Source organism: Pelodiscus sinensis, chromosome 30 (genome assembly GCF_052426305.1).
Source record: "Pelodiscus sinensis isolate ZL-2025 chromosome 30, ASM5242630v1, whole genome shotgun sequence".
In the NCBI taxonomy this organism is placed as follows: Eukaryota; Metazoa; Chordata; order Testudines; family Trionychidae; genus Pelodiscus; species Pelodiscus sinensis.
Genome location: NC_143081.1, coordinates 16,798,215 through 16,866,890, shown reverse-complemented (window position 1 = coordinate 16,866,890; position 68,676 = coordinate 16,798,215). Strand labels below are relative to the sequence as shown.

Here is a 68,676-nt window from a genome sequence, read left to right as displayed (position 1 = left end):
GCAGGGCAGGAGCTGCGGGGGCAGGGGGAGGGCTGGGGGAGCCCAGGGCTGCAGGGCAGGAGCTGCGGGGGCAGGGGGAGGGCCGGGGGGAGCCCAGGGCTGGGGGGCAGGGGGAGGGCCAGGGGGCGCCCAGGGCTGCGGGGCAGGGGCTGTGGGGGCAGGGGGAGGGCCAGGGGGCGCCCAGGGCTGCAGGGCAGGAGCTGCGGGGGCGGGGGGAGGGCCAGGGGGCGCCCAGGGCTGCAGGGCAGGAGCTGCGGGGGCAGGGGGAGGGCCAGGGGGCGCCCAGGGCTGCAGGGCAGGAGCTGCGGGGGCGGGGGGAGGGCCGGGGGGAGCCCAGGGCTGGGGGGGCAGGGGGAGGGCCAGGGGGCGCCCAGGGCTGCAGGGCAGGAGCTGCGGGGGCAGGGGGAGGGCCAGGGGGCGCCCAGGGCTTTAGGGCAGGAGCTGCGGGGGCGGGGCCCGGGGCAGCCCAGGACCGGGCGGGAGTGAGGGACCGGGCACGGCCCCGCGCGTGGGGTGCGGGGCGGAGACGCCTGGATTCCTTGGCCAGGCCCCAGGAGCTGGCGGGGAAGCTGCAAAACAAGCCGAGGGGGGGGACTGGAGACTGGAGCGGCTCTAAAAATAGGGCACTTGGTGGAGCGTGTGAGCCAGGCCGCAGCGATTTAAAGGGGCCGAAGCTGGGGGCAGGGCGAGCTGTGGGAGACACCCCCCTTCCTGGGGGGCCGGGCTCTAGGGGTGGAGCCACATTGAACCCTCTCGGGCCCTTTGTGTCTCCCCCAGGAGGGCGGGAGTCCCGTGGATGGAAGAGCCGGGACCCCTGGGTTCTTGGCCCAGCTCTGGGGGGCGAGTGTGGGGCAGGGCCTGGGAGCCAGGACCGGAGTGTCCTGTAAGCCGGGTGCTTGTGCAGCGTCTCAGGAGAGAGTCCAGAGCCACCCGGCCCATTAGCCGAGCAGCCACACCCGGGTTTCATTCCTGCTGGTGGTGCACATTCCCGCGTGCCTGGGTGCAGATAACAACACTTATTCCGCACAGGAGGGGGAAGATTAGCGGGAACAATGGCCAGGAGTCCTGGGCTCTGGGGTCTGGTGACTGTGTGTGTGTGGGGGGGGGGGGGGGACAGGGCTCCTGGGTTCTCTGCCCAGTTTGCTGCCTCAGCCCCGGGTCTCACGTCAACACTCGCAGCTGCTGGTTTATTTTCTTCAGTTCAATTATTTGAGCCGGGGAACCTCGCGGCTGGGCCGGGCCGGGCTGTCCCCCCCCCCCAGACGTGGCACAGCCAGTGTGACAGCGCCCCTAGCGGGAGTGGGCGGGACTGTGGCGTGGGACGGACACACACAGTGCTAGACACGAGCGAGGAGCCGGGGGGAGGAGAGTAGGCAGGGCCGGGGGGGCAGGTGCTGTGGGTCAGGAGTGGGGGGCACCAGCAGGGCCGGGGGGCAGGAGCTGTGGGTCAGGAGTGGGGGGCACCAGCAGGGCCGGGGGGGCAGGAGCTGTGGGTCAGGAGTGGGGGGCACCAGCAGGGCTGGGGGGGGAGGAGGAGGGGCTGTAGGTCAGGAGTGGGGGGCACCAGCAGGGCTGGGGGGGCAGGGGCTGTGTGTCGGAGTGGGGGCCCCGGCAGGGTGGGCTGGGAGGGGCTGTGGGTCGGAGTGGGGTCCCCGGCAGGGCTGGGGGCAGGACTGGGAGGGGCTGTGGGTCGGAGCGGGGGTCCCCGGCAGGGCTGGGGGCAGGACTGGGAGGGGCTGTGGGTCGGAGTGGGGGCCCCGGCAGGGTGGGCTGGGAGGGGCTGTGGGTCGGAGTGGGGTCCCCGGCAGGGCTGGGGGCAGGACTGGGAGGGGCTGTGGGTCAGAGTGGGGGCCCCATCAGGGCTAGGGGCAGGACTGGGAGGGGTTGTGGGTCAGAGTGGGGGCCCCGGCAGGGTGGGCTGGGCAGGGCTGTGGGTCGGAGTGGGGGCCCCGGCAGGGTGGGCTGGGAGGGCCTGTGGGTTGGAGTGGGGGCCCCGGCAGGGCTGGGGGCAGGACTGGGAGGGGCTGTGGGTCAGAGTGGGGGCCCCGGCAGGAGGGGCTGTGGGTCAGAGTGGGGGACCCGGCAGGAGGGGCTGTGGGTCAGAGCGGGGGCCCCGGTAGGAGGGCTGTGGGTCAGAGCGGGGGCCCCGGTAGGAGGGCTGTGGGTCAGAGCGGGGGCCCCGGCAGGGCTGGGGGCAGGGCTGGGAGGGGCTGTGGGTTGGAGCGGGGGCCCCGTCAGGGTGGGCTGGGAGGGGCTGTGGGTCAGAGTCGGGGCCCCGGCAGGGCAGGGGGCAGGACTGGGAGGGGCTGTGGGTCGGAGCGGGGGCCCCGTCAGGGTGGGCTGGGAGGGGCTGTGGGTCAGAGTGGGGGCCCCGGCAGGAGGGCTGTGGGTCGGAGCGGGGGCCCCGTCAGGGTGGGCTGGGAGGGGCTGTGGGTCAGAGTGGGGGCCCCGGCAGGAGGGCTGTGGGTCGGAGTCGGGGCCCCGGCAGGGTGGGCTGGGAGGGGCTGTGGGTCGGAGTGGGGGCCCCGGCAGAAGGGCTGTGGGTCAGAGCGGGGGCCCCGGCAGGGCAGGGGGCAGGGCTGGGAGGGGCTGTGGGTCGGAGTGGGGGCCCCGGCAGGAGGGCTGTGGGTCGGAGCGGGGGCCCCGGCAGGAGGGCTCTGGGTCAGAGCGGGGGCCCCGGCAGGAGGGCTGTGGGTCAGAGCGGGGGCCCCGGCAGGTCTGGGGTCAGGGCTGGGAGGGGCTGTGGGTCAGAGCGGGGGCCCCGGCCGGAGGGCTGTGGGTCAGAGCGGGGGCCCCGGCAGGAGGGCTGTGGGTCAGAGCGGGGGCCCCGGCAGGGCTGGGGGCAGGACTGGGAGGGGCTGTGGGTCAGAGTGGGGGCCCCGTCAGGGTGGGCTGGGAGGGGCTGTGGGTCGGAGCGGGGGCCCCGGCGGGGCAGGGCTGGGAGGGGCTGTGGGTCGGAGCGGGGGCCCGGCAGGGCAGGGAGCAGGGCTGGGAGGGGCTGTGGGTCAGAGTGGGGGCCCCGGCAGGAGGGGCTGTGGGTCGGAGCGGGGGCCCGGCAGGGCTGGGGGCAGGGCTGGGAGGGGCTGTGGGTCGGAGCGGGGGCCCCGGCAGGGCTGGGGGCAGGACTGGGAGGGGCTGTGGGTCAGAGCGGGGGCCCCGGCAGGGCTGGGGGCAGGACTGGGAGGGGCTGTGGGTCAGAGTGGGGGCCCCGGCAGGAGGGGCTGTGGGTCAGAGCGGGGGCCCGGCAGGGCAGGGAGCAGGGCTGGGAGGGGCTGTGGGTCGGAGCGGGGGCCCGGCAGGGCAGGGAGCAGGGCTGGGAGGGGCTGTGGGTCGGAGCGGGGGCCCGGCAGGGCAGGGGGCAGGACTGGGAGGGGCTGTGGGTCAGAGTGGGGGCCCCGTCAGGGTGGGCTGGGAGGGGCTGTGGGTCGGAGCAGGGCCCGGCAGGGCAGGGGGCAGGACTGGGAGGGGCTGTGGGTCAGAGTGGGGGCCCCGTCAGGGTGGGCTGGGAGGGGCTGTGGGTCGGAGCAGGGCCCGGCAGGGCAGGGAGCAGGACTGGGAGGGGCTGTGGGTCGGAGCGGGGGCCCGGCAGGGCAGGGGGCAGGGCTGGGAGGGGCTGTGGGTCAGAGCGGGGGCCCGGCAGGGCAGGGAGCAGGGCTGGGAGGGGCTGTGGGTCGGAGCGGGGGCCCGGCAGGGCAGGGAGCAGGGCTGGGAGGGGCTGTGGGTCAGAGTGGGGGCCCCGGCAGGAGGGGCTGTGGGTCGGAGCGGGGGCCCGGCAGGGCTGGGGGCAGGGCTGGGAGGGGCTGTGGGTCGGAGCGGGGCCGGCAGGGGGTTTTGCCCCACCCACGGAGGGGCAGTGCTCAGTCCATCTGCCTGCAGACCCAGGCGGCGTCTGACTCCCTGCGGGGCGGCGGAGAGACGGGAACAGCGTGAATGGGGCTGGCGGTGCCAAGCCTGGGCATCAATGCCCCTTTATGCGGCTCGGTGCGTGCTCGGGCTGCCAATGTGCGGGGGCAGGGGTTGGTCCCTGTGCCCCACGGGTTGCTCCCTGCCCCGTCCCTGGCACTCAGGGGGCACTGGCTGTGTTCGCCCCCGTGGGAAAAGGCTGCTAGATGGGGATGGACTCCAGAGCCAGCCACTCCCTGCCCTGGGGCGAGGGAAGCCGGCACCCTGAGAGGGCTCAGGCCCAGGGCACCACCCCTTCCCCCTAAGCCAGCCAGTCCTGCCCCCATGGGGCTGGGACCTACTGGCACCAAACAGCCCTGAAAAGTGACGCGCTGGACTACTGACTGCAGGGGCTGCCGGAGAAATTCCTCCCTATTTAGCAACAGAAAACTGAAACCCAGGGCAGGGCTTGTGCAGCTGGGCGCTGAGGCGTGGCTACCGGGGGTCACACAGGGACCCCTAGCCCAGCGCTGAGACGTGGCTGCCGGGGGTCACACAGGGACCCCTAGCCCAGCGCTGAGGCGTGGCTGCCGGGGGTCACACAGGGACCCCTAGCCCAGCGCTGAGACGTGGCTGCCGGGGGGTCACACAGGGACCCCTAGCCCAGCGCTGAGACGTGGCTGCCGGGGGGTCACACAGGGACCCCTAGCCCAGCGCTGAGACGTGGCTACCGGGGGGTCACACAGGGACCCCTAGCCCAGCGCTGAGACGTGGCTGCCGGGGGGTTATACAGGGGCCCTAGCCCAGCGCTGAGACGTGGCTGCCGGGGGGTCACACAGGGACCCCTAGCCCAGCGCTGAGACGTGGCTACCGGGGGGTCACACAGGGACCCCTAGCCCAGCGCTGAGACGTGGCTGCCGGGGGGTTATACAGGGGCCCTAGCCCAGCGCTGAGACGTGGCTGCCGGGGGGTCATACAGGGGCCCCTAGCCCAGCGCTGAGACGTGGCTGCCGGGGGTCATACAGGGACCCCTAACCCAGCGCTGAGACGTGGCTACCGGGGGGTCACACAGGGACCCCTAGCCCAGCGCTGAGACGTGGCTGCCGGGGGTCATACAGGGACCCTTAGCCCAGCGCTGAGACGTGGTTGCCGGGGGGTTATTCAGGGACCCCTAGCCCAGCGCTGAGACGTGGCTGCCGGGGGTCATACAGGGACCCCTAGCCCAGCACTGAGACGTGGTTGCCGGGGGGTTACACAGGGGCCCCTAGCCCAGCGCTGAGACGTGGCTGCCGGGGGGTTACACAGGGCCCCTAGCCCAGCGCTGAGACGTGGCTGCCGGGGGTCATACAGGGACCCCTAGCCCAGCGCTGAGACGTGGCTGCCGGGGGGTTATTCAGGGGCCCCTAGCCCAGCGCTGAGACGTGGCTGCCGGGGGGTTATTCAGGGGCCCCTAGCCTAGGGCTGAGACGTGGCTGCCGGGGGGTTATTCAGGGGCCCCTAGCCCAGGGCTGAGACGTGGCTGCCGGGGGGTTATACAGGGGCCCTAGCCCAGCGCTGAGACGTGGCTGCCGTGGGTTACACAGGGGCCCCTAGCCCAGCGCTGAGACGTGGCTGCCGGGGGGTTATTCAGGGGCCCCTAGCCCAGCGCTGAGACATGGCTGCCGGGGGGTTATTCAGGGGCCCCTAGCCCAGCGCTGAGACGTGGCTGCCGGGGGGTTATACAGGGGCCCTAGCCCAGCGCTGAGATGTGGCTGCCGGGGGGTTATACAGGGGCCCCTAGCCCAATGCTGAGACGTGGCTGCCGGGGGGTTATACAGGGGCCCTAGCCCAGTGCTGAGACGTGGCTGCCGGGGGGTTATTCAGGGGCCACTAGCCCAATGCTGAGACGTGGCTGCCGTGAGTTACACAGAGGCCCTAGCCCAATGCTGAGACGTGGCTGCCATGGGTTACACAGAGGCCCTAGCCCAATGCTGAGACGTGGCTGCCATGGGTTACACAGGGGCCCTAGCCCAATGCTGAGACGTGGCTGCCATGGGTTACACAGGGGCCCTAGCCCAATGCTGAGACGTGGCTGCCATGGGTTACACAGGGGCCCCTAGCCCAATGCTGAGACGTGGCTGCCATGGGTTACACAGGGGCCCTAGCCCAATGCTGAGACGTGGCTGCCGTGGGTTACACAGGGTGCCCCTAGCCCAGTGCTGAGACGTGGCTGCCGTGGGTTACACAGGGGCCCCTAGCCCAATGCTGAGACGTGGCTGCCGTGGGTTACACAGGGGCCCCTAGCCCAATGCTGAGACGTGGCTGCCGTGGGTTACACAGGGGCCCCTAGCCCAATGCTGAGACGTGGCTGCCGTGGGTTACACAGGGGCCCCTAGCCCAATGCTGAGACGTGGCTGCCGGGGGGTTATTCAGGGGCCCCTAGCCCAGCGCTGAGACGTGGCTGCCGGGGGGTTACACAGGGGCCCCTAGCCCAGCGCTGAGACGTGGCTGCCGGGGGGTTATTCAGGGGCCCCTAGCCCAATGCTGAGACGTGGCTGCCGGGGGGTTATACAGGGGCCCCTAGCCCAGCGCTGAGACGCGGCTGCCGGGGGGTTACACAGGGGCCCCTAGCCCAGCGCTGAGACGCGGCTGCCGGGGGGTTACACAGGGGCCCCTAGCCCAGCGCTGAGACGTGGCTGCCGGGGGGTTACACAGGGGCCCCTAGCCCAGCGCTGAGACGTGGCTGCCGGGGGGTTACACAGGGGCCCCTAGCCCAGCGCTGAGACGTGGCTGCCGGGGGGTTACACAGGGGCCCCTAGCCCAGCGCTGAGACGTGGCTGCCGGGGGGTTACACAGGGGCCCCTAGCCCAGCGCTGAGACGTGGCTGCCGGGGGGTTATTCAGGGGCCCCTAGCCCAGCGCTGAGACGTGGCTGCCGGGGATTATTCAGGGGCCCCTAGCCCAGCACTGAGACGTGGCTGCCGGGGGGTTATACAGGGGCCCGTAGCCCAGCGCTGAGACGCGGCTGCCGGGGGGTTACACAGGGGCCCCTAGCCCAGCGCTGAGACGTGGCTGCCGGGGATTATTCAGGGGCCCCTAGCCCAGCGCTGAGACGTGGCTGCCGGGGGGTTATACAGGGGCCCGTAGCCCAGCGCTGAGACGTGGCTGCCGGGGGATTATTCAGGGGCCCCTAGCCCAGCACTCAGACGTGGCTGCCGGGGGGTTATACAGGGACCCGTAGCCCAGCGCTGAGACGTGGCTGCCGGGGGGTTATACAGGGGCCCTAGCCCAGCGCTGAGACGTGGCTGCCGGGGGGTTACACAGGGGCCCTAGACCAATGCTGAGACGTGGCTGCCGGGGGTCATACAGGGGCCCTAGCCCAGCACTGAGACGTGGCTGCCGGCGGGTTATTCAGGGGCCCCTAGCCCAGCGCTGAGACGTGGCTGCCGGGGATTATTCAGGGGCCCCTAGCCCAGCACTGAGACGTGGCTGCCGGGGGGGTTATACAGGGGCCCGTAGCCCAGCGCTGAGACGCGGCTGCCGGGGGGTTATACAGGGGCCCCTAGCCCAGCGCTGAGGCGTGGCTGCCGGGGGGTTACACAGGGGCCCCTAGCCCAGCGCTGAGACGTGGCTGCCGGGGATTATTCAGGGGCCCCTAGCCCAGCACTGAGACGTGGCTGCCGGGGGGTTACACAGGGGCCCTAGCCCAATGCTGAGACGTGGCTGCCGTGGGTTACACAGGGGCCCCTAGCCCAGTGCTGAGACGTGGCTGCCGTGGGGTTATACAGGGGCCCTAGCCCAATGCTGAGACGTGGCTGCCGTGGGGTTATACAGGGGCCCTAGCCCAATGCTGAGACGTGGCTGCCGTGGGGTTATACAGGGGCCCGTAGCCCAGCGCTGAGACGTGGCTGCCGGGGGGTTACACAGGGGCCCTAGCCCAATGCTGAGACGTGGCTGCCGGGGGGTTATACAGGGGCCCGTAGCCCAGCGCTGAGACGTGGCTGCCGGGGGGTTATTCAGGGGCCCCTAGCCCAGGGCTGAGACGTGGCTGCCGGGGGTTATACAGGGGCCCTAGCCCAGCGCTGAGACGTGGCTGCCGGGGGGTTATACAGGGGCCCTAGCCCAGCGCTGAGACGTGGCTGCCGGGGGGTTATTCAGGGGCCCTAGCCCAATGCTGAGACGTGGCTGCCGGGGGGTTATACAGGGGCCCGTAGCCCAGCGCTGAGACGTGGCTGCCGGGGGGCTATACAGGGGCCCTAGCCCAATGCTGAGACGTGGCTGCCGTGGGTTACACAGGGGCCCTAGCCCAATGCTGAGATGGGGCTGCCTTGAGGGAGAGAATGGAGGTGAAAGACCCTGCCGTGCTTGGGAAAAGCAGAGCAAAGCTGGTGCCATGGGGGCTGTCTCCCGTGAGAGAAGAGGGGGTGGCGCTGGGGTGCCGAGGACAGAGCCGGGGGAGCCCCAGGCGCTTGGGTTTCAGCCACACAGGGAGGGGAGGTGGGCAGACAGGGAGCGGATATTCCACCTTAATCCCGCGGTCCATCGGGGACATCGGTTGGCGGCTCCTTCATGGAGCCGTGAGCACGGGCGTGTACCTGGCGCGGTTCACCCCCATCCCGGGCACCTGCCCTTTCTGTGGCGGGAGGGAGAACCTGGCGCACGTTTACCTTGAACGCGCCAGTTTGCAGCCCCTATTCCGGCTCCTCCAGAACCTCTCAGGGTCTGTCTACACCACAGCGCTAATTCGAATTAACGGATCCAGACTAAAAAACTAGTTCGAATTAGCGTTTTGCTAATTCGAACTAGTGCGTCCACATTAAGTAGACCCTGAACCGGGCTTAAGGCTGGCCGGAAGCAGTGCCGGCAGGGCATCAGAGGAGGACTTAGAGCGTGGAGCTGCTGCCTCAGGCTAGCCGAGGGCTGCGCTTAAAGGGACCCGACCCCCACCCCGGACAGACAGTTCTCAGGGGTTCCCCGCTTGCAAAGCAGTCCTGGCTTGGAGTGCCCGGAGTACCCACACTGGGCACATCACAGCACTTGGCCATCAGCCCGGCTGCACTTGCCGCAGGCTGCCATCTGGGGAGAGGGGGCAATCGGGGGGCTGCAGGAGAGGTTCCACCCCCAGAAGCCCGCAGAGCCAGCCCAGTCCTCCCCATCAGGGGCTCGTGCCCCATTCCTCCCTCACCTCCTTCCACTTACCCTTCCCTAGCCCCCCTTCTTATTGATGTACAAAATAAAGGACAATTGTGTTCAAAAATAGAAACTCTCTTTATTGAACAAAACTGGGGGAGACTGGGAAAAGGAGGTGGGAGAGGGGAAGAGAGAGGCTGGGAGACGGGAGGGCAACTACAATGATCAGGGGTTGGGAACAGGTCCCAGATGAAGAGAGGCTACAGAGACTGGGACTTTTCAGCTTAGAAAAGAGGAGACGGAGGGGGGACAGGATAGAGGTCTCTAGAAGCAGGAGTTGGGTGGAGAGGGTGCATACAGAAAAGTTCTTCATTAGTTCCCATAAAGAAGGACTAGAGGACACCAAAGGAAAGGAATGGGTAGCAGGCTTCAAACTAGTAACAGAAAGTTCTTCTTCACAAAGCAAAGAGTCAACCTGTGGAACTCCTTGCTGCAGGAGGCTGTGAAGGCTACAACTAGAACAGAGTTTAAAGAGAAGTGAGATAAAGTCATGGAGGTTGGGTCCATGGAGTGGTATTAGCCAGGGGGTAGGAGTGGTGTCCCTGGCCAAGGTTTGTGGAAGGCTGGAGAGGGATGGCACGAGACAAATGGCTTGGTCACTGTCTTCGGTCCATCCCCTCCAGGGTCCCTAGGGTTGGCCGCTGTCGGCAGACAGGCTACTGGGCTAGATGGACCTTTGGTCTGACCCAGGACGGCCATTGTAAGCTCAGGGTCGGGGGTCTCAGTGGACCCCCTTGATTTTCATGCACTCCTGCTCCTGGGTGGCCAGGCTGGCAGCTCTCCTGCCCTAGCCGGCCACTTTCCTGTGCCTAGTGCAGAGATCGTGGACGAGGTCCACGATGTCTGCACTAGCCCAGGCGGGTGCCCGCCTCTTGCAGTCCCGGGCAAGCTCCCAGGAGCCGCCAGCCTGGTCCCGGGAAGAGGGGGAGGGCTGGGGGGCATCGGGTGGCTGGCTCGAGCCGTGCCAGGTGCAGGGTCTGCTGGCTGGGTGCTGGCAGGCTTGCACCTGGCACAGGCACCATAGCCAGCCTGTGCCCCTTTAAGGGGTCCGGGGCTGGGAAGGGGGCAGACGAGTTTCCCTGGTGTTGGCCAGAGTGGCCACCAGGGAAACCTGGGGAGGGCTAGCCTCCCACTAGTTCGAATTAAGGGTCTACACACCCCTTAATTTGAACTAGTAAATTCGAACTAGGCTTAATCCTCGTGGAATGAGGTTTACCTAGTTCGAACTAAGCGCTCCGCTAGTTCGAATTAAAGTCGAACGGAGCGCTAGTGTAGCGCCTATGAAAGTTAGTTCGAACTAACGTCCGCTAGTTTGAACTAACTTTGTAGTGTAGACATACCCTGACTGAGGTTCTGGCTGCACTTTTCCCCTCACCTTTTCATTTATGCACACCCCATCCGTGGCCCCACAAAGTCGCGGGACCTCCTCGTCACCACCTCCTGGCCTTGGCGAAAGCTGCCGTCTGTAACCCCAGGAGGAGGGGGTTCCGTGCGACTGTGGGGCCTATTTCCGTTCATTCCTAGGGTCACGGATCCGGGCAGAGCTCCTCTGGGCGGCGTCCCCTGGCTCCATCGACAGCTTTGAGGAGCGGTGGGCGCTGGCCGGGGCTCTCTGCTCGGTGTCCCCGTCCGGCTCCCTTGTTCTGACCCTGTGACCTGCACCTCCGACCGTGTTTTTCATTATTTGTCCCAAGTATTTAGTTGAACCCCAGGTCCAGTCGTCCCTCCTTCAAGGCTGGGGGAGGGGCTTTTAGAATTGGACCCACTTCCTGGGTTTCAAATAGGCCACACCCATTAGGTATGTAGATTACACAGCGGTGGGCAAACTCTGGCCCTTGGGCTGGGTCCATCCTGCCACGCTCCTCTGGGCGTCCCATGTCCTGCAGCCCAGCGGGACCCTAGCGCAGGCCCTGCTGAGCCTCCCCAAGCCGCTGAAAGCTGCCGGCTCTCTGCCTGCTGCCCCCCCCAGCACAATCCTCACAGCCGCAAGGGGACGTGCGGCACATGGAGCCCCCTGACCCGCCCCGTCATTGGCACTCGCCCTACGTGGCTGTGGCCATCCTTGCGCGGTGCAGCCCAGCCAGTAACGTCTGGAGACGCCGGCATGCTGCAGTCCCTCCCTGCCCGGCTGCTCCCGGCTCCTCTCCGGTGGTCGGGGCTAAAGCCAGCAGGGGCAGACCCACGGATCCCGGAGGCAGGGGGACCCTGGGACTCCAGACTCCTTTGGGAAAAGTGTCAGACACAAATCAGATGGAAACCCGCTGGGCAGAGCAGGAGTCTCCGTTGGTCCTGCAGGGCCCTACTGGGCCAGTCTGCCGGGGCACGGTCCTGTGGCCAAAGGGCCTTGGCTCTTTGATGGGTCTGGGCCAGTTCCCGCTCACCATTACAAGCCTGTCTTGGGCGCCTCGGGCCTGAGTCCCCAGGGGGCTGCGCGTGTCTGGAGCCTGGTCTGCGGCAGCATTGGAAACCGGGGCGTGGGGACTTGGGGTTCCCGAGGGCTGAAGCGGCCGTGCTGCCCCGGAAGCCTGGCTAACACGTGGGAACATGTCCACGCCGCGCAGGGCTCCGGCCTCGGGGATGCGTCTGGGCCTGCGTCCTCGCTCAGACCTCGCCCCGGCTCCGTCCCCCGCGGCAGGAGCCCGGAGCCGGCTGCGCTGCCTGGCGACGCACCCAGAAAGGGGTATGAACAGGCAACGGGTAGTTCACGGCCCCTCCCGCTGCAAGCCAGGCAGGGGAGCCCAGCCCCGAGATGCGCTTGTCCCGCCTGGCGGCCCTGAGCGCTGCCGCATTGTGCCTCAAATCCATCTCCTGGGCTGCAGATGGAGTCTTGTCCTGCCTGCGGGGGCCCCTGGCGTGTTTGCAGAGCAAGCAGGTCCCCCCGGCCGGGTTTCTGTAACCGTTCGTCCAGTTTTCGAAGCCTTCGCTCGGGTTTGCTGCTCTCCCCTGGGCTCCCTCCAGTGTCCGCACCCCAGCTGCCTCCCGGCTGTGCTCTGCGGTCTCAGCCAGGGCTGGATTTATCCAAGCGACAGGTAGGGCCTGAGCTTAGGAGGGGCCTCTAGACACAAACGAATGCCTAGCTCTAGCCGCAGCCTCGCCTGTGTGCTGGCTGAGACGCAAATAGAAAACTTTGTTAGTTCTATTTTCCTCTTCTCCTTTTGGTTAGAATCAGACGTGTTTCTTGGCAGGGCCATGGGGCTGCTTACATTTGACAGAGCTCAGGGCCTCTGCTGGATCCTAGAACGTGGCTGCCGTCTCTGGCCCTAGCCTCGGCTGCCCTCTGGCGACCACAAGAAGCAACCTGAATTTCCCTGAAATCAGCTCTGGTCTTACCCGTTCCGCCCGCCCCAGTTTGCCAGTCCCCAGGGCTGCCGGCCAGCGCCGGGTGCCAGGCACCTGCTCCGATTGGCCTTTGCTTGGTGAATTCACCAGCAGGTCGATGCCAGTCCTGGTGAACCGGGGCCTGTGGGAGTCTGGCTGCCCATCTCAGTGGGGATAAGGTTGTGTGTCTGTCTGTCTGTCTGTCAGCTTCCCCTCATTTTGACATCAAAAGCTAAGCGTGGGACACTTCCAGCCAGCTTCCTTAGCACCGGCCCTACAGCTGACAGGTATCTTCCTCCCTTCTGTTTCTGTTACAAATTCTGGGTATGTCTACACTAGCTCGTTAGTTCGAGCTAGGTAGGCAAATGAGGGCAAGCGGAGTTGCAAATGAAGCCCGGGATTTAAATATCCTGGGCTTCATTTGCATGTTCCCGGGCGCCGCCATTTTTAAATCCCCCTTAGTCCGAACTCACTGCTCGCGGCTAGACGCGGCAGTTAATCATTAATTTGAACTAACTCCTTAGTTCGAATTAACTGTTTCTCCTTGTAACAGTTAGTTCGGACAAAGGGGGATTTAAAAATGGCGGCGCCCGGGCACATGCAAATGAAGCCCGGGATATTTAAATCCCAGGCTTCATTTGCAACTCCGGTTGCCCTCATTTGCCTACCTAGCTCGAACTAACGAGCTAGTGTAGAAATACCCTCTGGTTCCTGTTAGTCCTCTCCAGCCCATCTGAGGAAGTGGGGTTTGCCCTGAACTCTCGCGATACTCTCTCTATAATTTGGTTAGTCTCCAAGGCTAGTCTCTCTGCACTGGGGAGTTACTTTGAGGTAACTCACGTGTTTCGAAATAGCAAGATGAGCAGCCACACGACAAGCCCATTATTTCGGAAAAAAACGGCTTCTTATTCTGGAATAATAAACCCGCATTTCACGAAACAAAAGGCCTGTTTGGAAATGGCTAGTTCGCAATAGCGGTCGCGTGGACGCTCCAGTGCGGCCATCTCAATATAGCTCCCCCCAGGGCCACTCAGCCATTACTCCAAATCGGGATAGCACAGCCACATTAGGGAGCTGCCTCGGACCCATTCCGAGGCTTCCCTGCAGCGCGGCCGTGCTCCTTGGAGTTATTGTGGGAGTCATTACTCCCAAGTAAGCACGTAGTGTAGACATACCCTAAGGTGCCACAGGACCGCCCTTTGCCTTGGCAGTAACAGACTAACACAGCTGCCCCTCCCCCCCCAGACTGACTCTTAGGGTATGTCTACACTTGCAGCCTATTTCGGAATAGGGCTGCAAAGGTAGGCATTCGGAATTGCAAATCAAGCCCGGGATTTAAATATCCAAAGCTTGATTTGCATCTTCCCGGCCAGGTGCCATTTTTTGAAATTGACAAGCTCAGAATAACTGCCCGCGTCTACACGCAGCAGTGAAACGGGCGTTCGAAATAAAGCCCCTAAATTGAACTACCCATTTGTGATGGCGCGTTGGGGTCCCCCGTCTCCTGCACCCCCAAATGGCACGAACAGACTCCCCCAGCCAGTAGAATAGAGGTGGCTTATTGCTTCTCCAGCATACAGCCCAGCACAGACGTCATCAGGTTACAGGGCAGGCCTAGGATGCCTCAGTCCCCCTTGAGATGGGGCAGGGGTCTCGGCTTCTAAACCCCCCCAGCCTTTGCTGAGGCTGCTTCCTCCATGCTCCCAGACAGAAACTAACTCACTCTCCTCCAGCCCTGCCCCCCAGCCAGGGTAGCATCCACCTTCCTTTGTTCCTCTCCATGGGGGATGGCTGGTCAGACAGGTTGAGACACCCTTTGCATAATGACTCATCCTGTTTTGCTGGGCCGTGGTACCAACTGCAGCCAGTGGGGGTTACCCCAGAGCCAGCAGCATAGAAACCAGCCAGGTACCCCCACTACGTCACACCATTAAACCACATTGCAGGAGGAACAACAGGTAGTTCGAAATAGGGCTTTATTTCGAACGCCCGTTTCACTGCTGCGTGTAGACGCGGGCAGTTATTCGGGCTTGTCAATTTCAAAAAGTGGCACCCGGCCGGGAAGATGCAAATCAAGCTTGGGATATATAAATCCCGGGCTTGATTTGCAATTCCGAATGCCTACATCTGCAGCCCTATTCCGAAATAGGCTGCAAGTGTAGACATACCCTAAGGGAAATGCTCCTGAGCAGCAGGGTGTCCGAGTGCACGCAGGGATGCAGTGATGCCAAGGAGCTAGCACTGAGCCATGCCAAAAGGGGATCCCGGGTCGCCATGTCTGGGTCATGCCGGCTGGCTCTGGCCCAGGGACCCAGCGGTGCAATGGCTGATGGGCACAGCTGAGGAACGGCCCCAGAGTCTAAGGCTGAGCTGTCAGTCTCCACTAACCCATCGGGACACAGGGTTCCCGTTAGTCTGGTAAGGTTAAGCACAGTGGCTGCCTTGGGAAACCCGTCACCTCCCCAGTGGGGCCTCCGTCTGGTGCCATACAGACTCCAGACTCGGTCACAGAGCAGCCTGGAACCTGTGACTCCCCGAGCCCAACGGACACGGGGCTGGAGTCCTGATGCTCCGGGAAATCTGTGGCCCCCCACAGGCCAGCTTCCTGAGCTGTTTAGCACCTGCGGAGCTTTGAGCCATGGCTCCGTGGCCGGGATCGTCAAGCATGGGGACCTGTCATTCATCATTTGGCTGGAGTCAGGCACTTAACTGTGGTTGAATTTCCGAGCTCCTATGAAGCTGCTTCCCAAATGCCGTTCACAGCTCTCATCTGGACCAACCCACACCCCCCAGCCCCCTTTGGGGAAACCAAGGCACAGCATCACACTTTCTGAAGCCCTTCATCCCGCTGGCTTTATAGCTACTCAGGGGCCTAGTGGATTTTTCACCAGTTCCTAAGCAAGCTAATTCCCTCCTTTTTCTGGGTTGTGAGGAATTTGGGGGTGTTCAGAGTGTCCTTTTTACTAACACGTCCCCCCTACGTGTATTTCAAAAGCTTTTACACCCAACCCGCCCCAATTTTTAGTATAGTACCGGCGCTGAAAAACTGTTCCAATACAAGTCGTGAAGTGCTATTCCTGCTTACACCACACAGGTGCAGCACCCCCCAAAAGTCTTAGCCACTGCCAGCAAAACTTCTTTACAGGAAAGGCTTGGCCCTGGTCTACACTAGGACGTTAGGCTGAAATACCCCCCTCCACCCTCCGTTATTACCAAGCCTGTTATTCCAGGACAACGGGCTGTGGAATTTGAATTCTGGACTCCTGCTTTTCACGAGGAGTAAAGCTAATTCCAAAATCATGGTGGTGTGGATGCTCTGGTGCTGCTAATCCAAACCTGTTGGCCTCTGAGGGGCACGTTTACATGGCAGGACAAAAGTTGAATGAAGCGACGCATCTTCAGCTACATCAGGGGTATGTCTAGACTACATGCCAACAGAGGCATGTAAATTAGACATACCGACAGTCAATGAAGTGGGGATTTAAATATCCCCCGCTTCATTAGAATAAAAATGGCCGCCACGTTGTGCCGGCTCAGCTGATCGTCGGCACAACGCGGCAGTCAAGACGCGGATCGGTGAGCAAGGAAAGCCTTTGTCGACCGATCCCTTGTGCCTCATGAAACGAGGTTTGCAGACATACCCTAACTGCGGAGCTCAAGTCGAAATAGCTGAATTTGGCGCTGTCTGCACCGCAGGAAGTGGAAGGAGGAGTGTTCTCCCTTTGCCTTCCCTTACTCCTCGTGAATGGAGGGTTACAGGAGTCGGAGGAAGTCCTCCAGCTCGACATTATTTCGAAATGATGGCTTGCTGTGTAGACTCGCATGACATTATTTCAGAATAGCGTCAGTTATTCCGAAGTAACGCTGCTGTGTAGACGTATGTCTCCTGCAGCTCCCCAGGGCTTGCTGGGGCTCTGAGTCTGAGGAAGTGCGGCCGCATTAACGGAGCCTGCCTCGGACTGATTTTAATGCTTCCCCATAGTGAGGACACACTAGTGAACTGGTTAAATTGGGAGTTCATAAGTCAAACTTAGTACATTTGAAATCATTTCCTAGTGTAGACATGGCCTTGGGGGCAAAGGAAACTTCATTTTTACTGACAGCAGCAAACTTAACCGCCCAATACATGTCGACCCACAACCACAACCCCTCGGGAAAAACCTGTACACAGATTCCAACAACAGTTATTTCGAACACAGATCAGGAAAACAACTCATTCCTTCTTCTGCGACCTCTGGAAAACCCATCTGTTGATTCTGACTTCCATCTTGTTCTAGATTAAAAAAAAACAACCCTTCGAACCATTTCTTTCAAAAGACCCATAGCTGTGTAGTACATAGCAGCTCTCCAATATTTAAAAGTTCTAGTGCAGAATCTGGTATGGCAAGGGAAAAGGCACCACCCTATTTAAAAGAAAAGGCTATTCACTTTGGACTAAACGTAACACACAATACCATGGTGGCAAACACACTGGGAATTTCTCTCACCATATTCTCTCTCCCTGTAATGGGAAAAGTCTGGTGCCAGCAACATTTCTTTGATTTCAATGCCCTGTTTTCTGTGGAAAAATGGTTTGGGGCTCTCCAAAAAATAAAAGAGGGTGTGTTCAGAGTTATTTTTTTCAAGGAAAAGTGGCCTGTGGCATGCTGCTTCAGAGGTTAGTTCTTTAAACTTTAATTGTAAAAAAAAGTTCTTTTATATATTGAGTGTATTGAAGCAATTCATAAAACCAAAACAAATGTAAATGGTGTTGTATTTATTAACATCCGTGTGCAGGCGTTCAGATCTGCACCCATGTCCCCATTAATTCATTTCACAGCTGTAGCTTTGTTTAATGGCAACTAAATTGTTTTTTAAACCAAAGTGCTGGTTCAAAAATAACCTGCTAAGCATATTACTAGCACCCCAAAATATTTTCTTCTTCTTCTTTTAGACTATTATAAAACAATAACAACAAGGAGTCCAGGGGCACCTTAAACACTAACACTAAGCCGTGTGGGAAATCCGTGGGCTCGATCCCGTCTGCCAGGGTTAGCCCCTGGTGGGCCCCCCACTGCTGTATTTACCTGCACCTCCACAGGTATGGGGCTCACACTCCTATTGGCTGAGGATTGCTGTTCCTGGCCAATGGGAGCCGAGATTATATTTACCTGCACCTCTGCAGGTACAGGCAGAGGCAGGAGCCCACCAGGGTTAACCCCGGTGAACCACTGCTGTTTTATTGTCACGCCTGGCGTAAGCTTTTGTGAGACACAACTCACTTCTTCAGCTGCTTGAAGAGAGAGGAAGAAAAGGCAGGGATAGAGAGCTGGGAGTGTGACGTCAGCACTAACGAAATCAGATGGGGGTGGCTCATCTCCCACAGTGAGAGCACCTGAAGAGGAAATTCCTTCGTGGAACGAAAGAGCCGTTCCACGTGTCTATTTAAACCTCTTTGGGTGGCGTCACATTCCCTCAGGACTCCAGCTCAGCAGTTTCACCTTTCATCTGGATTTTGAAGTGTTTTTTTGCCTGAGAATGGCAACTTGCAAGTTAGAAACTGTGAGAGCAAAGAGTTTAAAGTGCTTCCTCACTGATGTTTGTATGTTGCCATACTTGGTGTCTGGTTTGTGCCCATTTATTCTTTTGGGTAGACAGAGTCTGGTCTGGCCAATGCTCATGGCAGAGGGGCTTTGCTGGCAGATGTGCATGTGAACGAGCCTTTGATGGAACAGGGCCGGATGGTGCAATAAGAAGGCTTTGAAATCTCCTTTAACTTTATGAGCATGCTAACAATGGCTTTGCTGGAGAAGCATGCTGCTTCCAACTGTCCTCCCCCAAAAACATAGGGGAAAACTATAAGTTACTTTTACAAACTCGTTCTCTGTGGTTTTACCCCTTGGGTGTTTCTGCATGCAAATATTGACATGCACATGTAAAAGCGCTAAATGTATCTTCAGCTAGGCTTGTCTTTTAAAGCGTGGATGCCTTTTCAGAACTGAATATAACTTTCACTTGCACTTGTTAAAAGGTGGGGGAAGAAACAAACTTCTCTCTGAGCTGCTAGTTTACAGAAGGGGACTTTAAGTGGGCTGCTACTGAAAACCGGGGGTGTTTCTGCTGGCTCATATTTTATCGGCACACACCTGTAAAAGTGTTAAATGAAGAAATGCTTCTTCAGATTGGTTTGTCTTTTAAAACATTTATTCCTTTAAGGCTTATTATGGCTTTCCATGAGGTTTGTTAGAAAGTAGGGAACAAAGCAACCGCCTTCTCTCTGATCCATTGGCTCCCAGCGTGCTAACAGCATGCAGCTTCAAATTGTCCCCCCTGAAGATGCTTGTAAGTCACCAGGGCCTGATGAAATGCATCCTAGAATACTCAAGGGACTGATAGAGGAGGTCTCTGAGCCTCTAGCTATCATCTTTGGAAAATTATGGGAGACAGGAGAGATTCCAGAAGACTGGAAAAGGGCAAATCTAGAGCCCATTTATAAAAAGGGAAATAAGAACAACCCAGGAAACTACAGACCAGTTAGTTTAACTTCTGTGCCAGGGAAGATAATGGAGCAAGTAATTAAGGAAATCATCTGTAAACACTTGGAAAGTGGCAAGGTAATAGTGAACAGCCAGCATGGATTTGTAAAGAACAAATCATGTCAAACCAATCTGATAGCTTTCTTTAATAGGATAACGAGTCTTGTGGGAAAGGGAGAAGCGGTGGTTGTGGTATACCTAGACTTTAGTAAGGCGTTTGATATGGTCTCACATGATATTCTTATCAATAAATTAGGCAAATACAACTTAGATGGCGCATCTAAAAGATGGGTGCATAACTGGCTGGAGAACCATACTCAGAGAGTAGTTATTAATGGTTCACAATCCTGCTGGAAAGGTATAACTAGTGGGGTTCTGCAGGGGTCTGTTTTGGGACCGGCTCTGTTCAATATCTTCATCAACGATTTAGATATTGGCATAGAAAGTACGCTTATTAAGTTTGCAGATGATACCAAGCTGGGAGGGGTTGTGACTAATCTGGAGGATAGGCTCATAATTCAAAATGACCTGGACAAACTGGAGAAATGGTCTGAGGTAAACAAGATGAAGTTTAATAAAGACAAATGCAAAGTGCTCCACTTAGGAAGGAACAATCAGTTTCCCACATACAGAATGGGAAGCGACTGTCTGGGAAGAAGTACGGCAGAAAGGGTCTAGAGGTTATAGTGGACCACAAGCGGAAGATGAGTCAGCAGTGTGATGCAGCCCAGAATCATGTTTGCTTTTTTTACAACAGCATTAACAGGTGTGTTGGGAGATGACCCCAACAGGATGAATCTGGAACACGATTGCTTCCCCATACACCTTGCAGAAAAGAGCTAAAATGGAGACATTTGGAGTAGTGCTTTGCCTGGCACTATTGGGCAACGCTGGATACATTTCCTAATATTTAATATTTACAGCTTTTCTAAATGCTTCTCTCAGTCAACTTTATATAAGTCTTTGCTCGAAAGACTTTACCATGTGTTTAGTAAACCAGCTCCATGTTATAAAACTTTCCAATTCCCCATTTTTCTTTCATGTTTTCTCTTTTATTTAATATTTTGATTTAAAGTAACTAAATGCTCATCTCTTTACCTGCCTTTATTATTTATCTGTACCAACTAAATTTAATTTAAAATAACTCAACTCTTAAATGCTCTTTTCTTCATCTACCCTTTTAACGCTTTTTACATTTCTGCAAAAGTAATCTTTTGTACCATGTGCTTAACGGTACCTTCAAAACAAACACAATAAAGTAATGATGTAATTAGTGACAGCGTAGTTTGTGGCAGAGAGAGACTTCATTCCTGTATTACCATGGTCTTACGCATCTGCATCAAACTCCACTCTCACACAAAGCTGTGCCCAAACACCGTATTTTCCTCTATTTCTAAAGCTTTTCTATATTTTTATTCTTTTAAAATTCCCACTTTAGTACAAGCTTACAGCATCACACTGCCCGTTAAAATGTGGCGAGGCAAGCAATCTCGGCCTTGCCCGCTCCGTTCAGCACTGGCTTCTCTCCACCGGCATAGCCTGTTCCGCAGATAAAAGGCTCCAGGGATCACCCTGCCACTGAAAGTCCAGGTGCCCTATTGACAGGTAGGTTATGCCTGTTTCCCAGCAGCCCACAGGACGGGAAGCCCCCCAGGTGAGGGTCGGGAGGAGTCCGGGTGGTGGAAGGCCCAGGTCCTTGGCCTGTGGCAGCTGCCAGGATGTTTTGGTGACTTAAAGATCTGTCCCAAGGGGACCAAGCTGTCAGCCACTGGGAGGTGCTTCTGTCCAGTGTCAGTGTCACCGAGGGTCACTCTGGCGCTTGGAGGTGACGGGTGGGTTTGTTCAGTGACGTGCAATCGCGATGCCCACTCACGGGCAATGGGACTGGGAGGTGCTTCTGTCCAGTGTCAGTGTCACCGAGGGTCACTCTGGCGCTTGGAGGTGACCGGTGGGTTTGTTCAGTGACGTCGCGATGCCCACTCATGGGCAATGGGACTGGTGGCCCCAGGCCACTTTGGCAATGTAGGAACCCGCGCCCCAAAGCCCTGAGCTCGCCAGTTCTGGATAAATGGGATTTCTGGGGTTCAGAGAGCAGAGGCATCAGTGAAACCCAAGACGCCTCGTATGGACGGGGAGACTCTCTCGCTGCCCATAGAGCCCAGCAGTGGTAGATTGTTGACAGTGAGGTAGAGGCACCTTTGGGGTGTTAATTAACACAAACATTGCTTGCTAGTGTGACAGGTATGGCTAACAAGGCGCAGTGGGCCAAATTACCCCGGTGCAACAGCGAAGGGCAGAGACATTGGGAGGGTGAACCCCACGAGGCTTCTTCAGTACGGAGGGGACTCATGCTGACCTCAGCTCCCCCGTAAGGCAGTGCTCTGTGGATGGATAATTCAGACACCCAAGGCTATCTCAGCCCAGCACCCCCAGCGCTAAAGGGACTTTCAGGAGGACTTGTGCTCCTAAATCCCTCAGGAACTTTTGCAAATCTTCCTCCCGGCTCCCATTAAAAGTTCAGAGAACAGAGAGAAGTGCTGTTAACTATCTCTGTGGCAGCCTGTGGGGACAGGTCTCCTGGTCTGGAGGGGCCCTCGACTCTCCTGAGGTTCTAGAGAGAGGGTTGAAAAGCTCTTGTGTACTCGGCACAAGGACTTGCAGTCCCTGTCCCCACCCCGGGCTGAGCAAGAGTTTTCCTTCCCGAGGTAGGAGAGAAACTCTCTTCCGTCCCCCTGGCAAAGCTTTCAGAACCAGACCTCTGGGCAAGAGGAGGCAGGATGGTTTCTGGAGAGTGTGTCTGCACTGATCAGCGGGAGGGAAATACTTTCAAAAGCGCCTGCTGCTTTAGGAGATTGGGGTCATATTGGCCAAGGTGTTTAGGTGCTTAAAGACGCAAGAGCTATCAAGTGGGATTTGAACTTCCCCCACAGCGCTTGGGCCAACGGCCCGATTTCTGCTCTAGACTCAGCTAGGACAATAGAATTCGTCTGTCCATTCACTGCCGCCTCTCTGCGGGAGGTTTACTGCGGGGAGGGAACCCCCTATCGAGGGAGCAAGTGTCTGCCCGACAGTGCTGAGCCTCTGCTCCACACGGACAAGCGCGGAGTCCTGTCCTTGCGAGGGAAGAATCCCGAGCAGTGGTACAGGCTGGGGACCCACTGGCCAAGCAGCAGTTCAGCAGACAAGGCCCTGGGGATTCCCGTGGGTGAGAAGCTGGACATGTCTCACCAGGCTGCCCTTGTAGCCACATTGGGGGGCATTAGGAGGAGCGTTGCCAGCAGATCCACAGAAGTGATTATTCCCTTTTATTCAGCTCTGGGGAGGACACATCTGGGGGCTCTGTCTAGACTGGCAAGTTTTTCCGCAAAAGCAGCTGCTTGTGTGGAAACACTTGCCAGCTGTCTCCACTGGCCGCTTGAATTTCCACAAGAACACTGACGAGCTCATGTAGAAATCAGTGTAGACAGCTCAGATTTGTTTTGCGCAAAAAAGCCCCAATCACAAAAATGGCGATTGGGTTTTTTTTGCGCAAAAGCGCGTCTAGATTGGCATGGAAGCTTTTCCGCCAAAAGTGCTTTTGTGGAAAAGAGTCTGTGCCAGTCTAGACACTCTTTTCCGTTAAAAGCATTTGCGGAAAATCCTGCCAGTCTAGACGTAGCCTGGAGTGTTGTGTCCAGTTCTGGGCCCCCCACTACAGAAAGGATGTGGACTCATTGGAGAGGGTCTAGCGGAGGCGACCAAAATGATTCGGGGGCAGAGCACATGATGTATGAGGAGAGGCTGAGGGATTTGGGCTTGTTTAGTCTGAAGAGAAGAGCGAGGGGGGATTTGGTAGCAGCCTTCAACTTCCAGAAGGGGGGTTCCAGAGAGACTGGAGAGAGGCTGGTCTTGGGGGGAGCAGAACGAGGAGCAATGGTCTCAAGTTGCAGTGGGGAGGGTCTAGGTTGGATATTAGGAAAAACTATTTCCCTAGGCGGGTGGGGAAGTGCTGGGATGGGTTAAGGAGGGAGGGGTGGAATCTCCATCCTTGGAGGTGGTTAAGTCCGGGCTTGACCAAGCCCTGGCTGGGATGGTTGAGTTGGGATTGGTCCTGTTTTGGGCTGGGTGTTGGACTTGATGCCTCCTGTGGCTTCTTCCAACCCTATGAGTCTATGAAAGCCCGTCCCTGACCGCTACTATGTCCGTATTGTCTGAGGAGGGCGTCTGATGTTAGCAAAGCCTCCCCTTTGTTTGCAGGTCCCGGGGCGGCCCGAACAGCTGCTGCAGACATGGGGAAGGGCAACCAGAGCTGTGTGACTGAGATCGAGCTATTGGGATTCTCCGATTTCCGGGCACTGCAAGTCCCACTCTTCGTGCTGGTGCTCGCCTTCTATGTGTTTGCAGTGGTAGGGAACACACTGATCGTTCTGGTCACAGCGGCTCACCCGGCCCTCCACACCCCCATGTACTTCTTCCTCCGGAACCTGTCCTTCCTGGAGGTCTGCTACACCTCCGTCACCCTGCCCAAGCTGCTGGTGAACCTGCTCTCGGAGTCCCAGACCATCTCCTTCCTGGGCTGCGGGGCTCAGATGTGCTTCTTCCTGTTCTTCGGCATCACGGAGTGCTGCCTGCTCTCCGCCATGGCCTACGACCGCTACGTGGCCATCTGCTGCCCCTTGCAGTACGCCCTCATTGTGAACCAGCGGCTCTGTGCTCAGCTGGCGGGCGGTGCATGGACCATTGGTACCTTGGCAGCTTTCAGCCAAACTGTGTCAATATTTACAATGCCCTTCTGTGGGCCTAACAGAATCAGCCATTTCTTCTGTGACATCCTCCCTGTGTTGGGACTGGCCACCACCGACACCCACCAGTACGAAGCTGCCGTTACGATCCTCACGGTGCTTCTTATCCTGGTCCCGTTTTTGCTCATCCTCTTGTCCTACAGCCTGATCATCTCCACCATCCTGAAGATGCCCTCGGCTGAGGGCAGACACAAAGCCTTCTCCACCTGCTCCTCACACCTCCTCGTGGTTTCCCTCTTCTATGGTAGCGCAATTCTTATCTACATGCAGCCCACTTCGGTGCAATCCCAGGGCCATGACAGGTTCCTTTCCCTGGTATACACGGTGCTGACGCCAACATTTAACCCTGTTATTTACAGCCTGAGGAACAAGGAGATAAAAAGTGCTCTCAGGAAATCAACAGGCTGGAAGCTGTTCCCTCAGGCAACCTCTTTGGGTTGATGCTTGTGTGCTTGGCCAGATTTGGGAGTGGGGAAACAGTGTTGTCTTCCATGCAGCTTTGAGAAGTTGTAAAGTTCTCCAGGTCTCCTGGAGAGGCAGGGAAGTATGTAGCATTTGGATACATTCACAGGCTAAAAGTCATTGACCTCTCTGTACTTTTCATTGAGGATTTCTTCTTCCTGTGCCTGCATCATTCATGCATAATTTTCATAGAGAAACAGTAGAATATACAAAATGTAAACGATCAATAGCTTGTGTGGGTGACTGAATACCATGCATTTCATAGCATAGCCAGCACAATGAGGGAAGTATGCAACGTGTCAAAGCTGTAAGACTGGACAATGCACAGATCCAGCAATGTGACAGATATAACATGTCAGGGCAGGGCATATGCTTACTCCTCTAGTGCTGTAAAATCGGGCACTTGCTGACCATGGCAAACCTCGGGAGGCAGTTAAACCCAGCATTGTAGGCATGATAAAGCCGGCAGTGTCAACCTTGGCAGAGTTTCAATGCCTTTCCGGGGCTGGGGGGGGGAGGGTCCATTGTATTGTTTTTGTATTATTAGCAGATTGGCCCAGTGAGGCTCGGGTCCTTAACTCAATTTTTTTTGGTAAAATAAAAGGAAAATGATCATGCTTCATCTCAATGATTGCATTTTTTTTAAACAGTGTTATTTTTATGAAGTTATTTTGTCAGATTTCTTTAAAAAGGGATTGCTGAAATATTTCTGTTCAAGTTTTTTAGTAAATTTTTTAAAATGGGAATTCCATCAAGTGTATTTTCTTCTTCATCCTTATAAACTGTTCTTATTTGCTAGGTTTTAATGAAAACTGGCTATAGTCTATTTGGTTTCCGATAACATTTTCTTCTAGTTTTCAGACCTAAAGCATTGAATTAGCTGTGCCATAACAGAGCACCCCTCCAGATTTCTCTGTTTGGTTTCTTTCGTGTAAGGTTTATGGAGAAGCAACCCTATTCCCGGGTCAGCCTATTTGCCTGGCTCATCTTTCACCATTCACTCAGTTATGTCAGTTTTGAGGATTCTGTCTCTTGCCGAGAGCCCCGCGAAAGGATTGTATTGGACAAATGTACCAGGCAGGAACAGGCCTTTGGCACCGAAGTGGTTCTCCTGGGAGCCTGGAGGCGAAGGTGACTGAATCCCCCACCTCTGGTTATGCACAAAGGCAGCCTTTAGAAGACGTACCTGAGGAGAGGTCCCTGCCCGGCCGTCCCCTTTTCCAAGCCTCTGGCTCAACGGCCTAAGCCGTGTACAGGAGAAAGTGAAGTGCGAGGCAGCCGTGAGCTTGTAACCACCGAAGAAACCCTGTTGTGGGACTTGAAGGGCTCAGCCCTGCCAGAGCCCGAGGCCGGAGCCGGGGTGGGGCCTGGATTGTGGGATCAGCCCGTGTGCAGGCCCTTGGCTGTTTTGCTCTGCTTTCACCTTAGAAATCCATGTGCTTGCTCAGAAGTCGCAGGGCAGCAACGGTAACTGCGGCCCCTTCGTGGGCTTCGGAGCAAGAGCCCAGTTTGGAAATGGGCTGTGCGGCTCGCTGGAGCTCTCGCAGCGCTGGCAGGGCCGGCAGGCTGGGAGCGACCCGGGCAGGAGGGAGAGGGACGTGGGAACCGGAGGGCGCCTTGCCAGCTTGGGCAGCCGCTTCTTCCAAAGTGCAGGGCTTTGCGGCTCCTTTTCCAAGTCTGGCTGCCGCGCGAGGCCGGGCCGGGCCGGCACCTCGTCTGGGAGAGCCCCGCTCCCCCGTGCCGGTACCTTGCTTTTCCACATTGGACAGAGAGCAGACGAGCATTCCCAGGGGGCATGGGACCGTGGGCTGGGGTGCCCGCTCCGCCGTGCCGGTACCTTGCTTTTCCGCATTGGACAGAGAGCAGACGAGCATTCCCAGGGGGCATGGGACCGTGGGCTGGGGTGCCCGCTCCGCCGTGCCGGTACCTTGCTTTTCCGCATTGGACAGAGAGCAGACGAGCATTCCCAGGGGGCATGGGACCGTGGGCTGGGGTGCCCGCTCCGCCGTGCCGGTACCTTGCTTTTCCGCATTGGACAGAGAGCAGACGAGCATTCCCAGGGGGCATGGGACCGTGGGCTGGGGTGCCCGCTCCGCCGTGCCGGTACCTTGCTTTTCTGCATTGGACAGAGAGCAGACGAGCATTCCCAGGGGGCATGGGACCGTGGGCTGGGGTGCCCGCTCCGCCGTGCCGGTACCTTGCTTTTCCGCATTGGACAGAGAGCAGACGAGCATTCCCAGGGGCATGGGACCGTGGGCTGGGGTGCCCGCTCCGCCGTGCCGGTACCTTGCTTTTCCGCATTGGACAGAGAGCAGACGAGCATTCCCAGGGGGCATGGGACCGTGGGCTGGGGTGCCCGCTCCGCCGGTTGGCCTCTGGAAGTTCCACTTGGACGAGGTCCCTGCTCCAGGACAGCCAGGAGTTCTCCGATGGGTCGCGTCCTTCCCAATTCCTTTTGTAGCCGGATTGTGACTCCTCTCGGGCCGGAGATCGCTGCCACCCTCCTGCCACGCGTCTGTGCCTGCCACGGGGAGGTGGCCAATGGTCCCTCTAATTGTTTCCCATCCGTGTGTGCCACCAACAGAAACAAATGTTGCCAGCTGGTGCTGGTGCTGGGCACCCTGCTAATCAGCTGGGTGGCATTCAACTCCCCTGGGCGGCTGCCCAAGCGCTCAGCGTAAAGGGAGCACCGGCCGTGGGTCACACAAGCTCCCCCAAGGCCTCTGCAGGCCCTGTGGTCACTGTAGCTTAGTGACAGAATCAACAGCCCTTTGAGCATCTCCCTGGCGCGTCCAGTCCCTGGCCACCAGCCACTCACAGCACTCACCGATTGGCTGTCCCCAAAGGCCCCACGCCCCCAGCGTATGGGCCCGGTCCCAGATCCCTGCTGTGCCGAGCACTCGGCTGGGTCTGTCCTTTAATCAAGCGGCCGTTCATTGGCCAAAGTGCAGCGAGCCGAGCAGCAGCAAGTAGGGGTGCTGGAAAGAGAAGCTTTGGAAGCCAGAACCTGTGTGCTAGAGACTCTCCGGTGCCGCCATGGCTGGCTGGGGATGCTTTGTTTCACGCTGTTGCTGGGGATGCAGGCCTGCGGTGTGTTCAGACCCTGGCTCACGGGGCGGGGACTTTGCTGGGTGGACAGGCCCTGCTCTTAGGTGCGTCGCGACTACTGAGTTCTCACGTGGCACCCCCCCCCCCCCCGGCTTCTGAGCTTGGGCACCAGCGAGGGGGGCTTTGGTCTGTGCGCCAGAGGACCAGAAACCAGCCTGCTGCCCAGACGCCCCGTCAAGGCCTCTCAAACCGTCCTCGCTGCTTTTCTGAGGACGCTGCGCATAAACCCAGCATGCGGTTGGGTTTAAAGGGGGCCTGTGGGAGTTAGGAGCGTAAATCAGTGACTTCCAGAGGCACCCAACTCCCTTTGGCTTCTTTGAGACATGCCACGCCCAAAGCATCAGGCGTTTGAGGGTCTCTGCAAAGAAACGTGCCTGGTTATCAGAGGTGCTTGTGCTCCAGCCGTGCTGCCTGGTTGGTCAGCCGCCCCGGAGGCGCTGACATCCCTGGCTGGGCCTCGCGGCTGCCCTGCCTAAGGGTGACGGGCGCAAAACAACCTCACGGGGCGAGTCAGGTCGAACAGCAGCCAGCAAAGCCCGGCCACCTGGCGTCGCACGTCCCGCCCGGCTCCTAGGAGCAGGCAGGCTCTGGCGTGAAACGGGCTCGGGTCACCAACCTGCCAGCACCGGGATGGCTTCCAGCACGCGGGGTAGCCAGCCCGGCTGAATTTCCCCAGGACCTAGACGACCCCCTGGGAGGGGGGTTTGAATAGCTGGGGTGTAACTAAGCAAAGACTCGACCTCACGGATACATCCCATGGGTGGCGGGGGCACTGCAGTTAGGCCTCTGGGTCTTAACTGAAAACAAGGGTGATTGCAGCATGCCCCGGCCACACCCCTAGCTCCATGCAGTGAGCTTTCCGTGGCGGGGCTGGGCCAGCCCACTCATTTCTCCATGGGACCGCCCCGAGGTTCTGAGAGCAGGGACAGCCGGGATTGCACTGGCGTGGCTGAGCCCTCGGCAGCGTCCCGGCTCTCCCGCAGTGCACAGCCCCGGCGAGGCTGCTCCCGACTCAGCTGCCGTGGCCAGCAAGCTGTGCTGGAGGGGCAGTTACACCAGCTCCCCCCTCCCGACTCAAACCTACGGCTTGTCCAGACTCTCCCGACAGAGCACGCAGAGTTTTATTTGCCTCGAGAGGCACCGAGCCAGGAGCCCGAGTCCTACTGGATGGGGAGGGGGGGGGGGCAGTCGGGGGCATGTTCCCTTCTGCCTGCCTTTCTTCTAGCCCCTGAAACTCCTCTCAGTATCCTGCCATTGGCGTTATTAGACCTGGCTTGTCCTGAAAGCCCAGCCGTGCACCCGGAGCACCCGGGGCCGTAATCCTCCCTTCACCGGCAGCGGCTGGAGGGCTGCCTCGATTTCCCTCCTGGAAACGCCAGGCCACTGGAGCTCAAGCTGGGCATGTCATTGGAGAAGCTCTGAGCCTTGGCGAACGCCCTACAGGAGGCGGGCGCCCTCCCTTGTCTCGTGTAGCCCAGAGGTTGGATTCCTCTTTGCTGCGTCGGAGGGCAGTGTCCCGACTTCCCATTCTGCCTGTGGGGAGAAGGGATCTGAGCAGCGGCTCCCCTCCCATGTGTGTGGGGGGCTCCCTCCTTCTCGCCTGGATCTTGGGCCGTTCCGTTTGGGGGCCGCGGCGTGAGAGACTCGCACTGGCCTGGACCCGCACCCTGCGGAGCGCTGTCGGGCGGCCGGAGCCAGGGAGCCGCACAGATGATTAAAGCAAGAAGGCAAAGAGTTCACAGGGGGCAATTTGAATGGGCCCTGGGCATCCAAACCCGACACGTCTTAAAATCTTAACCCCAGTGTAAGTCCCAACCAGCTGCTGCGCATCCCTGGGGCAGGGGCCCCGGCTGTGGTGCCTCCCGCTGGCGGAGCAGCCGGCCCACGGGGGTTGGGCTGGGAAGCTGGCAGTTCAGTTCTGGTCACTGCCCGAGCGCGGCGGCGGGTCTGGGGAGAATGCAGCCGCTCCCCATGCGAACGGGGGGCCGCCGCGTTCACCTTTCGGGCAGTCCAGAGTTAGCCGGGAATGGCTGGAGCAGGGGAGTGCCGGGCCGGGGGTGGCCCTGCGTCCGGAGGCTGCAGGGGTCCCGAACGGAGCGTGAATGGCGGTGGTAGTTGCGAGAGGCTGCTCTCATTGGAGGGAGAGCTAAGAGGGCTGGGGGGGCCATTGTCTCTGGGCACCGGGGAGTCCTCAGCTGCTGGACCGTGTCCAATGGGGGTAGAGCCATCCGGGCCCTAGGTGGAGGAGGGGGCCCTGCTCCCTGGCCTGGGTCAGAAGGGGAGAGGTGGGGTGGAGCCGTGCGCCTGCCCCAGGCAGCCCCCAGTGATTTATAGGGCCTGGGGCTCCGTCCGCCGCTACCCTTCTGGGACCACTGCCTCCTTTGCCTCCCACCCCTGGTGGCCTGCCTGTGTCCGCAGACAAACCGGAGAGAGTCCAGAGGCGAGCAAAGGCAGAGAGCCCTGCCCTGGGAGGGAAACGTTCGACCCGGGGGCCGGTCTGGTCCCGAGCCGGGAAGGCAGAGGGGAGCGGCTGCCAGGGAGCAAATAGGTTCCAGGCTGTTCTAAAGGGCGCAGGGGCCCATGGGTCCCTGGTCCCGCGGCAGGCAGGACAAGGAGCGAGGGGCGGAAGTGGTGAGACGTGAGCAAACCAGTGTCCCAGCGCCCAGGGCCACGACGCGCTGGACCAGGGGGTCCCTGGCGGCTTTGAGGAACAGCCTCTCGGGGCTGGCCGAGGGTTTAGCGGCCCTGCCTCAGCACTGTGGTTCTAACGCGTAACTCCCTGTGTGGGCGCATCATGGGATCTGCAGATGGGCCGTGGTAGCTAGGCCCCCCTGAAATCAATAGACGCTCATGTGAAAAGCCCCGGGAGCTGCCTTACCTGTATCCCCAGGTACCAGCACTGCCCCACAATCTGCCCTGGTAGCGTGTCCCCATGGGCAGCAAGCCCCTCGCTACTCTAGCCATGGGGGGCACACGCCGAAGACGAATGAGCAGTCCTGCGGCACCTTAGAGACTAACAAAAGTATCTCAGATCACGAGGGGAGGGGTTGCACCCCTGCTACTTCGCAGATGACACTGAGCTGGGGGAGAGGTGGATACGCTGGAGGACAGAGAGAGGGTCCAGAGTGACTTAGACAGATTAGAGGACTGGGCCACAAGAAATCTGACGAGGTTCAACAAGGACAAGTGCAGAGTCCTGCCCTTGGGCGGAGGAACCCCAGGCATTGGTACAGGCTGGGGACCGACTGGCTACGGAGCCGTTCGGCAGAGAGGGACCTGGGGTTCCAGTGGGTGAGACGCTGAGGATGAGTCCACAGATGAGCCATGAAGGCTAACGGCTCATGGGGGTGCATTAGGAAAAGCATTGCCGTCAGCTCTAGGGAAGTGATTATTCCCCTTTATTCGGCACCACATCTGGAGTATTGCACCCAGTTCTGGGCCTCCCACTACAAAAAGGTTGTGGATGCCTTGGAGGGCAACCAAACCGACCAGGGGCTGGAGCACGAGTTACAAGGAGGGGCTGAGGGATTTGGGCTTGTTCAGTCTGCAGAAGAGAGGAGTGAGGGGGGATTTGAGAGCAGCCTGCACGTCCCTGAAGGGGGGTTCCAAAGAGGATGGAGAGAGGCTGTTAATCAGGCAGCAACAGAGGTAACAACAACCTGCCCCCAACATGAAAGCAAACCGCACAGTGCTCCGTTAACCACAATGTACTAACCACAAAGGGAAAGCAGCTTCTTCCGCGTGCGGAGCTCTGCTAAGTCAACTTTCCGTTGCGAGCGCGTGAAAGAACAGCCCCAACCTTGTGTCCAGAGGAAGAAACATTTCAGCCTTGCGAACAGCCTCCGTGTCCGAGGGGCTCGCAGCGGAGGTCCTGCTGTGGTTTCCGTTTTTAAATCCCCGCTTTCTCTTTCCCCCTCCCCCTCCTTCGGGAGCCCACCAGCCGCGCAGCCATTGTCCGCAGGGCCTCGTTCACGTCCTTGTTGCGCAGGGCGTAGATCAGGGGGTTGAGCAGCGGGGTGACCAGGCTGTAGAGCAGGGAGAAGACTTTGTTGAGGTTCACGGCTGTGCTGGCTGTGGGCACCATGTAGACAATGGCCAGGGCTCCGTAGAAGGTGCTGACCACGATCAGGTGGGAGGTGCAGGTGGAGAAGGCCTTCCGCCGCCCGACGCGGGACGGGTTTTTTACGATGGCCGCCAAGATGAGCGCGTAGGACGTCAGGGTGAGCAGGAAGGGGATGAGGGTGGCGGTGCTGGAGAGCAGGAAGGCGGCCAAGGTGATGAGCCGGGTGTCGCTGCAGGAGAGCGTGACCAGGGGCAGGAAGTCGCAGAAGAAATGGTCGATTTCGTTGGGGCCGCAGAAGCGCAGCCTGTAAATCCAGGCCATGATGATGGGGTTGAAGAGGAAGCCGCCGAGCCAGGAGCAGGAGGCCAGCTCGACGCACACCCTCCCGTTCATGAGGGCCGTGTAGCGCAGCGGGTGGCAGATGGCCAGGTAGCGGTCGTAGGCCATCACCGTGAGCAGTAGGATCTCGGTGGCTGCCTGGGAGCCGAAGATATACAGCTGGGCGATGCAGCCGCCGAAGGAGATCACCACGCCCTTCTCGGCCAGGAGACCCTGCAGCATCCTGGGGACGAGGTTGGACGTGTACCAGATCTCCAGGCAGGACAAGTTCCCCAGGAAGAAATACATGGGGGTGTGCAGGCCTCGGTCCACCAGCACCGCCACGATGATCAGGGTGTTCCCCACCATGGTGGTGAGGTACGTGAGCAGAACCAGCACAAAGGGGCCCATGCGGAACGGGTAGGGGATGTGGAAGCCCCGGAGGATGAATTCCGTCACGTGGCTTTGGTTCCCCCTCTCCGCGTCTGCCATGGGCGCGGCGTCTGGGGAAAGCACAGCGCAAATCAAGCACAGACCGAGCGATTCGGGGACCAGACCCGGCCGGTGTAATGCAGCCCTGCCTCAGTACATGGCTCTCGTCTCCCGACACCATGTACTGCAGGAACCGGAATGCCTCACTGCTCCTATTAGATCAGCCACCGAACGAGAGGAGCGACTGCCCATGGAAGTGGTGGCTGGGATTTTCCAAAACTGCCGAGGGGATTTGGGGCCAAGTTCCCATTAATTGAGTGTCAAAGTCTAGTAGGGTACTTTGAATATTCCCACCGAGATCACAGACTCCCAGGGCAGGCAGAGCCCTCAGGAGGCACCGAGTCCAGCCCCTGCCCAAAGCAGGACCAATCCCGACTCAACCATCCCAGCCAGGGCTTGGTCAGGCCAGGACTTAGAAACCTCTGGGAACGGAGATTCCACCCCCTCCCTAGGGAACCCAGCCCAGCGCCTCCCTGCCCTGTCACTGAAAGCACCGATGTTTACTCTGTGGGCATGTAGGAGAGTGGCGTGCAATTCCACGTCAGCTACAGAAATCCCACTTCTCAATCGCTGAGCATAATGTCCCATCCTGCGTCGGTGGCTCCGGGCCCCCAGACCTTTTTATTGGGTGCCAGCCACTTGTCAGAGAATTGTTGTTAACGGTTCTAAATCCTGCTGGAAAGGGATAACAAGTGGAGTTCCGCAAGGGTCTGTTTTGGGACCCGTACTGTTCAATATCTTCATCTATGATGTAGATATTGGGATAGAGAGTACACTTATTAAGTTTGCAGATGATACCAAGCTGGGTGGGGTTGCAACTTCTTTGGAGGATAGGGACATAATTCAAAATGACCTTAGCAAGTTAGAGAAATGGTCAGAGGTAAACAGGATGAGGTTTAATAAGGAGAAATGCAAAGTGCTCCACTTAGGAAGGAACAATCAGTTCCATACATACAAGATGGGAAGCGACTGTCTAGGAAGGAGCATGGCGGAAAGGGATCTAGGGGTCATAGTGGACCACAAGTTGAACATGAGTCAACAGTGTGATGCTGTTGCAAAAAAAGCAAATATGATTCTAGGTTGTATCAACAGGTGTGTTGTAAGCAAAACTCGTGAAGTCATTCTGCCGCTCTACTCTGCACTAGTTAGGCCTCAGCTGGAGTACTGTGTCCAGTTCTGGGCGCCACATTTCAAGAAAGATGTGGAGAAATTGGAAAGGGTACAGAGAAGAGCGACAAGAATGATTAAAGGTCTAGAGAACATGACCTGTGAAGCCAGGCTTCATGAACTGGGCTTGTTTAGTTTGGAAAAAAGAAGATTAAGGGGGGACATGATAGCGGTTTTCAAATATCTAAAAGGGTGTCACAAGGAGGAAGGAGAAAATTTGTTCCTCTTGGTTTCTCAGGACAGGACAAGGAGTAATGGGCTTAAAGTGCAGCAGGGGAGGTTTAGATTGGACATTAGGAAAAAATTCCTAACTGTCAGGGTGGTCAAATATTGGAATAAATTGCCAAGGGAGGTGGTGGAATCTCCCTCTCTGGAGATATTTAAGAACAGGTTAGATAGACATCTGTCAGGGATGGTGTAGGTGGAGCTTGGTCCTGCCTTGAGGGCGGGGGGCTGGACTCGATGACCTCTCGAGGTCCCTTCCAGTCCTATGATTCTATGATTCTATGCAAGCATAGAATTTGAACCCTCGACATTTCTCCTCATCTTAGACAAAACATTTGGGGCCAGGGTTCCAACGGTCCTTAGGCACCTACGTGACAAAGGGGGCATGGTATTCGCTCTGTTCACTGTTTTGTTGTGATGCAATTTCTACTGTCCGGTGGAATCCCCGTGTGCGCGCCTCAGTTTCCCTGGGCACTGCACCAATACCTAGCTGGCGATGGGAATTTCAGGTGTGACTCTCTCTGAGGGGGGCTGCCCCAGGCCCTGTACATACCCAATGGCCCAGGCTCTCTGTAACATGAGCCTGGGAGGGGGAGCGACCAGGTAGCTCCTTTTGCCCCAGAAGCTGGGCAGTGGAGGAGGCAGGGCTGTGTGGGGGAGACTCAGCTGGCTCAGGATACAGGGAGGGGGCCTTGGCTCTGGGCCCCTCTCCCCAAGCTGGGCTGTACTGGCTGCTCCTGGTCCCCGTGCTGACCAGTCTGTGCTACGCTGGGTCCCTGGGACCCAATATCCCTCCTGTTCTCCCCATTGGCTGAGTCTCCCATCTGGCTGGGGGGGGGGGGGCAGGGCCCGGTGGCTCCCCACCCCTCGGTGACAACCTAATGATGCAAATAGTTTCCTTTTGGGATTGGAAATGACACTGAAGCAGTTAAAGCACCTAACTCCCATTGGAATCAATGTTTCCCATGTTGACGGAGGCGCTTGTTGTAACAGGCACCAGAGGAGCTTGGTGCAGTGGGGCTGATCCATGGGGCACAGGGTCTGTCGGAAGGGCAGAGCGGGTCCCGCTGCTGGGGGAGGGGCGGTGCAGGGGAGAGAAAGCCCCGAGTCAAACAGCATCAAACTCTCCCATGGGCCAAACTGTTCCCTGGCCAGGAGCTCCCGGCTCGGAGCCCAGAGCGTGGCCGCAGGGCCTGTCAGCCCCCGCCCAGCCCAGCCCAGAGAGCCCGAGTGACAGTCTAGACGCAGCCAACCCGTAGAAATGCATGGAGGATCCATGGAGGATCGGTCCATCAGTTAGCCCGGCTGAGCAAAGATGGTGTCCCTGGCCTGTTTGTCAGGGGCTGGGAATGGGCGACAGGGGAGGGGTCACTGGATGATTCCCTGTTCTGTTCCCTCCCTCTGGGGCACCTGGCACTGGCCACAGTGGGCAGCCAGGACACTCGGCTGGACGGGCCTTTGCTCTGACCCGTCTGTGTTCTTATCAACGCTTACCTCTCAATTAGAAGGCACTTGGTTGAAAATCTGCTCTGGGTGAGATGATGGGGCAGCACCTAATGCTGGTGGAGGGCTGATACGGATTCTCTGTAGGAGAGAAATACAGTCGTGTCAGAGGCATGAAGGGCGTGTTCTCCTCAGTGGCCTGGAGAGTGGGGCAATGTTGAAAGGACCCAGGGACCGCATTTTCAAAGATATTTAGGAGCCCAGGGGTTGAGAGGGGCCCTTGGCAGTAGAGCCCCTCTGCAGTTGTGTCATGCGAGAGAAAGGATGACGTGCAGGCACAGCCGTGAGGAACAAAGCCCTCACACCCTGGCGATGTAACTACAACTGAAACGACTGTGACACCACAACTGCGAGGACCGAGGGAGCCTGGTTCTACTGAACTTTGTTCTGAGGGTGACAGATTTCTCCCCCTCCTCCCAAGAGACAGCTTTCCTTAATCTCTGCGCTTAGTCCATACTTGGGCTCTGCGCCGCTTCCTCTGGTGTCCATTGCCAGACGCCCTGTGACGTCAGCATTTTCTCTAGTTCACGAGAATGCGTTCTGAGCCAGATACGGATCTCACAGCGCTGTAGCTTCCCGGACGCAGAGGGCGGTGGCATGACAGAAGAGGGAGGCAGCAGCATGGGTCCGTAGCTGGGGGAAGTCAGTGCAGTTCTTGTGAAATCAATGGGGTTATGCTAATTGACACCACCTGAGGAGCTAGACATGGGGGTAGCATGCTGTTATAATCATCGTGGTAACAATGGGAATATGAGCACCATGAAGTCATAGAACATTAGAAATTGAAGGGACCTTGAGAGGCATCAAGTCCAGTCCCCTGCCCTCACTGCAGGACAAGCACCATCTAGCCCATCCCTGACAGGTGTGTGTCCAACCTGCTCTTCAATATCTCCAGAGATGGGGATTCCACAACCTCCCAGGCAACTTATTCCAGTGCTTAACCCCCCTGACAGGCAGGAAGTTTTCCTAATGTCCAACCTAAACCTCCCTGCAATTTAAGCCCATTGCTTCTTGTCCCATCCTCAGAGGCCAAGGAGAACAATTTTTCTCCCTCCTCCCTGTGACACCCTTTTGGATACTTGAAAATTGCAACCATGTCCCCTCTTAGCCTTCTCCTTTCCAAACTAAACAAACCCAATTCCTTCAGTTGTCCCTCCTAGCTCCTGTTCTCTAGACCTTTCATCATTCTTGTTGCTCTTCTCTGGACCCTCTCCAATTTCTCCACATCTTTCTTGAAATGTGGTGCCCAGAACTGGACACAATACTCCAACTGAGGCCTAATCAGCGCAGAGTAGAGCAGAAGAATGACTCCTCGTGTCTTGCTCACAGCATCGTGTTGCTTTTTTTGCAACATCACCACACTTTTGACTCATATTCAGCTTGTGGTGCACTCTGACCCCTACATTCCTTTCTGCCATACTCCTTCCTAGACAGTCGCTTCCCATTCTGTGTGTGAGAGACGGATTGTTCCTTCCTCAGTGGAGCACTTTGCATTTGTCCTCATTGAATGTCATCCTATTTATCTCAGATAATTTCTCTAGTTTGTCCAGATCAGTTTGAATTAGAATCATAGAACCACAGAGCTGGAAGAGACCTCAGAAGGCCATCAAGTCCAGCCGCCTGCGCTAGGCAGGACCAATCCCAGCTAAATCAACCCGGCCAGGGCTGTGTCAGGCCAAGACTTAAACACCTCTAGGGATGGAGACTCCACTACTTCCCTAGGTAACCCATTCCAGTGCTTCACCACTCTCCTAGTGAAATAGTTTTTCCTAATATCCAACCTGCAACTTGAGCCCATTGCTCCTTGTTCTGCATCCATCACTACTGAGAACAGCCTCTCTCCAGCCTGTTTGGAACCTCACTGCAGGTAGTTGAAGGCTGCTACCAAATCCCTCCTCACTCTTCTCTTCTGCAGGCTAAACAGACCCAAGTCCCTCAGCCTCTCCTCGTAGGTCATGTGCTCCAGCCCCCTAATCAGTTTGGTTGCCCTCCGCTGGACCCTCTCCAAAGCATCCGTATCCTTCCTGTAATTGGGGGGGTCCAGAACTGGATACAATACTCCAGATGTGGCCTCACCAGAGCTGAGTAAAGAGGAATAATCACTTCCCTGGATCTGCTGGCAATGCTCCTCTTAATGCAACCTAATATGCCATTAGCCTTCTTGGCTACAAGGGCGCCCTGTTGACCCATCTTCTCATCCACTGTAACCCCCAGGGCCTTTTCTACAGAACTGCTACTTAGCCAGTCGGTCCCCAGCCTGTACCAATGCTTGGGATTCTTCCGTCCCAAGTGCAGGACTCTACACTTGTCTTTGTTGAACCTCATCAGATTTCTTGTGGCCCAATCCTCCGATTTGTCTAAGTCACTCTGGACCCTCTCCCTGCCCTCCAGCGTATCTACCTCTCCCCCTAGCTTATTGTCATCTGCAAACTTGCTGACCCTCTCCTCCAAAGCACTTGCAACCCTTTCCAGCTTGGTATCATCAGCAAACTTAATACGTGTCCTCTCTATGCCAATATCTAATATATGTAAATCTATAACAATATCTAGGATGGCATCTATGCTAAGAGGAGAATGCCCCCCGGTGCATTAGGCACTTTCCTAAGAGGACAATTCCTGCTTTGAGGAGCTCCCAGTTTAAGGACAGACAAGTAGCAGAGGTCAGGTGAAGGTGAGTTACACACACACACTCATGGATGTATCTTTCACAGCTAGATTCGGCAACCCAGAGTGACAGGGCTAGGGGTGGAGAGGGGCTCTCATGGGGTGAGGGTGGACAATGGATAGGTGGCTGTGTGGAAGATGGCAGAGGGGTGGCTGGGTGAGAATCCGGCAAGAGAGCGGGTGAGGCTGGTTCTGTTAGTGGCGGGTCGGGGGCCGAGAGGAAGAGATAACCAAGGGGCGGGGGACATAGAACTCTGTAGAGCTTGGAAGTCCGTGACAAGAAGCAACACTGGTAGGAAGGGCTCTAGGGGGATTGCGTGACCAAAGGGATGAGAAAGGAAGAGGCGTTTCTGGGGCCAGCCTGCGTCTGGGAAGCTGGAGAAGAAAATGCTGCAGGGAGCCAGGATGAAGTTCTACTCCTGAAGTGAAGGTCAGAACCGGGGCCTGTTGCAATGCAGGAAATTGGCTGTTTTGCACTGGCTCCTCACTTGGACAATTGCAGGTCAGACTCTCCAAGGAATCCTGCGGCGTTTCCAAGCCTTAAGGCCGGGGGAAAGTCGGGCACTCGACATGCAGGGATCCCCCATTACAGGGTCCCTTTCGAAAGCAGCCAGCATTGTAGAACTGTCTCTCTTGCCAGCTGCCACCGTTCCCTCCTGGCCTGTCTCACATGGCGCATTATAGAGACCAGAGTAAACAGCAGGCACTTACCTGGCCAGTCTCAGGCAGGCTCAGGGTACTGGCATCTTTGCCACCGCTGTCCTGTCCCTGTTCGGTTCAGAAACAGAAGGAAATGCACAAGAGAACAAGCCAGGCGTGCAGGCTGGTAGCCAGGCTGTTAAGGAGCTCTACTTTCACCAAGCAGCCAGGTCTCATTGAAATCAGAACAAGCCCCGGGCTCTAGAACCGAAACACATCGCACGCTTTGCTAGCCGCCCTACCTGCAGGTGGACTAGACGTCTAACCGCGGGTGTGCAGCTGGCTCGTGTTCTGACCACACGGACGGTTTGCAAGGGATGCTCTTTATACGTGAAATCACGGCATTGGAGAGGAGAGTCCCTGGGCTGCTCGGCGCGCTGGATCTCAAATGGGCTCATTAAATTCATGGCCTGTCTCCCGGGAATTGGAAAGAATCCTTCCTAGTTGTATTGACAGCTAATGTTTGTTAAGCACTTGCACGTTCTCTCTGTTTTCCAAGCCTTGTCCATCACAGAAACAGCCCAGCGTTTAACGTCACTTGGGGCCAAACGGAGCCCTTCTCTACACACACAGATGCAGCATTTTAATTAAACCGGTTTAGTCTGACTGGTGCAAACCCCAGTGTGGACACCCTTCCTGTAGGCTATGAGTGGCTGATTCACACAATGACTCCAATTCGTCTGATGAAGTGGGTTTTACCCAGGAAAGCTCAAGATAAATTGTAAGGGAAGAAGGCTTATTAGCAAATCAACTCTGACCTCCTGCAGACTAGATCAACGGACCGCGACCAGTTGATTCCCTCACCAAGCCGTGCATTTCATACAAACTAGAGCGTATCCATTAGAAAGGCATGAAACTGGTCTTGCGGCAAAGACTCCAAGTGATGGGGAGTTTGCCACATCACTAGGGAAGTGGTTCCAATAATTAATTATGCTCTCTGGTAAAATACAACTGCCTGATTGTAAGAACCTGAAGCAACATCAGTAGCATCGTCTATTGGCTAATCTAGGGCTTGTCTGTAGTGGGAGAAACGTTGGCAGGATGGGGGTAACTTTCAGAGGAAAGTTCTGATTTTGACGAGTCAGAATTTTATGACTGGAACATTTTTTTACAGAGAAGCTGTGGATCGGCTCTACCCGTAGCCTTCTCTTGGATAAAGGAAACATGGAGCTTCTTAAACCTCTTCCTCAAAGGCAGGTTTTCCAGCTTTGAAATATTCTCCTAGCTCTTGTCTGAGCCTCTCCCATTTTTTAGCTTACATGTGTTCCTGACTGACATAAACAAAGCCAAAACAAGCCTCTTTTTAAAAGAAAACAAGCGTCCACAAATGGGGTTCTGTGCTACTTGAAATAAAGTCAGAATAGATTTCCAGGCCCTATATGTAGACAAGTTCTGATGTAGTTAAACAGCTGAGAATCCTTGGATGGAGAAGGCCTTTTCTACACTTCGAAGGGGATGCCACTCTAGCTGTGGACTCAGTTAAACGTGAAGAAGCCAATGACTAAAATTCTTGAAGCTGCGTAGGGGATTTAGAAGCCCTTTCTCAACACTGAAGGGTATTGGGTCTTGCAGATCTCACAGCAGCCTCTGAAAATCTTGGCCTTCTGTGTCTACGGGATGGTGCACCACAAGAAAATAGTGGAATATCATCTATGCGACGTTGGAAATACTTCTGTTGCCCTGTATTTCACGCAGTATCAACATCTTATTCCTCACCACGTCACAACAGGCTGTGATCTGTACAGCTGGTCGGAATGTGTTCTTGTTTTGGAAAAGTTTTGACCAATTGTTTTTCAATTTTCAACAGTCAAAAATCCAAAAAAAAAAAATCATCTGAACATTGAACACTCTGACCCAAACTTGCTGAAAATGAAAACACTTTCAGATAAAAACTGCCATCCTCTACAATTTTTTGTTGGGGAGAGGGACAGTGCACCCCCATATTTTTATGGAATATGTTTTGAATGAACAGAAGAACAGCCAGACTGGGTCAGACCAAAGGTCCATCTAGTCCAATGTCCTGTTGGCCCGCAGTGGCCAATGCCAGGTGCCCCAGAGGGAATAGGCAAGTGATCTCTCCCCTGCGAATATGTATAACAACTATGTTTTATGCAAAACAGAGCAAGTAGCCTATTATTGAAGAGCTTGTGATCCCCGGGATGTGTGTATTCTGTGTGAGCATGTGTCACTCTTGTATGGGATGTTAGAAATATAAAGTGTAATTGTGTTTATTAATCTAGGTCTTCTAGTGAAAGCCGTTCGTGCTAGTCAGTGAACGTAATGGCCCAGTGCTCAAGAGCTGTGAATAGTCTTGTGTTTCCTGTAGGACTAAGCCGTGGTTGGTCCTACAAAGACATGTGACCATGCCACCTGGTGCTGGAATCCATCTTGAATTAGGTATTTTTCCATTGGGGTCAGGGGCCAGGGACACAAACATTTCCCACCCTGGAGAAATTCTGTTTAATGAATGGGAAGCAAACACACCAACTAGTCATGGGCCATCAGACCTCTGGCCCCACTAGAGCCACCAGGAAGCAGAGCTGCACCCTCTACCCCAAGACCCCAGGCAGCGCCCCCACCCCAAACTCTCAGAAAGCGCCCTAACTATTCTCCTGAGAGACAAGGATCCAGGTTCAAATCTTTTCTCTGCACCGGGGCATTGAGTTCTGGCCTCCCACATCGCAGGTGGCCCTCAGCCAGGGGAACATGTACCTTGGGGGGTACGCAGAGGTCAGCCCACGGGGTCAGCCAGAGATCTGCCTTGTTTTGTGACAGACTGTGCTGCTCTATGCTGGGATGTCCACGCGGTATTTATACTCCACTTGGCTGGCTTTACAGTTGGGTGGTAAAAACGCAAAAGGAGCCATTTCCCAGGGAGCGTGCTGTACGGTGTACCATGCACGTCTGGTTGTGTAAGCAAGTCACTTTCAAGTGCGGTGAAGCTGGGGTACGCAGGGCACATTGGACTCCTGAACGGGTTACAGGCATCTGGAGGGTTAGTCATCTGGAGGGGTACAGGCGTCTGGAGGGGTACAGGCGTCTGGAGGGGCGCTGAGCCGAGGGCCTAACCAACAGGAGAAAGGTTCGCGGGAACCTGCACCTGTGAGTGGTGCCCAAGTCCCTTTGTGACCCCGAACTGGAAACAACCAACCTGGGGCCGACACTAGCCAGCCAGCTCCTTCCCTCGTCCCGCAGGGTTCGGGGCTGAATGGAACTAGACACTCGTTGAACGACTCGGGACACAGACTCAGGACAAAAGCTTTCTAACCGCAGAAGCACAAATTGTCCACAGCACCTGCCGAAATGGACAAAGCCACGAGCCCGGACCCCAAGCAGCATTTCTCGTTCTTGGCTGGGTGCAGCTTTCTGTGATTTTGTCACACGTGTGTGTCTAGAGAAATCAACATGCACCGATACGTGTGTACTAAAATGCAATGCTACCAACCCGACTGACGCTGCACTGTGCAAAGCAGGCACCACGCTGGGGATGTACCTTTGGAGGACATGTTGTTTTAACAAGTGAAACTGCGCTGCTGAAGTCAATGGGAGTTTTGCCATTTATTTCAGCAGAGTCGGGAGTGAGGGTTTCCTGTAAGCTGGGCACTTGAGCAACTGCTCACGAGAGCTGCCACCCAGCTGATTAGCAGAGCCCCACAGCTAGGTTTGTGTTTCTACTGGTGGTGCACATCCACACATACCTTACTGCACAACAAAATTTATTCTTCACATGAAAAATCTGCACATGAATGGAAAAGATGAGAGGGAACATCACCCAATGATGCTGACCCAGTCCAGATTTCTCCTATCATACTATCAGGGTAGCAACCCCTTTACCATCCTACACGTCACCACTAGCTGTTCTGAAGAACTGATCACACTACACCCAACATTAAAGTCAGTTTCCCACGGACAGTACATTTTCTAGTTCAATGACCTCACACTCTTGAGAAATCCACATTTGCCGACTGCCTTTCTCAGGGCCTTTTTCACCTCCGCGTTCCTCAGGCTGTAGATGAGTGGGTTGACCAGGGGGGTCAGAACAGTGTAGAAGACAGAGAACACTTTGTTCAGGTCTCGCAGTATTGGAGTTTTGGGGAGGAGATACACAATCATCAGGGTCCCATAGAACATGGTCACCACGATGAGGTGGGAGGAGCAGGTGGAAAAGGCCTTTTTCCGCCCCGTGGTGGACGGGATGCTCAGGATGGAGGTGATAATGCAAATGTAAGATGTCACCGTTAGTAGAGATGGGGGCAGAGAACATAACCCAGACAGGGCAACACCCAAAAACTCTATCAGGCGGGTGTCGCTGCAGGAGAGGCTTAGCACGGGGGAGAAATCACAAAAGAAATGATCAATCTTACCGGGGCCACAGAAAGGCAGTTGAGACATCAAAGATGCAGTCACGGTCACAGGCAAAAAGCCATTGATCCAAGACCCAGCTACTAGCAGGAGACAGATCCTGCCATTCATACGGGCGCCGTAGTGCAGGGGCTTGCATATGGCTAAATACCGGTCGTAGGACATGACGGCTAAGAGGTAGCATTCCGTGGCGCTAAAGACACCGAAGAAATAATATTGCACAAGGCAGCCGCAGATGGAAACGGTCCTGTCCCCCGTCAGGAGCCCGGCCAGCAGCCGGGGCAGGATGGTAGAGCTGTAGCAGGTCTCCAGGCAGGACAGGTTCCCCAGGAAGAAGTACATGGGGGTGTGGAGATGCTGCTCAGCCACAACCAGGGCTACGATGAGGAGGTTCCCGGCCATGGTCAGAACGTAGATTGCTGAAAAAAGAAGGAAGAGAAGAATTTGCAGCTCCGGGAGATCCCCGAATCCCAGCAGGACGAACTCTGTGACGGTTTTATTGCTCCAGTCTGCACTGGCCATGGGTAGTGCCCAGAGAGAACCCAGCATCCCTGGAAGAGAACACGAAAGAGAGATTTAAAGAGAAATGTCCCCTAACTTCTTTTCCTGCTGGCTCTGATGACTGGGAAAGCGACTCACACTGTACGTGGACACGCGGCTCCGTGTCTGCAGCAGGCTTTTGGTCTTCACAAACAGCAGCTCAAAGCAACCAGCACTCTCTCCAGACACTGTTTTCATGACACGAAACAGACTCCTGGAACCCTAGAACTGGCAGGGACCTCGCGAGGTCATCCGGTCCAGTCCCCTGCCCTCCCGGCAGGACCAGCACCATCTAGACCATCGTCTGTCCAACCTGCTCTTCAATATCTCCAGAGATGGGGATTCCACAACTCTCCTGGGCAATTCAGTCCAGTGTTTCACCCCCTGACAGTTTGAAAGTTTTTTCCTAATATCCAACCTCAACCTCCCTGGCTGCAGTTTCAGCCCATTGCTTCTTGTCCTGTCACCAGAGATTAAGGAGAACAATTTTTCTCCCTTCTCCTGGTAATAACCGTTCAATCTTCCCTCATAGGTCTAAGAATTTTTGTTGCTTTTTTCTGGACATTCCCCACTTTGTCCACATCTTTCCTGAAATGCGGTGCCCAGAACTGGACACAAGCCTCCAGCTGAGGTCTAACCAGTGCAGAGCAGAGCAGAAGAATGACCTCTCGTGTCTTGCTCATAACACTCCTGTTAATGCAGCTCAGAATCTCGTTTGCTTTTTTTGCAATGGTGTTATACAGTTGACTCATATTTAACTTGTGGTCCACTATGACCCGAGATCCCTTCCTTCCGTTCTCCTTCCCAGACAGTCGCTTCCCATTCTGTATGTGTGAAACGGATTGTGCCTTCCTAAATGGAGCACTTTGCATTTGTCCTATTAAACTTCACCCTATTTACCTCCGTTTGTCCAGATCATTTCTCTAGTTTGTCCAGATCACTTTGTATTATGACCCATCCTCCAAAGCACTTGCAATCCCTCCCAGCTTGGTATCATCTACAAACTTAGTAATCGTACTCTCTCTCCCAGTATCTAAATCGCTGATGAAGATATTGAACAGAACTGGTCCCAAAACAGACCCCTGCGGAACCCCACTTGTTATGCCCTTCCAACATGACTGTGAACCATTGATAACTACTCTCTGAGAATGGTTATCAAGCCAGTTATCCATCCAACATCAGGCCAGATAGGTTATGTCTAGACTGCAGGCTTCTTTAGGAAGAAGCGTTTCTGAAAGAGATGTTCCAAAAAAACTTCTTCCGAAAGAGAGCGTCCACACTGCCAAAGCACATCAAAAAGAGATCTGCTTTTTCGAAAGATAGCGTCCACTCTGAATGGATGCTCTCTCGCATGTCAGCTGTGATTGCTATGGATGGAGTGGCCACCAGGGCACCTGTGCTTTTTCCTCTTTCCTCTTTTTTTGGAAGTACTCCCTCTTCCCCATCCACACACGTCTTTTTCCGAAAGAGCTCTTTTGGAAAAAGGCTTCCTCCTCATAGAAAGATGTTTACCAATGTCGGAAAAACCCCTCTGCTCTTTTGATTTTTTCCCCCAAAAGAACGCTATTGCAGGGTGGACATAAGTGATTTTTTTTCGGAAAAATGGCATCCCCATAGTCCCAAGCTACAGGCTACATCCATGTGAAGAGCTGCATGGGGAGCGCTGGAAATTGTGTGCAGGGCAAAACAGCCACCTGTTTGCTTTGATAAGGTTGGCCGGCTTGATGGAGCTGCACTAATCGCTCACGTTGCGGAGCATTCAAATGCTCAGAGAGCCCTGCAGCGTGTTCTCTGGGAGGGTATTTTGGTCCAGGCTGCACCCTGCAAGCCAGGAGGAGCACACCGTGATTTAAAAGGACCGAGCACGGACGTGGCTGACCAGAGGGACATTCCCAGGAATGCAAAAGCCAAGCAAGGAGAACGTGCGGCGTTATGGAAAGGGAAACATCTCCCAGCCCCTGCCTGGGGGTGTAATTGAATGGTGGGGGAGAGAGCGCGGCTTGGGGCCCCTGCCTTTTAAGAGGCATGTGGATGCAATGACGGGAAGGAGGACACTGCTGTGGGTGGCTCAGGGGTCTGATCGAGCCATTCCTGAGGCTCCAAACTATCTTCTTCCTGCTGCGCTTTCCAACCTGGCCGAGGGGACAGGGGTGCTCTGAAAAGCCAGGTCTCTGCAGCTACAAATGTCCAGCCTCTACTGAGCTCAGCCATTCCCCCCCAACCTGAAAGCTAAAACCCAGAGAGGAAGGACGTTATCCACCGCCCCATCCACCCGCAATCCTGGTTTCCCTGGGAAGGGCAAGAGAGACCGAGTCACCTCTACAAAGAGTCTATTTCACGCTGGGCTCCTTTGCTCAGCATCGCCGGGGCTGGCATGGAGGTTCTACCGTCCGACTTCACACCACGTACTTGCGTGTTTGCTCTCTGTCAGTCGGCAGATTCCTGTCTGGGATGCCCAGCGCAGATACCTACGTGGTGTGCGTCGTGCCTGGGGTGAAAGTGGCCGTCTCTGCTGTCTCTTTCCTACCCTTCTTGCAGGAAGATGAAATCTCCTGGGACGTTTCCGCATCTAGGACAACTGGGACCTCGTTAGGAAAGTCAAACGCTTAACGTCAGAGGGAAGGAGTTGAGTGGCGCAGGACTTCTAGCCTCTCCTCCATTTCCCAGACGGCTCCATTGCATGCAAAAGCCCAGTTAGGGTTGTCCAGAGAGGCTTCCTGCCCTTCCAGAGTGAGCAAAGTCATTAAACGTAAACCTCTGGCTGCCAGGCCATGAAGGGCAAGACACGAGAAGTCGTTCTCCCGCTCTGTTCTGTGCTGATCCGGCCTCAGCCGGGGTCTCGTGTCTAGTTCTGGGCACCGCATTTCAGGAAAGATGTGGAGAAATTGGAGAGGGTCCAGAGAAGAGCAACAAGAATGATGAAAGGTCTAGAGAACATGAGCTGTAAGGACAGACTGAAAGAATTGGGCTTGTTTAGCTTGGAATGGAGAAGACTGAGAGGGGACAGGATAGCAGTTTTCAAGTATCCAAAAGGGTTTTACAAGAAGAAGGGAGAAAACTTGTTCTCCTTGGCCTCTGAGGACAGGACAAGAAGCAAGGGGCTTAAACTGCAGCAAGGGGGGTTTAGGTTGGACATTAGGAAAAAGTTCCTGCCTGTCAGGGTGGGGAAACACTGGAATAAATTGCCCAGGGAGGTTGTGGAGTCTCCATCCCTGGAGATATTCAAGAGTAGGTTAGATAAATGTCTATCAGGGATGGTCTAGACAGTGCTGGGTCCTGCCATGAGGGCAGGGGACTGGACTCGATGACCCCTCGAGATCCCTTCCAGTTCTAGGGCTCTAGGATTCTGTAAGGGCTAACGTGCGCCCATGTCCCTGCAATACGGTTATAACTGAAAAAGGGATGCAAGGTGGCACGATGCCGGAGGGGGAAGGAAATGGAAGCCAGGCAAAGCCCCCGGAGCCTCAACTGGGTGGGCACCCACCCTGAGGGGGCAACACCAGCCCAGGGGGATGCAGCCGGCTGTGCTAGGGGAAAGGGACGGGCAGGGCAGGGCACCACTAGGGCTGCCAGGTGCCTGGTATGCAACCGGGCAGTCCGGTCTTTGGGCCTCTGTCCAGTAAAAAGAATTCAGACAATACCGGACATGTGCAATAGCTGGTATTTTCTGGTTTGCGGCGAGCGGGGTGGTGGGGGGTGGGGCGCGATTGGCGTTGGGACCCTCTGATTGCACCTGACGCAGGAGCGACGCCTTGGGGAGGAGGAGAAGCCCCGTCCCTGCTCCTGAGAGCTGGTCAAGTGCGTTGTGGAGTCGCAGCCGGACTCGCTCGCGCTTCGCCAGGACCGTGCATGGGGCAGGCAGCGCCCTGGGATCTGCATGTGCCTGGGTCAGTCCCGCTCCCCGCCAGACCATTCTCTCGCCCCGCCCCGGCCTCCCGGCCAGCCCCATTACCCCCCCGGCCAGCCCTGCTCCTCTTGATCCCTCCGACCCCATCCGGCCAGCCCCATTACCCCCCCGGCCAGCCCTGCTCCTCTTGATCCCTCCGACCCCATCCGGCCAGCCCCATTACCCCCCCCGGCCAGCCCTGCTCCTCTTGATCCCTCCGACCCCATCCGGCCAGCCCCATTACCCCCCCCGGCCAGCCCTGCTCCTCTTGATCCCTCCGACCCCATCCGGCCAGCCCCATTACCCCCCCGGCCAGCCCTGCTCCTCTTGATCCCTCCGACCCCATCCGGCCAGCCCCATTACCCCCCCAGCCAGCCCTGCTCCTCTTGATCCCTCCGACCCCATCCGGCCAGCCCCATTACCCCCCCCGGCCAGCCCTGCTCCTCTTGATCCCTCCGACCCCATCCGGCCAGCCCCATTACCCCCCCCGGCCAGCCCTGCTCCTCTTGATCCCTCCGACCCCATCCGGCCAGCCCCATTACCCCCCCCGGCCAGCCCTGCTCCTCTTGATCCCTCCGACCCCATCCGGCCAGCCCCATTACCCCCCCAGCCAGCCCTGCTCCTCTTGATCCCTCCGACCCCATCCGGCCAGCCCCATTACCCCCCCGGCCAGCCCTGCTCCTCTTGATCCCTCCGACCCCATCCGGCCAGCCCCATTACCCCCCCGGCCAGCCCTGCTCCTCTTGATCCCTCCGACCCCATCCGGCCAGCCCCATTACCCCCCCGGCCAGCCCTGCTCCTCTTGATCCCTCCGACCCCATCCGGCCAGCCCCATTACCCCCCCGGCCAGCCCTGCTCCTCTTGATCCCTCCGACCCCATCCGGCCAGCCCCATTACCCCCCCGGCCAGCCCTGCTCCTCTTGATCCCTCCGACCCCATCCGGCCAGCCCCATTACCCCCCCCGGCCAGCCCTGCTCCTCTTGATCCCTCCGACCCCATCCGGCCAGCCCCATTACCCCCCCCGGCCAGCCCTGCTCCTCTTGATCCCTCCGACCCCATCCGGCCAGCCCCATTACCCCCCCCGGCCAGCCCTGCTCCTCTTGATCCCTCCGACCCCATCCGGCCAGCCCCATTACCCCCCCAGCCAGCCCTGCTCCTCTTGATCCCTCCGACCCCATCCGGCCAGCCCCATTACCCCCCCGGCCAGCCCTGCTCCTCTTGATCCCTCCGACCCCATCCGGCCAGCCCCATTACCCCCCCCGGCCAGCCCTGCTCCTCTTGATCCCTCCGACCCCATCCGGCCAGCCCCATTACCCCCCCCGGCCAGCCCTGCTCCTCTTGATCCCTCCGACCCCATCCGGCCAGCCCCATTACCCCCCCAGCCAGCCCTGCTCCTCTTGATCCCTCCGACCCCATCCGGCCAGCCCCATTACCCCCCCCGGCCAGCCCTGCTGCCCCCGACCCCTCCCCAACCAGCCCTGCTCCCTCCTGCCCCTTCCTGCTCCTCTTGATCTCCCCCGGCCAGCCCCGCTGCCCCGACCCTCCCCAACAAGCCCTGCTTCCTGCTTGCTGCCCCCCCCGATCTCCCCCGGCCAGCCCCGCTGCCCCCGACCTCCCCAACAAGCCCTGCTTCCTGCTTCCTGCCCCCGATCTCCCCCGGCCAGCCCCGCTGGCCCCGACCTCCCCAACAAGCCCTGCTTCCTGCTTGCTGCCCCCCCCGATCTCCCCCGGCCAGCCCCGCTGCCCCCGACCTCCCCAACAAGCCCTGCTTCCTGCTTCCTGCCCCCGATCTCCCCCGGCCAGCCCCGCTGGCCCCGACCCTCCCCCAACAAACCCCGCCTCCTGCCCCCGATCTCCCCCGGACAGCCCCGCTGGCCCCGACCCTCCCCAACAAGCCCTGCTTCCTGCTTGCTGCCCCCCCCGATCTCCCCCGGACAGCCCCACTGCCCCCGACCCTCCCCAACAAGCCCCGCTTCCTGCTTGCTACCCCCCGATCTCCCCCGGACAGCCCCGCTGCCCCCGACCTCCCCAACAAGCCCTGCTTCCTGCCCCCAATCTCCCCTGGACAGCCCCACTGCCCCCGATCCCCCCAATAAACCCTGCTTCCTGCTTGCTGCCCCCAATCTCCCCCGGAGAGCCCCGCTGCCCCGACCAGCCCTCCCCCCACCAGCCCTGCTCCCCTCCCGGCCACATCAGGTGTGTCCGGTATTTTTTTTGAAGCTACCTAGGCACCAGGCCTCTCCTCCTCATCCCCATTAAGGTGGGGGGAAGAAGCCTCCAGGGGCTCTGGGACATGGGCGCGGGGGTGACACTGGCAGGGCCCCAGGGGGGGCCCAGACCGGCTAATGCCTGCTGCCGGCCTGACCCTGTGGGGAGTGTTTGGGCCTTGTCAAGGTGCCTGTAGCGAGGACACACCTGAAATGGGGTCTTAGGAGGGGCCCCAAGAGGTTGGGGTGCAGGACCAGCTGCCCACGGAGGTGCTAATGGGAGGACTGGCCAGAGGGCACGCAAAGCGCCCTGGTGCTCACCCGGAGCCAGAGGCACCGAGGGACGTGGGCCCTCCCAAAAGGGAGGGAGCAAAGACCAAGGGTGGAATAATACAGGGGAAGGCCAGAGCCTCTGGCCCACGGCAGGGAAACTGAGGCACAACCCTCCAGGGCTGTACCCCCCAGCTCAGCAGCGGAATTGCAGATGGAGCTGCCCTGGGAGAGGCTGAGGGCCTTGGGGAGGGCTGCAGGGAAAGGTGCCAGTGGGAGAAGCGATTCCTGGACCGGAAATGAACTGGCTCAGAGAGCCCTGAGTGTGGGGAGGGAAGGAGGCAGCTGGAGACTCCTACTTGGGGGGGGGCAGGGTAAGTGTAAAGCAGCTTTGAGGCCCTGCCCATCCTAGAGGGGCCTTTCCCAAGGCGGTGATGGAGGTTGTGGGGCCCCATACCAGGGCGACCCCGCCGGGGAAGAAATATGTCCGGGGGGGGGGGGGGTGGATTTTGCTACCCCCGAGGCCGTGGCTCTACCCTCTATCCAGGCAGACACCGTGGCAGATGCTGCCCTTTTCAGCAGGGCGGGGTTCCCCCGGAGGTCCTCACAGACCAGACCCTGCTGGCCCGTGCGGGAGCCTTGTGGGGTCCGGCGTGTCGCTCCCAGTCCAAGGGGCCGGAGGAGCAGTTCAATGGGACGCTAAAGCGCATGCTGAAAACCTTGATGCACCAGCACCCGCAGGACTGGGACCCGTGTCCACCCCATCTGCTGTTCGCAAGCAGGGACGTGCCCCAGGGTCCACGGGGTCCTCCCCGTTCGAGTTGTGTACGGGAGGAGGATGAGGGGCCCCTGGATCTGGTGAGGGAGGAACGACGGGAGGGGAGGCCTCTCCGGATGAGGATTGGTGGTGGAGAACGTACTGACCTTCCGGGAAAAGCGCGCTGAGAACCTGGCCAGGGCACAGAGGAGGTGGAAAGCCTGATATGGCCGTGCTGCGGGCGCCCGCTCCCACGCCACTGGGGACCAGGGGATGCTCCTCATCCCGGTGAGGAAGAACAAGCTTTAGGCCGCCTGCGAGGGCCCCTTCAGGCTCGTCAGACAGGTCAGTGAGGTGACTGTGTGGTGGAACGGTCCAACCGGGCGCTCAGTCGCCGACTGCACCATGTCAGCACGGTGAATCCGTACTGGGACAGGGAGAAGTTGGGGCTGGAGTGTGTGGGCAGTGGGGGGGGGGGGAGGATCCCCTGGTGAGTCTCCTCCCGGAGGCTGAGGCGACACCTCATTGGATTCAGTTCCCCACTCTGACCAGCTAACCCCGGCACAGCGCATGGAGTTCGGAGAGGTGCTGTGTTCCCGCCAGCAGGTATGCTCCTCTCGGCCCGGGCTCGCTAACCCGGCTGGGCCCCGGGTGGAGACGGGAGCCCATGCTTGAAAGGTGACGTCTTAGGGACTTCTCTTGGGGTTCCTTTGTCTTCCTAAATCCGCAGGCCCACCCCGGCCTGGCTAGCAAACACTCACCCGTCTCCCTCGATGTTCATTGTTTGGACGCTCCCCTAGGTGACGAGCGGTAAGTGAACCGTGTCCAACCCAGGACCCGGCACCTCTCAGATTAACCCCGAGAGACCGAGAGAAGTTTGGGGCAGGCCCAAGCCACAGTCTGGGACCCAGTGGTGTGAAAAAGCCCCTTAGAAGAACTTGATTGTGCAAATGCGGGTGCTGGGGGAGGGCGTGTGTGGGCAGATCTGAGGAACTCCCGTTTAAATTGGGAACACGAGTTACCTGGCTGCCTGGCAAGGCCAGATACATAGAGAAACCCCTAGAATTACCCCCTTTCGAGAGGGTTAGAATTCTAGTGAGGCTGCAGAGACCATTTCTAAGGAGTGTGAGGGATAATGAGTGTGAGGGATAATACCGAAGTTTCCCTTTTAAGCATGAATTTGAATGTTTGATTTTCAGTCACGCACAGTGAAGGGAGGTGAGACGCTCCGTGTTGAACGACAGGCCGTGTGCAGATTCAAAACATTGAAGTTTTACAACCATTAAACCACCAATTGTCAACTCACACATCAAACCGCACGAAGTCGATAGCCTCAAATCAAACTCCAACACGTTCTCATGCTGCCGTTTTCCTGCTTTGCCTCTCGGCACATTTCCATGCGGAGTGCGGGAAATGCAACACTGACCACTTAAAATCGACTCCTTCCAAGCCTCCCTTAGCAGAGCTGGCGCGCTGCGTATTCCGCGACCTCGCTGTCACTGGGCTGTCCACACGGACCCTGACAGCGTTCTGGGGAAATAAGATGGCGCCCTGGCCAGTAGAGGTTCAAAGTAGCCGTTCACCCAGGGCTCTTGAAAAACCAGGCCTCGCAGGCCCACTGTCACAGAACCGCCCTTACTTCCCCACCACCCCGCCTCAGGGCTCACGTTCTCACAGAACCTATGGGCCCGGGGTCTCATCCCACAATGCCTTTGCACCCTGACGGAGAACCTCGAGCATCGGATGCACTCCACACCCAAAGGGCCTGCTTTGAAACGCTGTGTGTGTCATTACAGGCTGCTCCGAAACAGAGGCTCACAGGAAAGCAACTCACAGCAGCGAGCAGAAGAATGGCCAGGCTGGGTCAGAGCAAAGGTCCAACCAGCCCAGGGTCCTGTCGGCCACAGTGGCCAGTGCCAGGTTCCCCAGAGGGAGGGAACAGAACGGAATCATCCAGTGACCCCTCCCCTGTCGCCCATTCCCAGGGTCTGACACACAGAGGCCAGGGACACCCGCCCCTGCCCAGCCTGGATAACGGCCACTGATGGACCCAACCTCCATGAATCTATCCAGCTCTTTTTTGCCCCGTTAAAGTTCTAGCCTCCACCACAGCCTCTGGCGAGGAGTTCTACGGGCAGCCTGCCTTGTATGAGGAAAAACTTCCTTTTGTTTGTTTTAAACCTGCTACCTCAACTTCATTTCTTGACTCCTGGTTCTTGTGTTATGAGGAGTAAATAATTCTTCATTCACGTTTTCCACGCCCGTCATGATTTTATAGACCACTACCATATCCGCCCTTAGTCTCCTTGGCTCTAAGCTGAAAAGTCCAAGTCTTTTTAATCTCCCTTCATTTGGGACCAGTTCCAAACCCCTCAGCATTTTGTTGCCCTTTTCTGAACCTTTTCCAGTTCTAAGATACCTTTTTTGAGACGAGTTGACCACATCTGTATGCAGTATTCAAGATGTGGGCGTACCATGGATTTATAGAGAGACGAGATATTCTCTGAGCCTAATCCAACCCTAACCCCAATCAAACCCTAAAGACCTGCACCTCAAAAGCCAGGATTGAGTACAAGCAATGGGGACCACAGGCCTCAGTGGAACGCCAGCCAGCCTCGGACGCATTGCCGTTTTAACCAGCTTGTTCCCGAGTTGAACAAACTACAGCAGGAAGGTCTGAGCCCTTCTGCCAGCCGAGAACTTTGTGAGAACTTTCCCCAGGGCCTCTCTGACCTCCGTGTTGCGCAGGCTGTAGATGAGCGGGTTGGCCAGAGGGGTCAGGACGGTGTAGAAGACGGAGAACACTTTGTTCAGGGCTCGCAGGGTGTCGGTTTGGGGGAGCATGTAGACAACCATCAGGGTCCCATAGAAAACGGACACCATGGTGAGGTGGGAGGAGCAGGTGGAAAAGGCCTTTCTCTTCCCGGTGGTGGACGGCATGCGCAGGATGGTGGAGATGATGCAGACATAGGTTGCCAGGGTCAATAGAAACGGCGGGAGAGTGCACACAGCGGCCAGCAGGGTGGTGACAAACTCCATCCTCCGGGTGTCCCCGCAGGAGAGTTTCACCACCGGGATGAAGTCGCAGAAGAAATGGTCAATTTCATGGGGGCCGCAGAAAGTTAGTTGTTGCATTAAATATATGGTTAAGTCGGCCACCAGAGAGCTGCCGAGCCACGTGCCCGCTGCCAGCTGGAGGCAGGACCTGCCGTTCATACGGGCGGCGTAGTGCAGCGGCTTGCAGATGGCTACATACCGGTCGTAGGACATCACCGCCAGGAGGTAACACTCTTCAACAGCCAGGAAACCAAAGAAATAATATTGCGTGAGGCAGGCTGGGATGGAGACGGTCCTGTCGCCCGTGAGGAGCCCAGCCAGCAGCCGGGGCAGGATGGCGGAGCTGTAGCAGGTCTCCAGGCAGGACAGGTTCCCCAGGAAGAAGTACATGGGGGTGTGGAGATGCTGGTCGGACACGACGAGAACTACGATGAGGAGGTTCCCGGCCACAGTCGCCAGGTAGATGGCGAGAAACAGCAGGAAGAGGAGGGGCTGCAGCTCCGGGAGATCCCCGAACCCCAGCAGGACGAATTCCATGACGGCCGTTTGATTCCCCTGCTCCGGGCTCGCCATGCGGTGCCACTGGGGGGAAGAAACCCAACTTCCTGTGGAACCAGAAGAGGATACATTTTAGTCACGTTTTAGCATCCACTTGGATCCCCAAATATCCCAGAAGGCCCCTCATCCCGTGGGGTCAAGGAAGAAACAAGACCAAACTTCCTACCTTTGAGATCTTTGAGATTCCGTTATCAGCCCCCCCGCCCCCAGTTAAAAGGGGGAGACAGGCGGAAAACCACAGCAAGCCATTTTGTATTCGCCTTTTCTAACTTTGGCAAGTGGTCCCCATGGATCACCCGGGAGGACTGTGGAACTCCTCGCCAGAGGACGTTGTGAAGATCAGGACTAACAGGATGCAAAAAAGAGCTAGATAAATTCAGGGAGGACAGGTCCATCCATGGCTGTTTCGATGGGCAGGAATGGTGTCCGTAGCCTCAGTGTCAGACAGGGGAGGGATCACGGGAGGATTCCCGGTTCTGTTCCCTCCCTCGGGGGCACCTGGCGCTGGCCACTGTGGGCCGACAGGACACTGGGCTGGGTGGACGTTTGCTCTGACCCAGCCTGGCCGTTGTGATGCTCTTAGGAGTTCCTGCTTTGCAAACCAGTTATTGATTCGGCTCCTGCTGGCCGGTTCCCCTGGACTCAGCCTACAGCGGGGGAAGTGACCAGCGCCGTCTCCAGGCAGGTCACGTTAATGTGCATGAGGCCAGGCCCAGCCCGTCCTGCGGCTTTTGTCCTTTTTCCATGTGTGACGTGCACCTGCGACCCCTCCGAGATACGTCCCCGAGCTGTGTCTCACAAACGGATGCCAAGCGCGCCTCTCGCTCTCCTTACGGTTCCCCCCCAGGCGTGTCCTCCCCCCTCATAGCATAGGCGTGCCACCGGTCCCTGGCCAAGCCTGCCCGGCTGTGTGCAGGCCAACCAGCCCTGTATTTGTGTGTATGTGTGTGTGTGTGTGGGGGGGGGGGCGGAGGGGGTTGCTTCATCTCAGTGACACTGGCCCTGGCTTTCGGTCCCTGACGGAGCTCTGGTGACCACTCTGGAGTGCCGGGGGGAGGGCAGTATTAGTGAAACGGTGGCATCCCTTGGAGACCTGCTCCTGGACCAAGGCCCTTTGCGCTCGGAGCCGCACAAACCCGGCCTGGCCTATGCGAAGGGCTCGGGAAAGTCCTGGGCGTAGTTCTCGTTCTCACGGCCGAGAGCGTTCCAGCACCGAGTGCCGCGCAGCACTAGCATGTCCTCTCTGTCCAGGGCCCGGGGAAAGCCCCGGCATCACCCGGAAGGCAGCGAGCCCCGGGAACGGGCGGAGGATGCAGACTGTTTCTTCCCCATCCCAAGTGGGCCGGTTTACGCAAAGGGCGGCATGGCAGGAGTGTTACCTTCAGGCGGGCGCAGGAGAAACTGGAGTCTGCGACATGAACTCTTGGCTTGGCGGTTCAGAGAGGACAGGATCCTGGCTCTGCCACCCCCTCGCCTAGTTCACTTGCCTCGCGGTACGTCTCCCCTTCCCTGGCGGAGGCAGAGGGGGCCCGTGTGGCTGCACAGCGCAGTGAGCTGCCTGGGTTGGCTGGATGCCCCGGTTGTATTGAGACTCTGGGTTTGCCTTGCCTTGTGCCAGTCCCCAGCAAACACACCTCTCTCCTGAGTCCTCTTACTCTGCAAACCCTGCAGGTGAGTTTCCCCGGAGACTTTGAACATGCTATGAACTTCTCCTTCACATGCATATTAACACTTTGTAGCTTGGAGGGGAGACGGGGCGTTAATAGACTCAAACGTCTACTGGCCACTCAGGGAATGGAACAGAGGGAAAAGCTTCATAGCACCCCAGGGCTGGCAGAGACCTCAGGGGTCATCGAGTCCGGCCCCCTGCCCAAAGCAGGACCAACCCAACTCAACCATCCCAGCCAGGGCTTTGTCAAGCTGGGACTTAAGCACCTCTAGGGATGGAGATTCCACCCCCTCCCTAGGGATCCCATCCCAGCGCTTCCCCACCCGCCTAGGGAAAGAGTTTTTCCTAATCTCCAACCTGGACCTCCCCCACTGTAACTTGAGACCATTGCTCCTTGTTCTGCCATCTGCCCGAACGAACATGTCTTAATCAAGATGGGAGGGGTTGCGACTAATCTGGAGGATAGGGTCATAATTCAAAATGATCTGGACAAATTGAAGAAATGGTCTGAGGTAAACAGGATGAGGTTTAATAAAGACAAATGCAAAGTGCTCCACTTAGGAAGGAACAATCAGTTTCACACATACAGAATGGGAAGCGACTGTCCAGGAAGGAGTACGGCAGAAAGGGATCTAGGGGTCATAGTGGACCACAAGCTAAATATGAGTCAACAGTGTGACGCGTTGCGAAAAAAGCAAACACGACTCTGGCCTGCTTTAACAGGCGTGTTGTGAGCAAGACACGAGGAGTCATTCTTCCACTCTACTCTGCTCTGATTAGGCCTCAGTTGGAGTATTATGTCCAGTTCTGGGCACCGCATTTCAAGAAGGATGTGGAGAAATTGGAGAGGGTCCAGAGAAGAGCAACAAGAATGATGAAAGGTCTAGAGAACAGGAGCTATGAGGGAAGGCTGAAGGAATTGGGCTTGTTTAGTTTAGAAAAGAGAAGATTGAGAGGGGACATGAGAGCCGTTTTCAGGTGTCACAAGGAGGAGGGAGAAAACTTGTTCTTCCTGGCCTCTGAAGATAGAACAAGCAGCAAGGGGCTTAAACTGCAGCAAGGGGGGTTTAGGTTGGACATTAGGAAAAAGTTCCTACCGGTCAGGGTGGTGAAACGCTGGAATAAATTGCCCAGGGAGGTTGTGGAATCCCCATCTCTGGAGATATTGAAAAGCAGGTTAGATAAATGTCTGTCAGGGATGGTCTAGACAGGATTTGGTCCTGCCATGAGGGCAAGGAACTGGACTTGATGACCTCTCGAGGTCCCTTCCAGTCCTAGTATGCTATGATTGTGTGATTGGAAGCCTGGAAACAGAGCAGGGCCCTATTGTGCTCAGGGCTGTGCAAACAGAGAACAATGACATGGCCTCCCTCACGCTCACCTCTTGAAACCATGCGTGAAATACTTGGCTATTCATTGGGCCAGAGCGAGAGGTGGAGAATTGCTCTCTGGTCCCCTGGCTGTGGCTCTGGGCTAGGCAGCAGGAGACCCGGCTCGTGTTCCTTGCCGCAATGTGGAGCTTGTTATTTCATACGTTCCCATGTCCCGGCTGTGTCCCAGAGCTGTCCTGGCCTGAGTGAGCTGCAAAGGGTGACGGTGCGTGTGTGTCTTGTGGTCATTGCACAAGGAGCACAGCCAAGCTAGCACTGGGGTGCACGTTTACTCTGCACCTGCTGATCAGAATGACGGTGCGTGCACCTTTCCCTTCTCCCGCCTGTTGGTCAGCCCGCATCTCTTCTGCTGTGCCCCTCCAAAGGGAATGCCGGCTGGACTAGCCCATCTCCCAGTGAGCTCTGTTTTCCCACCCACCAGCTTTGCTTCATTCCTAGACTTCTGCTCTCCTTCACCAGGCATGGCTTGAGTTCCTGCAGGAGGCCTTTTTGCTTGGACTTTTGTCTCTTCTCTGCAACTTTCCTACCCCCCAGCTCTTGTTCTGGGTCACCGTGATGCTCTGCCCTAGCAGTAAGGGGCATAATGAACAGACCTGCCCCAGAGGCCAGTTCAACAAACCACGCGCAGGGCTGTAAAAGTTGCCACATTTGTCTACAAAAGACTTTCACCACCCAATTACAGAATGAGAGTGCAGAACTGGAATTATCTACAGATTTGACACGGTCACCCTGAGCTTGAATAAAAACATTAAGTGGCTGGTGCATTACAAAGCCCATTTCCCCTGCCTTTGATATCCACTTACATTTATTCCTCACGCTGGAGATGAAGGCAACAGAGAATGGGAAGTCTGACAAGAGAGACTTAGAACAGCTTAGTGCTTTGATTGCCCAATGCTTTTGATGCAAGACAAACATTTGGAGCACTGAGGAAAAGGTAAAACACCAGCAGGAAATGGTTGGAAACATCCCTGGGAGTTGAAGGAATTCTCAGAATAGTAGGATAGCTGAAAATGTACAGGCTGGGTTTCCCCTAGGAGGCTGATGTTAGGCACCCAAACCCCAGAATTCAAACCTTGGGATTCACAAACCCAGCAGGTTCCCAAGTGTTTGCAGGAAACAGGCTTTAGGTGCTTCTGGACACTCCCTCTGCCACCCCGCACCAGGCATCCCGACACTGAGACCCTGGAGTGATGTACAACCCGGGGAAGGTAAGTGTTCCCCTGCCTGACTTGCAGGGCCCAGTGCAGCAAGCCAGGGGTCCAGACACTTTGGAAAAACTCATTAGGCCTCCAAGTACCTTGAAAAACTGGCCCTAAATCATTCCTACAAAACGGGCAGACAAGGTTCAGTGCTAGCATCCCGTGGCTCAGGTCAGAGGGTTTCCTTTGGCTTCTCTCTTCTGGGGTGAAACACCCACAAGAGAGCAAATATGAATGGTACAAATCACCTAACAAATCGCCCCAGGTGGGCGTGGCAAGCGGCGCTCTCTGCATATTTTGGAGATTTGTGCGTCTATCTGTCAGAGTCCATTTGTTCGAGAATCCCTCCTAAATGGTAAGAGCTAGGGCCACCAAATTTGGTATGCTGCTTATAAGTAAGGAGAAGAGGAAGCTAAGTCAGAGTTTGGTTGTGCCAGGAAATCAGGAAGTGCCTGAAGTGGGACTGTGATTGAAATGTAGCCGTGTTAGTCTGGGGTAGTTGAAGCAAAATGCAGGACAATGTAGCACTTTAAAAACTCACAAGATGGTTTATTAGATGATGAGCTTTCGTGGGCCAGACCCACTTCCTCAGATCAAATAGTGGAAGAAAGTAGTCACAACCATATATACCAAAGGATACAATTAAAAAAAATGAACAAATATGAAAAGGACAAATCACATTGCAGAACAGAAGGGGGATACGGGGGGGGGGGGGTGGGAAGGGGGAGGAAGGAAGGTAAGTGTCTGAGAGTTGCTGATATTAAAGGTAGGGAGAGTGGGATGTTTGTGAGTTAATGGTATTACAGGTGATAATTGGGGAAACTGTCTTGGTAATGGGTGAGAAAGTTCAAAGTCTTGTTAAGTCCTTGTTGGCAAGTGTCAAATTTTAACATGAATGACAGTTCAGAGGATTCCCTTTCAAGTGTAGATGTAAAAGGTCTTTGTAGCAGAATGCAGGTGGCTAAGTCATTTAGAGAGTGTCCTTTCTGGTTAAAGTGGCAAGAAACTGTTTTCTCTTTGTGATCTTGTCTGATATCTGTTTTGTGGGCATTAATCCTTTGGAGAAGTGTCTGAGATGTTTGTCCAATGTACATAGCAGACGGACACTTTCGGCACATGATAGCATAGATTATATTTCTGGATGCGCAGGAATATGTGTTCTTGATCTTATAACTCACTTGGTTAGGTCCAATAATGGTATCAGCAGAATGAATATGTGGACAAAGCTGGCAACGGGGTTTGTTGCAAGGGAAGGTACCAGGGTTGGTATTAGTGTGGTATGTCCTGTGGTGGTTGGTAAGAATCATCTTGAGGTTAGGTGGTTGTCTATAGGAGACTATGGGTCTGTCTCCCAGAGCCTCTTTGAGTATGGTATCCTGTTCCAATATAGGCTGTAGTTTATTGATAATGTGTTGGACAGGTTTAAGTTGGGGGTTGTAGGTGATGACAAGTGGTGTTCTATTGTTGGTTTTCTTGGGTCTGTCTTGAAGTAGATGGTTTCTAGGTATTCGTCTGGCTCTTTCAATTTGCTTTTTTATTTCTCTGGGTGGGTAGTTGAGGTTTATAAATGCTTGGTAGAGATCCTGAAGCTTCTGGTCTCTGTCAGTGGGGTTAGAGCAGATGCAGTTGTATCGAAGGGCTTGGCTATAGACGATGGATCGTGTGGTGTGTTCTGGAGTGGGACTGTTCTCCAGACTATGGAAGGGGAGGGGCAGAGAGGAGGGATGCGATACTCACAGTCACCACTGGGGGCAGCGAGCCTGAAGGTGAGAGCGATCATGGGGGGCAGCCACACCACAAAGGAAGTGCCAGCTGGGCACGGGGCTAGCCATCGTGCCTGCCACCAGCCCATGTAAGTGTTTCCCCTGACCTAAAACCCTTCCCCCCGGTCCTCAGCCTCAACACGACCAGAAGGGGGGGAAAACCCTACCAGACCCACTGCCATGGCTCCCCCTTATCCCTGAGTCCAGGAGGTCCCCCGCCCTCCGCATAGCTGGGCTGGATCCAGGCAATGCGGGGTAAGTATCTGGGGGTCTGTCTACACTACAAAGTTAATTCGAATTAACAGACGTTAGTTTGAATTAACTTTGCTAGGCGCTACACAGGCAAACCGCTAGTTCGAACTTAATCGGAACAAGGGGAGCGCTTAATTCGAACTAGGTAAACCTCATCCCACGAGGATTAAGCCTAGTTCGAATTAACTAGTTTGAATTAAGGGCTGTGTGGCCACTTAATTCGAACTAGTGGGAGGCTAACCCTCCCCAGCTTTCCCTGGTGGCCACTCTGGGCACCACCAGGGAAACTCTTCTGCCCCCCTCCCGGCCCCGGAGCCCTTAAAGGGGCATGGGCTGGCTACGGTGCCTGTGCCAGGTGCAAGCCTGCCAGCACTCAGCCAGCAGACCCTGCACCTGGCACGGCTCGAGCCAGCCACCCGCTGCCACCCAGCCCTCCCCCTCTTCCCGGGACCAGGCTGGCGGCTCCCAGGAGCCTGCCCAGGTCCGCAAGAGGCGGGCGCCCGCCTGGTCTAGTGCAGACATCGTGGACCTCATCCACGACCTCCGCACTAAGCACAGGAAAGTGGCCGTCTAGGGCAGGATAGCTGCCAGCCTGGACACCCAGGAGCAGGTTTGCATGAAAATCAAGGTGGTCCACTGAGACCCCCGACTCTGAGCCCTGAGCTTAGAATGTCCGTCCTGGGTCAGACCAAAGGTCCATCTAGCCCAGTAGCCTGTCTGCCAACAGCGGCCAACCCTAGGGACCCTGGAGGGGATGGACCGAAGACAATGACCAAGCCATTTGTCTCGTGCCATCCATCTCCAGCCTTCCACAAACATAAACCAGGGTCACCATTTCTACCCTCTAGCTACTAGCACTCCATGGACCCAACCTCCATGAATTTATTTAACTTCTCTTTAAACTCTGTTCTAGTTGTAGCCTTCACAGACTCCAGCAGCAAGGAGTTCCACAGGTTGACTCTTTGCTTTGTGAAGAAGAACTGTCTGTTATTAGTTTGAAGCCTGCTACCCATTCTTTTCCTTTGGTGTCCTCTAGTCCTTCTATTATGGGAACTAATGAAGAACTTTTCTGTATGCACCCCCTCCACCCAACTCCTGCTTTTAGAGACCTCTATCATGTCACCCCTCAGTCTCCTCTTTTCTAAGCTGAAAAGTCCCAGTCTCTTTAGCCTCTCTTCATATGGGACCTGTTCCAAACCCCTGATCATTTTAGTTGCCCTCCCCTCTCCCACCCTCTCTCTTCCCCTCTCCCACCTCCTTTTCCCAGTCTCCCCGAGTTTTGTTCAATAAAGAGAGTTTCTATTTTTGAACACACGTGTTCTTTATTTTGTACATCAGGAAGGGGGGGGGCTAGGAAGGGGTAAGTGGAAGGAGGTGAGGGAGGAATGGGGTACGAGCCCCCAATGGGGAGGACAGGGGCTCTGCAGGCTCCTCAGGGTGGAAGCTCTTCTGCAGCCCCCCGATTACTCCCCCTCCGATGGCAGCCTGCGGCAAGTGCTGCCGGGCTGATGGCTGAGTGCTGTGATGTGCCCAGTGTGGGCACTCGGGCACTCCAAGCCAGGACTGCTTTGCAAGCGGGGAACCCCTGAGAACTGTCTGTCTGGGGTGGGGGTCGGGTCCCTTTAAGAACAGCCCTCGGCTAGCCTGAGACAGCAGCTCCACACTCTAAATCCTAACCTGATGCCCTGCCGGCACTGCTTCCGGCCATCCTTAACCCCGGTTCAGGGTCCACTCAATGTGGACATGCTAGTTCGAATTAGCATAATGCTAATTTGAACTAGTTTTTAGGTCTAGATGCACTAGTTCGAATTAGCTTAGTTCGAATTAACTAATTCGAATTAAGTTAGTTTGAATTAGTGCTGTAGTGTAGACGTACCCTGGTATTTTTATAGTGTGAGCGTGTGCGTCTATCTCCACTTTCTCCCAGGGCTGCGACTTGGTAAGAGCAGTGCTTCTCAAACAGGGGCATGTGTACCCCTTGAGGCACGCAGAGGTCTCCCAGGGGGTCCCACAGCTTAGCCAGAGCTTTGCCTAGCCCCAGCAAAGTCGCTTCACACTAGCATTTCACACGGTGACTTGTTCTTACTACTCTAGGTCCTGCACACTGAAAGGTCAGCTCCATATTTACACCCCAGTTGCTGCACTGTGTAATGCTACGGTGAAAATGAGAAAGGTGGCCATTTTTCAGCTACGGTGTGGCTATGGCGCTTTTGTCAATGAGGGTCTGATTTTGGAAGCACGTTGTTTTAAGCGCTGCCAGCAGGACACAGAGCTCAATGGAGCTCCGGGAAAGATGACCTGGGACGACAGCAGCTCCCACCCCAGCCCATGTCAGAGCTATTGTAACCCCAGGAAACTGACCACTCAGCACGGTCCAAATGTAAATTTCCTGCGAGCCTGGCTCAGGGCCTCCTGGACCTCCCTGTTTCTCAGGCTGTAGATGAGGGGGTTAGCCAGGGGCGTGAGGACGGTGTAGGCGACAGAGAGAACTTTCTTGAAGTGGCGCAGGAGGTCGGTGGTGGGGAACATGTAGACGGCCAGCAGAGTCCCGTAGTACACGCTCACCACGAGGAGGTGGGAGGAGCAGGTGGAAAAGGCCTTGTGCCGCCCGGCGGTGGAGGGGATCCTGAGGATGGCGCTGAGGATGCAGGCGTAGGACGCCACGGTGAGCAGGAAGGGGACGAAGGAGAAGATCAGGCTGAGTGCGAAGGCCAGTGTCTCCATCTGCCGAGGGTCGTCGCAGGAGAGTTTGACCAGGGGGACGAGATCACAGAAGAAATGGTCGATACCGTTGGGGCCGCAGAAGGTTAACTGGGATAGCGACAATGTAGTGACGCTATTACCCAGAAACCCGCCTATCCAAGAGCCAGATGCCAGCTGGAGGCAAGCCCTGCTGCTCATCCGGGCTGCGTAGTGCAGGGGGTTGCATATGGCGACGTACCGGTCGTAGGACATCGCGGCTAGGAGGAGGCATTCTGTCGCCAGCAGAGCTCCGAAGAAATAATATTGAGAGAGACACCCAGCCAAGGAAATTGTCCTGTCTCCCGTCAGGAGCCCGGCCAGCAGCCGGGGCAGGATGGTGGAGGAGTAGCAGGTCTCCAGGCAGGACAGGTTCCCCAGGAAGAAGTACATGGGGGTGTGGAGGTGCCGATCCAGCAGAACTAGCCCCATGATGAGGGCGTTCCCGGCCATGGTTGCCAGGTAGATGGCAAGGAACAGCAGGAAGAGGAGGGGCTGCAGCTCTGGGAAATCCCCGAGTCCCTGCAGGAGAAATTCCATGATGAACGTTTGGTTTTCCCGCTCCGGACTCGCCATGGGGCGTCTCGACGGGAAAGAAATGAACTCTGCCAGGAATAAAGAACATTCACTCAGTGAAACATCAGCTTCCTCCCTCTCTGACGGTTACTGGAGCAATGGGGGAGCGGAGCACGGAGGCTAGGTGTGGGGGGGGGGGGGAGGGAGGGAAATGCCCCCTCTTGATCCGTGGGGAAGATTTAACACCTGAGCAGACAGATTCCACAAAACATTCATCTAGCTGGAAACGAGCGTAGTACATAAGAGCAGCCATACTGGGCCAGACCAAAGGCCCATCCAGCCCAGTGTTCCATCTGCCCACAGTGGCCAATACCAGGTGCCCCAGAGGGAGTGAACTGACCAGGGAACCATCCAGTGGCCCCTCCCATTTCCAGTCTCTGACAAGCAGAGGCTAGGGACACCATTTCTACCCATTCTGGCTAATAAGCATGTCCTCCATGAATTCACAGAGTTCTTTTTGAACCCTGTAAAAGTCCTGATCTTCACAGCATCCTCTGGCAAGGAGTTCCACAGGTTGACTGTGTGTTGCATGAAGAAACACTTCCTTTTCCTTGTTTTAAACCTGTTGCCTATTAACTTCAGGTGGTGACCGCTAGTTCTTGAGTTATGGGAACAAGTAAATAACTTTTCTTTATTCTCTTTCTCCGTAGCTATCATGATTTTATAGACCTTTATGATATCCCACCTTTGTCTCCTCTTTTCTGAGTTGAGAAGTCCCAGTTTTTTAAATCTCTATGCATATGGCAGCTGTTCCAAACCCCTAGTCATTTTTGGTGCCTTTTTCTTAATCTTTTCCAGTGCCAATATATCATTTTGCAGATGAGGCGACTACACCTGCATGCAATGTTCAAGCTGTGGGTGTACTATGGATTTATACAGAGGCAACAAGATGTTCTCTATCTTGACAGATGGCCCCAACTGCTCTCATAGGGTGCAAGTGTAGACACCCTATTTCGAAATAGGGATGCAAATATAGGCATTCGAAATAGTAAATGGAGCCGGGATTTAAATATCCCGTGCTTCATTAGCATACTCGTGTCTGGGCACGATTTCAAAATTGCACTATGTCGAAATAAATTGCCCTGTGTAACCACGTTAGTTCGAGAGAAAACCCTTCTCTCAGAATAACTGGTAAACCTCATTGTTTGAGGAATAATAGTTATTTCGAGAGAAGGGTTTTCTCTCAAAATAATGCAGTTACACAGGATGTTTTATTTTGAAATAGCACGATTTTGAAATAGCGCCCGGACGCGATTATGCTAATGAAGTGTGGGATATTTAAATCCCAGCTTCATTTACTATTTTGAATGCCTACATTTGCATCCCTGTTTCGAAATAGGGTGCAAGTGTAGACATATCCATAGTGGGGCGATGGGCTTTAGGGACAACTGTCCAGAAAGGTTGTCACAGAGAGCCCCACGTTTCACTACCTGGTGTATCAAAGCAGAACCACATCCTTTAAAGGCTGCAGTTCCATGGGCTGAGTGGGCCAGGAGATGGTATTTCCGAGAAACAAGCAAGCAACTCAGGCTGAGATTTGCACTCCATCAGGGTAGCCCACTCCCAGGGAATGTGGAAATGGGCCACCAAGCCCTCTCAGAGCCATTTGAAAGTTGTTCTCATTGGACAAAGACCCGTTGCTCACGAGGAAACTATTTCCTTGCAGCCAGACACTTGATAGAGGAAGATGCCGTCTTCGTCACAAGCGAAGCAAACCAAGGGAAGTCCCAGTTTAGCGAGAAATGGAGCCTCTTTTGCAAAAAAAAAATTCTGGGTAAGCCCCGGAATGTGTAAGAAACGTGCCATGTCCGTGAGCTGAGAGGGGTGTAGAACCTGGATTTCCATTTCATTGGCAATGCAGTGATTTCAAATGTTGGACTGAATTCCGCTTGTGACTTTAAAACAAAAAAAAAAAAGTATTTCTCCATTTTAAAATGTATTTCTAAATTCTTTTTTATTTGCTCTTACATTGTAGTTCATGAAGTTTCAGAGAGATAACTCTGATAGACTGTAACTTTAAAAACAACAGGTAATCCTGTGGCACCTTACAGACTCAGTGGTTCTGTTATTCCAGCTCCAGCTCGTCTGGTGAAGGGGGTGTTACCCACGAAATCTCGTGACGCTCTATTTTTGTTAGTCTGGACGGTGCCCCAGAGCTGCTTGCTGCTTTGGTTGGATTTCATGGCTATTTACATTTATTTCTTTGAGTGTCTCATTTTATATTATTTCATGCGGCGACACACAAGTCTTTTCTAAAAGCAATTTCGTGGAAAGTGACATGTTCCCATGGAACGTTATTGTCTCGATCAACAAAACACTTTCCCACCAAAAAATATCTGATTGGCATTTTTATCATCTCTACGTTTAATTCTTTGGTCAAAAATAACGTTCATTCTCTCTCGGGGGCCGGCTACTCTGCCCTGACTGTCTATTTCACCCTGCCTGAGCCCACAGAGACCCGGGGGGATGGCTGGGTTTCACATCGTTTCCTGGACTGATTCTCTCATCATTCTGAACTGTGAAGGAAGGGCCTGATCCTGCAGGGAGCGATGCACAAGGCTGATTTTATGCCCCGGGAAAGTGTCTGCTTAGTTCGAGCCTTCTCCCCGGACCCTGGATATGGGGAGAGAGGGGCAAAGGCTGCTCCAGGGTTTGAACCCCTGGCCTTGGCCTTGGCCGAGGCCGGCTCAGTTCCCCCCCTTCATCACCAGCTCCTGGCAAGACTCTCAGGGTGGATTCCCGCTGGCCGGAGGGGCCCGACCGACGTGCAGCGGTGCCGGAGACGGGGCCGTTCCCAACGCCCAGCGTGTTCCAATCAGCGCAGTGTCCAGACAGGTCACGTTAACGTGCACGAGTCCAGGCCCAGCCCGCTCCTGCGGCCTTTGTTCTGTTCCCGTGCGTGACGTGCGCCCGCGACGCCTCTGGAGACAGGTCCCCGAGCTTACGGTTCCCAGCATCACCCCCACCCTGGAGCTTTGCAGCACTGGCCACCTGAACCCCCTTTCCTGTCTGCCGGCTACCTCCATCCTGCTGAGAACGTGCGTCTGCTCCCTGCCAGTGGCGTCTGCTGCTGTCGGTGGGAAAAGGGGGCATGGACAGCCCGGTTCCACACCCGGCTCTTGCCTTTGGTGACTATTGTACGGTGACCAGAGGACCCAGGTTTAAACCCTCCTGAAGGAGACCCAACTTCCCCTCTGCTGCTCACCCATCAGCCCGTTACGTGCTCCCCCCTCGCTGTCCTCTCCCTGCGGTGCCCCTTCGGCTCCCGCCCCCAGCCTGCTGCTCCTCCATGCCCCCCCCGGGCAAGGCCCAACCTGCTCCTTCGTGCATCACTGGAGCATCTCCCGTGTCCAGCCCGGGCCCGGAGCAGCCTCCTTCCCAGCCCCTTGCACCTCGGTGCCTGGGGCCCCTCAGCCAGTCGGGAGCCACCGGTATCTGGCTTCAAACAGCTCAGGATTCAAGGGGAGGGGTGGAAAAGGCTGATTACCTCCAAGACGGGTTGTGGGCAGCTGTCACCCTTCACACAGCAAGTCCGGGACCAGCCGCCAGCTCATTCCGTCCGTCTTCTCTCCCCACCGCTGCCGCCTGCTTCCAGGTGCCCAGGAACTGGAGCGCCGGCCTGGGCCAGCGATGTCTGGTACCATGCCCTGCACCTGGCGCCCTCTGCCAAATGGGACACGGCTTTCCTGACTGGCTATGTAGCCTGCGGGAGGGGCTGTCTCCCGAGGCGCAGGCAGCAGGCAAGCTGGTGTTTACAGACAGGCTCTAAAACTACACCCGAGTCACACCCCTAATCCCAAAGGGAACGTCCCGCAGAGGGAAGGAACAAATCGCAAAACCCAGACAAACCTCTCTCTCTCTGGCCTGTCTGCTCTGGCCCTGCGAAGACACCAACGCCAGAGTCTGCGTCTGTCTTGGTGGTTCGCACCTGAGTTCCCTTGGCAAGATGCGAGACTGTCGCTGGATCTGAGCAGAGCTGACCTTTTGTCCAGCCAGCCCCCTGTGGCCCTCCAAAGCAAGTGGACCGGCCCCCGCTCCCCACCCCAAACCCTCTCGAATCCCCCAGGAATGTGGTTTACTCCACTCAGCAATTTAGAAGCCTGGGTCTCCCATTTTCAAGTGTGTCTGTTCTTACAGCTCAGCAACCCGACTCTCTGTGCCAGTGCGGGGACCAGAAGTGCTCTCGAGGACCGGGTCGATGGCTTACGGAGGGGGATCCCCACTCTGGGGCTGTACGTAGCCCTGTCTGAGCAAGTCACCCTGAAATGGTGCTCTCAGCAGTGTGCCCCCAGGGCAGGCCGGGCTACACCACGGCAACCCTTTCATTGCCTCTCTTGGGACCAGGGGTCTCCAGTCTTCTTACCCCCAAGATGACTTTTTAAATTTCAGGGCAACCCAGGATCAACCCCACCTCTTCCCCGAGGCCCCGTCTCTTCCCTGAGGCCTCACCCACCCCACTCCCCCCTCTCTCCATCACTTCCTCTCATGGTAACTGGGCTGGTTCTAGGGGCGGGCTCCCACCTGGGGCACCGTTTCGAGGTACAGGCGAGGGTGTGGGGTGCTGAGCAAAGGGTGAGACTCCAGCCTCAGCAGCTTAGTCCTGCAAGTGACCCAGGCCTCATGGAGCACAGGAACTGTGCCGGTGTGACCCAGAGAAAACTCCTTCCCAGAGAGCCCCTGAGCACGGGGGCACGACCCACCAGCTGGCCCTGGGAAAAGCTACTCCCCCAACTTCGCCTTTGAAGAAATGTGCTGCTGTCAGCCTGTGACAGACCGGGCCGTGTCTGGGCACAGCTGAGGGCGTCCGCTCAGGGTGAATTGCTCGAATCTGGGGCTCCTTACAGCCCCCCGACTGATGACCTCACCACACAGGCCACAAACCAGTCCCACAGAGCGCTTCAGCTGCCTGCCTGAAGCCTCACAAGCAAAACCCCTCCGACACCCCAGCAATATCCGTGCCCCAGATGGCCCTGGGCCTCATACACAGGTGGGGGGGTCTTAGCACCCAATCCCACCTCCCCTGAACAAGTTCTGTCCGGTTCCAGGAAGCCAGCCACAGATCCCTGGTCAATTTACCCTCTGGAT

The 68,676-nt window shown here is 56.6% G+C and overlaps 5 protein-coding genes across 5 annotated transcripts; 1 reads left to right on the top strand and 4 right to left on the bottom strand.

Moving 5' to 3' along the window:
* The first annotated feature begins 23,151 nt into the window (after positions 1-23,151).
* Positions 23,152-24,105, top strand: LOC102452587 (olfactory receptor 10A7-like). The gene has a single exon (XM_006130626.3). It carries the CDS (start codon positions 23,152-23,154, stop codon positions 24,103-24,105), a length of 954 nt encoding a protein of 317 aa, XP_006130688.2.
* A 7,018-nt stretch (positions 24,106-31,123) lies between these two features.
* Positions 31,124-32,107, bottom strand: LOC102452331 (olfactory receptor 11A1-like). The gene has a single exon (XM_006130625.3). It carries the CDS (start codon positions 32,105-32,107, stop codon positions 31,124-31,126), a length of 984 nt encoding a protein of 327 aa, XP_006130687.3.
* Positions 32,108-42,286: 10,179 nt separating this feature from the next.
* On the bottom strand, positions 42,287-43,249 carry LOC102452084 (olfactory receptor 11A1-like). The gene has a single exon (XM_006130624.3). The coding sequence runs from the start codon at positions 43,247-43,249 to the stop codon at positions 42,287-42,289; it is 963 nt and encodes a 320-aa protein (XP_006130686.3).
* A 9,799-nt stretch (positions 43,250-53,048) lies between these two features.
* Positions 53,049-54,017, bottom strand: LOC102451843 (olfactory receptor 11A1-like). Its single transcript, XM_006130623.3, has one exon. The coding sequence runs from the start codon at positions 54,015-54,017 to the stop codon at positions 53,049-53,051; it is 969 nt and encodes a 322-aa protein (XP_006130685.3).
* Positions 54,018-62,640: 8,623 nt separating this feature from the next.
* LOC102451604 (olfactory receptor 6P1-like) lies at positions 62,641-63,591 on the bottom strand. The gene has a single exon (XM_006130622.3). It carries the CDS (start codon positions 63,589-63,591, stop codon positions 62,641-62,643), a length of 951 nt encoding a protein of 316 aa, XP_006130684.3.
* Positions 63,592-68,676: the final 5,085 nt, after the last annotated feature.

Excerpts from the sequence above, each read along its gene's own strand:
- LOC102451843 (XM_006130623.3), bottom strand. The coding sequence starts at position 54,017 with ATGGCGAGCCCGGAGCAGGGGAATCAAACGGCCGTCATGGAATTCGTC.
- LOC102452587 (XM_006130626.3), top strand. The coding sequence starts at position 23,152 with ATGGGGAAGGGCAACCAGAGCTGTGTGACTGAGATCGAGCTATTGGGA.
- LOC102451604 (XM_006130622.3), bottom strand. The coding sequence starts at position 63,591 with ATGGCGAGTCCGGAGCGGGAAAACCAAACGTTCATCATGGAATTTCTC.
- LOC102452331 (XM_006130625.3), bottom strand. The coding sequence starts at position 32,107 with ATGGCAGACGCGGAGAGGGGGAACCAAAGCCACGTGACGGAATTCATC.
- LOC102452084 (XM_006130624.3), bottom strand. The coding sequence starts at position 43,249 with ATGGCCAGTGCAGACTGGAGCAATAAAACCGTCACAGAGTTCGTCCTG.